This window comes from Gorilla gorilla, chromosome 14 (genome assembly GCF_029281585.2).
Source record: "Gorilla gorilla gorilla isolate KB3781 chromosome 14, NHGRI_mGorGor1-v2.1_pri, whole genome shotgun sequence".
In the NCBI taxonomy this organism is placed as follows: domain Eukaryota; kingdom Metazoa; phylum Chordata; class Mammalia; order Primates; family Hominidae; genus Gorilla; species Gorilla gorilla.
The window spans coordinates 32055266-32127354 of NC_073238.2; the positions used below are offsets into that span (position 1 = coordinate 32055266).

General features: G+C 39.2%; 1 pseudogene; it reads right to left on the reverse strand.

Moving 5' to 3' along the window:
* Window positions 1-22860: 22860 nt before the first annotated feature.
* LOC101153032 (adhesion G protein-coupled receptor F5-like) lies at window positions 22861-29504 on the reverse strand (annotated as a pseudogene).
* Window positions 29505-72089: the final 42585 nt, after the last annotated feature.

Below are 72089 nucleotides of genomic sequence, written 5' to 3' on the forward strand. Positions count from 1 at the left end.
CCAGAGCCTGCGCCTCCGTGGCTTGCCTCGCTGCAGTTGGTGGTGACATCAGAGACCACAGCTCGGCTACGGTGGTAGAAATGTGGTTGCAGTGAGCCAAGATTGCATCACTGCTCTGCAGCCTGGCGATGGAGCAAGACACCATCTTAAAAAAAAAAAAAAAATTGACCACAGTGTTTTGCATCTGTTTCAGAAAAACAAGTGATACCATTATTTAATATGCTACAGTAACTAGAAGCCTACTTATAAAGTTGGTGGCAAATAAGTCGTTGGTATATGTTAACTTCCTATAATCACTTACATGTTCCTAAGAGTCACTTTGTGTATTTATATAAGAAGGTCGGCATGTAAATGATTATAGATAAACTTTTTGTTGAGAAGTAAGAAAGCTTGTCTCCCTTTTCCTAGTTATGAAGGAACCACCACCACAACAAAATAAAGCATATACTTTGTTTATAACCCTGAATCATGATTTATGGCCAGATTACCCTAGTATCCAACTGCCTACCTTGGCATTTATCAGTTGAAATGAGTCCAGAGAAGGGAATTATTTTTTATATATCTGCTGCTCTTGAAGGAGAAACCTTCCTTAGAGGTCACTTGTAAGAACAGGTTCCCAAATCGCCTATATCCAAGGCACTCTGGGCTGCCTGGGAACTCTACAAATCACAGTTTTGAGGGGTTCACTTTTCTGGTTGAAATTTGTCATAGTTTATATGATGAAAGGATGACAGGTAGATACTCTTTAAGAGTTGAGGATGTGTTATGTTACCAAGGATTGTAAATATTTAACGAGAAAATGAGTTAGAGTTTCAATAATATTGATGGGACCTATTATCACTCACTTTCATCTAAAGCTCAGTGTTACTTCAAAGCATAAAATCAAGCAAACATCCCATGCTTAATTTAGTTTCTTACACTGCTGTGCTTTGTGTTTCCTTGAATTCAGAGTATGCCTGTATACGGTCCCTGGGAACACTGTATGAAAGGATTTTTAAAGTAGTCTGTTCTGATACTGGTTTGTCAATGAAACTTTTCAAAAAGGTTAGTTGAATATCACTTACTGTTCTTTATGTGACCCTCTTGGGTCTCCTTCCCAGTGCCAAATTCCCCCATCTCAACCTCATTTGGACATCCTATATTAAGAAAAAACAAAGCAGGTACTCATCAGCAGGAATGGAATCCTAGTCTCTTGACAGAATTCCCGTGATCTATAACCTGCTGGATAAATAGTTCAAATGCTATATCTCTGTTCCTATTCCTAGACTTTCTGGCACATATTACCCTTCAAGTCCATGTGTCTTCCAGTAGGCTGCAGTGCTCTCCCCAGCAGATGGCAGCTACCTAGATTTGTATGTTACAGAGGTGGTCGTGTGCCTTCTCTATCTCTCTCTTATGTTCCCATGTAACCTAACCACACAGGCCATAATCAGCTCCACCCTAGGAAACAGAACATTGGTACACCTGTCCCTTGAAGTTGTCTTTAGAGAGAATGGTCTGAAAACAAAGGGAGATTAAAGGTCTTTTCTGTTTCAGGGAAAGTATAGTTCTGTCAGTAGATTTCTGGTTAAAAGACACAGAAGAAGGAAAAAAGACACTCATCTGTAGGAACTCAGTTTAGCCAACGTGACTTCCACCTGGAAGCATTTTTCCTCTCCTCTTCAAGCCCAACTCTAGGGAATGTCCTGTGCAAAAATATCAGTGTAGGCGCATCTCTTTGCGGAACTGAGTTGCTCTGCTTTCAGTTTCCTCTCTCCAGTGCCCCCAAGCTCCTGCCTGGCTTCTTACGCTGTTCAATCCAGGATCCCATGTTCTAGAACAGCCTTCTCACCATCTTTCCTCAGCTCTTAATTCAAAAGTCCCACTTCTAGTTCATGCTCAGAGAAAAAGCAAGTAGACCTAATCTTTATTAGAATGTGAATTTCTAGACAATAGTACTCTCTTTGGCTTACTTCACTCCCCTACATGCTGAACTTTCAGATAATGTAAGGAAGAGAAAAAAGTCTAGATGTTGGAGAGGGAGTCGGTTTCAGGTAGGGAAGATCCAGTCAGTCCTACAGGTTATTATCTGCTCTTCAGCATTCCTTATACCTCTCTGGCAACAAGTGACAGGTCAGACCATATGGAGTTATTATTTTTTGACTTTTGGCTTACAAAATGGCTATTTTATACGATTCAGCCTAATGGGCTTTCATTGCTAACATTAGGGGTTACAGTTGAACCAGCCAACTCAGGAGGAAATTCAGAACCTGGATTGTTATAGTGATAGTGGAAAACAAATTCATGGTTAAGATTTGAATGTGAATTTTAAAATAAATCATAGTATTTTAAAAAACCGTTTTTCCTTATTAAATATGTAACTTTGGAAAAGTTACTTAACCAGTTCATAATAGTACCTATTTTATAGGGCTGCTGTGGGGATTTAATGAGATCATTTATGGAAAGCACATGGCACTGTGCCACACTCATAATAAGTACTCATTAAGTGTTGGCCACAATTCTCACCAGCCTTGTTCTCTGTCTTCAGGAGATGATGACCATAATTGGAAAATTGCCCATGTGGTACTCAAAGAGGAACAGAAGTTTCGCTAACTTTTCCAGGGCACAAAAGGCGACCCTCGGAACTCAACTGGGGGAATTTACCTGGATGACATCACTCTGACAGAAACCCCCTGCCCCACAGGGGTCTGGACAGTCCGGAATTTCTCCCAGGTCCTTGAGAACACCAGCAAAGGGGACAAGCTCAGAACCCTCGATTCTACAATTCAGAGGGATGCGGTTTTGGGTTAACTTTATACCCCCATGGCAGAGAAAGCTCTGGCTATTTGAGACTTGCTTTTCACTTGTGCAGTGGGGAGAATGATGCTATTCTGGAGTGGCTGGTAGAAAACAGACAGGTGATAATTACCATCTTCGACCTGGCACTATTTTTTTTTTTCAAAAGAGAAGACCTAAGCCTCAGAAGAAAGAAGCCGTAGCTGTCCCTCTCTTTTCATTAAAAAAGTCACTCAGTAGCAGACAACTGATCACTCAGAGCTGTGATTCTCTGCCTCTCCCATCTTTCAATTCTGAATTGCAATTCTCCTGGAAAGAGTAAATAGCTTAATTTTTTTCCAACACGTTTTTTTATTTTTATTTTTATTTATTTATTTTTTTCTGATTCACAAAGCCCTGTATCCTCATAAAAGACAAACTGGAAAGTGAAGTCTAAAGAGGTAATGTGATTTTATGTTACCTACAGTTTTGCAGCGATAAATGACACTGTCATCTGGGACAGGCCGTCCAGGATGGGAACCTATCATACTGACTATAATTGTTTTAGAAGCATTGACTTTGGCTGGAGTGGTTTCATCTCCCACCAAATGCTGAAAATGAGGAGTTTCCTGAAAAATGATGACCTCATCATGTTTGTGGACTTTGAAGGTACTTTTCTTGGTCTTCCTGAGTAAATAATCCTATGCTCTTGGCACTCTACTGATTTTATCCTGATTTTAAAGCACACATGGAGGGTGGGGATGAGGTTAAAAAAAAAGTGTTGTAGGAGAACCACATTTTATTCAATTGGTCAAGGACTCACATCTTTATTTTAACTGTCCCTGAAAGAAACTGAAATTTTAGTGTCATCTTTTTGATAATTTTATCAGAGGTAACAGTTCACTGATTTCAATTTAGTTTCCATCAGTCTATCCATGCTAACTTTATGCTTCATTTTGCAAATTCAATAAATAAAAATGTGACTGGATTACTTTAAAATAAAACTAGCTAGTACCGTGGGAATCAACTGGATTCAAAGCCACTTTTCCATGTCACTGGGGGTGACATATCACTAGAGACAGAAGCAGGCTGGGAAACTTTCACCAGAAGTGGGAGTTCATTGTAGTCAGTTACTAATCCTGGATCTTCCTCATGACCCTCTATTTCCTGAAGATATCACCCACCTCAGCCAGACTGAAGTTCCCACTAAAGGCAAAAGACTGAGCCCCCAAGGCCTCATTCTCCAAGGCCAGGAGCAGCAGGTCTCCAAAGAAGGTTCAGGAAAGGCCATGTTAGAGGAAGCCGTACCTGTCAGCCTCAGCCAGGGGCAGCCCAGCTGACAGAAGCCATCAGTGAAGAACACAGGCCCCCTGAAGGACCATAACTGGCCACAGTACTTCAGAGACCCATGTGACCCAAACCCTTGCCAAAATGACGGCATCTGTGTGAACGTGAAGGGGGTGGCGAGGTGCAGGTAGGCTCTGTGGCTGGGGAGACAGGCAGGCCAGCAGACCTGGGCCGTGTGCATGCTTACGCCTGGTAAAGGCTGCTGTTTGCAGAGTAGGGCGAAGACTACCTCAGAGGTCAACTGGATGCAGTTTTCCTTGACTCTACAAAGGTGTGCCCTGGATTCATGGGCTTACGCTGCCAGGACAGAGGCGTCCCAGGCCTCCTTGTCTCTTGACTTTCACCCCTTTTCCTCCTCTGGGGTATTGTCAACAGCATCTTAGATGTTGTTGGAATTTCTAACTCTAACAACATCCAAGATGGCTTCTAGCCTAGGGACTTTCTACTCCATGACAGTGGGTCTCAAGACCAAGCTTAAATCTTTGCTGACTACACAGATGTTATTATTAGTTCCTAATGATTATTAGTTATACAGTCTGTCATTTACACTGCACTATTATTAAAGTTATATTTTCAATAATAGTAGTAAGAACACCTGATATTTCTGACCCCTTATTATGCATCATGTGGTCTCCTGAGCATCTTACACGCATGATCTAAATTCATTCTCACTGCCACCTGTGACATAAGGGCTCTCCTTATCCCCATTTGGTGTATCAAGAAGTTGAAGCTTAGAAAGGTTAAGTAATTTGTCTAAAATGTACCCAGATGGAAAATGCTGAAGCTGGGACTTGCATGTAGGTCTGTCTGGCAGCACAGTTTGCTATATTTAAATTTAAATATTTAAAAAGAACTTTAATAGTTCTTTTTATAATGTTTGCTTGCATAAAACCCTAAAAACTGTTTCACAAAAGGAGGTATGTGATGACAGAAGCAACAGTTCCATTGAACAGTAGCAGATGTAGGACCTATTCTGCCTACCTCAAAAATTTACATTTCTTCTGAGTTCTTTTTAGTCTCCTTTTTTTTCTTTTTGTAGCTTTTGCTTTGAAATAATTTTAGACTTACAGATACCTTGTGAAAATACTACAGAGGCTTTCTCTATACCATTCACCCTGCTTTCCATAATGTTGGCGTATTACACAAACCGCAGTACAATTAGCATAGCCAAGAATTGAACATTGGTAGAATGCTAGTAAATAAATTACAGGCCTTATTCGGCTCTTCCCAGTTTTCCCACTAATGTTCTTTTTCTATTTCAGGATCCAATTCCGGATCTCACGTTACATTTAGTTTTTATGTCTCCTGTCTCCTAATCCCCTCCAATCTGGGACAATTCCTCAGTTCTTTCTTGTCTTTCATTACCTTGACACTTTTGAAGATTACTGGTTAGGGATTTTTTTTTGGTTCATCTTGTTCTCTCATGATTAAATTCAGGTTTCGCATTTGTGGCAAGATTAGTAAATATGTGCTGTGCCTTCTCGTTGCATCATGTGAGCAGGTACATGATGCTGATACATGTCATTACTGGTGATGTCAACCTTCATCATCTGGCCAACAGCATGTCCACCAGGCCTCTCCACTGAAGAGTTACCATTTCTCCCTCTGTAATTGATACATATCTTGGGAGAGATAGTTCAAGACCATTGAGACATCCTGCTTTTCCTCAAATCCTCACATGCTAATTTCAGCATCTATTGATACAACCTGCTGCAATACTCACCACTGGAATCTTCTAATGTTGATTTCCTATGTCCTTCACATTCATTTATTAGAATTCTTCTGTAAAGAAGAATGACTCCTTCTCCCCGTTAATTTGTTTACGCGATTGTTTATGTATATCACAAAGGAATCATAAACATTTATTTTATTCAGTGGGCTCTGTTGCAATGATTTCATAATTTATTTTGTTGCTTCTATTGTTCCAGCTTTGGCCTTTGGGAGCTCTTCCAGGTTGGCTCCTGTGATCTTTCAACATCAGATTTTATGAACACAATGTTACTTTCTGGCACCATAGCATGCTCTAGGCTCATCTTTTATATTTCCTGCTCCACCCATAGAATCAATCACTCTTCCAAGAAGCCCTCTGGCTCCTTTTACTGGGGAAGGCCCATCTGTTTCTGGGCTCCAAAGCCATGGGTCTTCATATCTTTGCCTGACAGGTCCTTAGATGCCAGATTCCATTATGTGCCCCCAACACGCTTCATCCTTCCCAGGCTAAGGGAGGCCAGGGTTGCCACTTGTATGTCAGCCTCTACTCAGCCAAACTATTCCTCTCCTAGAAACCTGCAGCTGAGAGTTGGCAGAATAAGTTTTTCTAAGAAAACAGTAGGGGATATCACGAAGTTGTGTTTGGAGGGGACTGGGTCAGAAAAAAAATGAAATAAACTTGCTATTACTCACTGATTTCTAAGAAGTCAATTCTCAGGATAGAGATGAGGCCTTGGAAGGTAAAATCATTCAGGATTAGTAAAAGAAAATGCTGACTTCTTCTTCTTCTTTTCTTTTTTTTTTTTTTTTGAGACACAGTTTTGCTCTTGTCACCCAGGCTGGAGTGCAATGGCACAATTTCAGCTCAGTGCAACTTCGACCTCCCGGGTTCAAGCAATTCTCCTGCCTCAGCCTCCCGAGTAGCTGGGATTACAGGTGCCCACCACCATGTCTGGCTATTTTTGTTGTTGTTGTTGTTATTTTTAATAGAGATGAGACCATGTTGGCCAGGCTGGTTTCGCCATTTTGGCCAGGCTGGTCTCAAACTCCTGACCTCAGGTGATCCACCTGGCCTCCCAAAGTGCTGGGATTACAGGCGTGTGCCACCGTGCCCAGCCAGAAAATGCTGACTTCTGATTGTTTCACTCTGCCTTGTAGAATTCTGCTGAGTAGACCTTCTAGTGGGAATGTTTGAAACGAAGGCTGGAATTGTTACAAAGGTATGGATGAGACACTACAAGTTATATGCCTTGGTCATGAGATTAATTGGTCTTTATACCAGATAACATTAAGAAACAAAACTAAGGGCTGGCCATTATGTGCTTACTCTGTGTCAAATACCTTGATAGGTACAGTGTCCTCATTATCTCAGGTGAACTTCAGGGCAACCTTGTGAGATAGTGACAGTACACACTAACCTTACAGTAACATTTTATTTAATATTATTTAGATGTTTTCAAGCTACCACTGATGCTCTAAGTCGGACTGTATCTGGGGAATTTCCTTTGTAGCTTATATTCTTAGCCAGTGTCAGGCAATGTATTCCTTTAAGTGTCTCAGACATTCCTCCTGAATCCTAGGTGGCTGAGAAGCCTGAATCTGGAGGCATACCTCTTGGGATTAGATTTCAAGTGTGAAATGCTTACTAACAATGTGACCTTGAGCAAATTATTTAACCTTCCTGTAAGATGAAGATGATGAGAATGGCCAAGTAATAGCCTCCACCTCAAAAGTTGTTGCAGGGTTAAATTAGTTCGTTCATATACAGCACTTGAAATGGGACCAGGCACCACGTGGACCTGCTCAGTGAGCGTTTGCCATTTTTATTGCTGTGGAGATGAGTGTTGCTAGGAGGCACCTGAGGCCTGCGAGTTCCCACACTCCCTTCATGTCCTTTTCCCTCAGGTGCATCTCTGGACATGCTTTCTTCTAAACAGGGGAGCGCTGTCAGGCCATGCAGGTGCACGGCAGCGTCCTGGGCATGGTGATCGGAGGTACGGCTGGTGTGATCTTCTTGACCTTCTCCATCATCGCCATCCTTTCCCAAAGGCCAAGGAAGTGACCTGCCTGCTGGCATTGGCCAGACCACAGCAGCACCTCCTCCATGCAGGCCTTACCTTCCAATGGTCAGTGCAGTTTGGGGCAGCTTTTTTATCAGCCTTGCTTTGGATAGGACCTCCAAGGTCTAAGGCCTCCAGCCCCATGTGTGACCCTTGTCATCTTTCTGCCCCACATAATTCTGTTACTCTGCTATGTGCTCCTAATGTATCTAGTGTGTCCTGTGACAACACTCATCATACTTCATTGTAAACCACTTGTTTGATTGACTGTCTTTCCTATAGATTGTAAGCCCCATGAGGGCAGGCACATGTTGTTATTGACCATGCTGGCCATGTGCCTAGATGCATGGCTGGCATGTTGTGGGCACTCAACAATGGTTGAATGAATAAAACAATAAATGAATGAATAAGATATAGAAGCTCATTTATATTGCAGATCAAATATATATGATGAAATTCTTATGTTGAATATGTTAGAATCAAATACTCATTTTTCATTAGACATAGTAGTGTCATTACTCTTTTAAGATCCTGTTAAAGATTTCAAATAAAGGTACTTCTAGGCAGCCAGGCTTCACAGCATTTGCTTTCCTCTGAGATTCTAAGAGAAGGCCTTTAATAAATTTAATAAATATTGAGTTAGCACTTTCTTTGTATCTGGTATTGTATGTACGTGTGGGTGTGCACGTGTGTGTTGAAGGTTGGGGGTGTTCAAAAGCTCTTTCCCAGATCTTTTAAGTTTAATAGTATATTTTATAGCTATTTATGTACAACATTATCATATTAACAAACAGAAGGTATCAGAGAACTTTAAAGAAGTATTTTTAGATATGCTTTCTTTCCATAGTTCCTAAGGAGATAAAATCTAGCTGGGGCAAGGAAGTTCCAAGATAGATCAAGTGAAAAAAAACAAAAAAGCTAAAGTTTCTATACCCAATCAGCAATGAGTCAGCTCAGGAAATTTAATAAACAAAAATATTTTAGGGATTCTGAGTGATCCTTTAAGTTATAAGGTTTCCTAAGTAGAGACTTTATGACAATTTTGTAGAGTTAAAATGCACTGGAAACAGAATGAGAGATTAACAGGAGTTTCTTTAATGCAAAGGTATGAGAACAATTTGTAGCAACTGAAAACAGCACCCCTGAGGGCAATACCTCTCAAACTTGAGGTGCATCTGTATCCCAGGGAGGACTGATTAAAACAGATTACAGGGCCCCACACTTTACAAACCTCCACTCTCAGTAGAGCCTCCAGGTCCCTCCCAAGAGCTTCCATAAGTCACCACAACCCAAGAGGACCAGGGAGATTCCCTCATGCAGATGTTCCCAGACCATGCATGTGATGGCATGTGGAGGGCTTCCCACCTTGACATCTTCCTGTCCTCTGTAGAAACTGGGTCAGTAGATCTAGGGTGAGATCTAAGAATGTGCATTCTTAAATGTGCCAGGATCTAACAAGATATAAGAATGTGCCAGAATCTAATAAGTTCTCAGGCCATGCTGCTGCTGCTACTGCTACTGACTCCCCCACAACCCCCACCTCACAGACACCTTGAGAACCACTGCTCTAGTGGATAGAAAACAGGTCTGGAAGCCAAGCATCCTGGCTGCAGGCTTGGATTGCCCATCCAGCTGCCTGGGTAATTTTAGTAAGAAATCATTTAAGCTCTTGATCTTAGTTTACTAACTTGTCCAATGGAAATAATAGCTGACTATCTCCTTCCACATGACTTTACTACTTACAGAGTAGCAGAGTAATACAATGGGATAATGAATATGAACCTATCTTAGAGTTTAATATGTATGAAAATATTACTATTCAATGTTCAGACTAGATAGGAAGCTATCCTGTCACCAGCCCAGTTGTATTATCTCCAAAGACCAGATTGGAAATGGATTCCAGCTTTGTTTCTCACTGTGCTTCACAGTCCTGCAAACCCTCCACTAACCTCATAGTTAGGCCTAAAGAAAGCTATGCCCTTAACACTCTGCTGAGTATCTGACCTCAGAAGTGAACTCTAGGCTTTGTTGCTGCTGCTGCTGTTATTGTCCTTTGGTTTTATTAAAAGGAACATGCTGTGGTCTGTTTCACGTGGAAAGGCCCCTAGCCCAAACCAATGACAACATTTCTTAAATACATGAGTTTCTCTCTGGAAGAAGCAGAAGCTCAAATTTCAAAGATAACCTAGTATTTTCATCTAGTACTGCAAATTAAAACTGCTAGGTCAAAATAATGATAAGGAGGTACCAGAATGAGGGTAAAGCATTTTGATATTTATTTCTTTCTAGATCCTCAACCAGTACCATGCCTACTATCTATCTTTATCACTTTTGGTGATTAATGGTCACCTCAGTTGATTAATGATCTGGCTCACCATAAATCTGACATGGTATTCAGCTTTTCTTTGAGCCCAAACCCTCAATCATTCCAGGAGGACTAGCAGATGCTTTATTCTTTTAAGGTGTTGGGATGGTGATGGCAAAGTGGGCATGTAGGATGGGGAGTGGGTAGAAATTAAGCATTTCTTAATCTCTAGGCAGTATGGAATTTGGGATTTAGATGAGCAGCATGAAAAATGTGGGAAATCCTCCCTGAATCTGAATGTCTGACTTCTTTAATCTTACATAGTGGGAATAAGTCATAGTGGCTTGAAATTTTGAAAATGTCTCATGCTTCCCACACCATATCCTTGATACATCTCCATCTGTATCCTTTCCTTCTGTGAACTGAGCTGAGCCAATCTGGCCATTCACAAATGTCAGGTTCTTTCAGTAATATCTGGAGCCTCTGATAATTAGAAGTGGATGGGAACTCTAACCCCCTCTCTGATTATGTTAAAATGAATCAAGATTTGAACTAAATTCTGCTACACATTCATATTTGTTAACCATCGTTGTGGGAAGTCAGCGACTCCGAACGGAGGGACCAGCTGGAGCTGCGGCAGAAGAACATAAATTGTGAAGATTTCATGGCCATGTATCAGTTCCCAAAATTAATACTTTTATAATTTCTTACTCCTGTCTTTACTGCAGTCTCTGAACATAAATTGTGAAGATTTCATGGACATTTATCACTTCCCTAATAATAGTCTTATAATTTCTTATGTCTGTCTTTATTCTCTTAATCCCGTTATCTTCATAAGCTGAGAATGTATGTCACCTCAGGACCACTATTGTACAAATAGATTGTAAAACATGTGTGTTTGAACAATATGAAATCAGTGCACCTTGAAAAAGAACAGAATAACAGCGATTTTCAGGGAACAAGGGAAGATAACCATAAGGTCTGACTGCCTGCAGGGTCAGGCAGAATAGAACTGTATTTTTCTTCTTGCAGAGAGTGTATAAACAGACGTGGAAGTAGGAGAGATATTGCTGAATTCTTTTCCCAGCAAGGAATCCTGCAGTACCCTCAGGCTTACTAGGATTGGGAAATTCCAGCCTGGTAAATTTTGGTCAGACTGGTTCTCTGCTCTTGAACCCTGTTTTCTGTTAAGATGTTTATTAAGACAATATGTGCACAGTGGGACATAGACCCTCATCAGTAATTCTAATTTTGCCTTTGCCTTGTGATCTTTATTGCCCTTTGAAGCATGTGATCTTTGTGACCTTCTCCTTGTTCATACACCCCCTCCCCTTTTAAAATCCTAATAAAAACTTGCTGGTTTTGTGGCTCAGGGGACATAAAGGACCTACCAATATGTGATGTTACCCCCAGAGGCCCAGCTGTAAAATTCCTCCTTTGTGCTCTTTCTCTTTATTTCTCAGACCAGCCAACACTTAGGGAAAATAGAAAGAACTTGCATTGAAATATTGGAGTCTGGTTCCCCCGATAAACCAACAAACCCACAAATAGCCATCCAACCTGTTTTGTATGTGTAGGGAAGTCTCTTCTCTGTCCTTTTAAGTGCTCCACCACCAAGCCTCTTGGATTAAAGGTTCATTCTACACACATGCAGTCAAATAATCTGAAGGCCAAGATCAGTCAACTCTCTACCCTAGGGTTTCTGAACCTCAGCCCTGGTGATATTTTGAGCTGGATATTCTTTTCTGTGAAGGCTGTTCTCTGCATTGTGATACGTTTAGTGGCATCCCTGGCCTCTACTTACTTTATGCTCATAGCACACTTCCCCAGTAGTGACAACCCCAAATCTCTAAGACATCGACAAATGTCCCCCAAGGGGCAAAATCATTACTGATTGGGAATCACTGCTCTAGTTGGATGAGCCAATGAAAACTTGTACTAAGTGAGTGAAAACTAGGACCAAATAGAGTTCTAGTCTAAGGTTCTACCCCAAAAGTTAGTTCACGGGGCCTACCAAAGTATTGTACCTATAGCTATCTTGATAATTGTATTTTACCAATGCAAAAATTATTTTAAGCATCCTTTATACTAATAACAAACCCTCTGGTATAGCTTGCTATAGAAATATTTAAAGTTTTGCAACAGATATTTCTCCAGTAGAGACTTTTGATTAGGATCTTTCAAATACTAACTAACTGCTATTGGAGTGTGTATTCCTTTTCAGAATACTTTGCATACTATTTAACCTCCCCCAGGGTGTGGATTATAGTCCCCCTGCAGGCTGTATATAGTGTAATACCTATATGGAGGCATTTACAAGTAAATTACAGATGATCTCACACCTTCCCTTCTTGAGCTCTTCCTTTCTCATGAATTATATCATCTGTTTTATGGCTTGATGAAATTTTTAGAGATTCTGAAGTCCACCTCTTGTATTTGGGTAAACTGAGGCAATTCTGGAGAGGCTAAGTGCCTTAGGCAGGTCACAGAACCACTTAATAGCAGAATCTTTTATTCTTGTTTGACTACAGAAAACCTTAATAAGATTAGAGGTTTGGAAGGTGCCATAAAATATAGGCAAATCTATATTGAACACTATGTAAAAGTCTTTTTTACTTGGTTTCCCTTATTAGGGATATCAGGTTTATGGATGATTTGTCACCTACTCAAATTTCTATATGTTTATAAATATGGCTTAAACATCTTTCTTGTGCCAATTTTAATATAAATATGTTTTTCAAAAGTCTCTAAGCAAAGAAAAGTTTGAAAAGATTTATAGTTATCCTGTAGCTGTGAGTGTCATTTAGCAGACTCTTGAAAACCCTAATGAATGGGGGATGGGAGATAATGGAGTCAGGTGCCAGTGACCTCTAATGAGTACTGATGTGAAAAAATATGATAGGAAAGATTTGATATGGGTAAGGCAGCCTAACAGGATGTGTGTGTGTGTGTGTGTGTGTGTGTGTGTAAGAGTTGCAGCTAACAGTGATATCAGAGTAAAGACAAGACCCATCTCTCTTTGCCTTCCACAATTTTACCAAGGACTTGTCCTGGAATCCCAGAATGGATTGAGACATGGGCCTCATCTGGGTCACAGCATCCCTTAGGGCCTAGACAAATTTAGGACAAATTGACCCATGTGTGGCTCACCAGCTCAATGAAAATCATTAAAAACATTTAAAGATCCTATCTGGTCAAGAGAATAAAAGGAGAATAGAAAAATGGGGTCATAAGAAAGGTATGAGAAGAGAGCAGGAGGCAGAGGAGATGTTCAGATATCAGCCCCCAACAAAAATGGTCACCAACATCCATTCTTCTTTTCTCAGTAATAGAATCCCCAAACTCCAACTGGTCAAATGGCCACTCAGAGTCTAGTTTATCTTCTCCTGCTTCCTTTGCAGGTAGATGGGTGATATGGTTTGTCTCTGTGTCCCCACCCAAATCTCATCTTGAATTGTAATCCCCATGTGTGGAGGGAGGGAACTGGTGAGAGGTTATTGGATCATGGGGGGTGGCTTCCCCCATGCTGTTCTTGTGATAGTAAGTGAGTTCTCATAAGAGCTGATGGTTTTAAAGTGTGGCACGCCTCCTTGTTCTCTCACTTTTCAAGTCTTGCTACCATGTAAGATGTGCCTTGCTTCCCCTTTGCTTTCCAGTATGATTGTAAGTTTCCTGAGCCTTCCCCAGCCTTGCAGAATTGCTAGTCAATTAAACCTCTTTCCTTTATAAATTACCCAGTCTCAGGTAGTTCTTTATAGCAGCGTGAAAGCAGACTGATACAGTGAGGTAGTGTGATCAAATTCAGGCCAGTGGAATGGAAGAAGGAATGTTGCATGTGAGCTTCTGGGAACCTTTCCTAAAGGAGTCTTGGTGCACATCTGTAGTCCCTTCTTCTATCCTAATGACTGATAAGGGGACGTAATGGCCAGAGTGAGAGCTGCCAAATGGGGCCACGTGGTGACCTTGGGAAAAGCAGATTAAAAAAAAAGAAAGTATCTGGATTTCTGAGGACTGCACCGAGCCAGGCTGCCACACCAGTCTTGGGCTGCTTATCTGTGTTAGAGAAATAAACTTCTACTTTAAGTCGCTATTATTTTGAATGTCTGGCATTCACAGAAAACATGATCCTAATGGATATAATTATTTCTATGGGGCCAGCACATGGCTCAGACTAAGCCAATCATGATACCCTGTACTGCCACATATACATGAACATTTGGAGAAGAAAAGGGTTAGTCTTCTTTTTAAATCTCAATCTATTGGTCTGTGGACCTCATAAATTCCTCTCCTTGAAGATCTACCTTGGAATGAAATGAATACACAAAGAGAGGCAACAACACAAAAGGAAGAGACAGAACTCTGAGAACACTGTTTGGGCACCTGAATCTAGCTGTACCTGAAGGTGTACCAATCTACTATCTTTCCCAGTTACATGGTAAGTGCCCACTTTTGCTTAAACTAATTTGATTGTGGTTCTGTTACCTGTAACTGAGAAAGCCTTAATTAACACCACTGTTATAGTGCATAATTGGCTCATTTGTAAAGAAAAGAAATAATGAAATTAGTTTGAAGAATAAATAAAATTATATAATATGTAAGATTACCAAAACTGATTTGAAATGCAGACATGGGGAAGTTAACCAGGCTCACACACTTGTTATGTGAATTACTCACCCATTCTGGCTTCATAATGAGCACGATTTAAACTCAAACCTTGATAAAGTTATGATTTAGGATGTCACGTACCTTTGACATTACTCTCAAAAGCTCTTAACCATGAATTAAATGTGACAATGTGAAAGGCATATGTAGTTTGATTCTGAATAGAACTGGCATCTAAATCTGAGTTCTGTCAAGATCTATCAAGAATTCTGAGTGTTGGATATTATTTAGACACATAGGAAGAAAGTACGACTTCTCAGAAATGAAGTGTGATTCTGAGGCTGTGTTTAAATATATCAGGAGGAGAATTGAAACATTTGCCCTAATAAATTTGGCTAAGTCGTGATGCATGATTTATATATGTGTGTATGATACATATCTACTATAGTTTTTATGCACACACAGTAAGATGCAAAATAATGAAGGCTAACTTTATTCAGCAATAATTGCATGCCAGATATGATTTTGTAGGCTTTATAAGAATTTTATAACAACCCATGGAGCATGTACCATTATTATTTCCTTTCACATAGTGTAAATTGAGGCAGAAAGAGTTATTTTACCAAAAGTCAAACTAAGAAGTGGTGGACCTACAACTGAAAAGCACACAGTTTGGCTCTAGAACCAATGCTGTTAACCACCATACCACATTTGCCAAACTGGCTGTCAATCAATACTGAAGAACAGCCCAATACCCCTGTCCGTGCAAAATGAAGCAGAGAATGCAAAGCATTCAAGTAGCAAATCAGCTGCTGTTTCAGTCTGCATATCAGAAGGAAAATCATGACTTAGCTAAACATATTAGGACAAATGTCCCAATTCTCCACTTGATATGTTTAAACATAGCCTCAGAATCATGCTTCATTTCTGGGAAGCCATATTGCCTTCCTACATGTCTAAATGCCATCCAACACGTCGAGAATTCTTGATAGATCTGAGACGAAAATAAAAACAACACTGGTGATTGAGACGTTACAAGAAGCTCACTTGACTGAAGACTCAAGCTGGGGGGTCCACTAGATAACTAAGTTGAGATCTACTTTCAATAAAGCAGCACAGCAGGAATTCTTTGATGTTTCAACAGAGACTTAAAAAGGAAGTAGGCGCACTCTGAAGTTTGCCCAGAACATTGGTCATTATGTCCTGGGCTGCCCCAAGGTAGAATTATAAAGTGAGATGAAGCTTGGAGAAGCCTTAACTCCTCCAACCTCTCTGTCACTGTCGTTCTCCCTCTCATTTTTTGCATTTGAAACTCTTCCTGCTACGGAAGCCTACTTTTAAGCAAGTAACTGGCGTCAGGTTGCATAGAGAAGCAGTATAAGGTGGTGGATACATGCCCGTGTTCCAGGTCAGACACTGCATTTAGATCCTGATTCTACTGGTCCTCAGCTGTGTGACTGTGGGCAAGTTATTTACCTCTCTGTGCTTAGTTTTTTCCTCTAAAAATGCAAAGAAAAAGAATATTTAGTTACTTTTGGTTTGCTATAGAGTTTAAATGAGATTATACACATAAAAATCTTAGAACAGCAGCAGGTACACAGAAAGGGCTCAAAAAATGTTGGTTAATATAGTTATATAGTTACCAGCCATTGCCATTCGAGGGTAAATTTAAGTTACTGTGTTTCTCACCCAGAGGTGTATTTGCATACCTTTTCTCTCCTTGAGATTAACCTGAGATTAATCTTCTTAACTTTATCTGTCTTTGAGATTTCTGTTTTTGTAAAAGGAATGTCCAACATGAAGGAGAAGGTGTGAGAGCTATTCCGAGGGTATAGGAGCAACAGGCCAAGGTGCGTGACATCCCCCCAAACTGGGAAGCTGTCTGCCTCATTACTTAAGGCCAGTTCAGCTTGTCCCTCTACACCAAGGACCAGCCCTGCTGGCAGTTGGCCCTGTTGACTTCTCCTGGGTCTTCTCGGATCACACGTTAGCAATGTGTGCTCAGAGGATAGGAACTTGCCATCCAGCCTCAGCTGCTGGCTGGACTGTCAGATTGCCCTGGGATAGCTGCAGATTCATCTGCAGATTCATGATGGATTGAAAATGAAAATCCAGGCCAGCAGTGGCTTTCAATGGATGAATTAGGAAAGGGAATAGGACCACCTATGTTAATCCTTTTGCAGCTGCCTTGATAGAAAAAGTATTGGGTTCCCATGAAACATGGAAGGTACCCATTTTTCTTCCTCAAACGACCTTCCAGCAGCCTATCTGGAATGGGTGAACCAGATCTTTTCTGGGGCTTTCAGCTTTGCTGTTAGTGCCATAAATAAGATTCAGTCAGTAACGGGGGGACAGAGAAAGGAAGGAGCTATCTCAGCGAGTATGCCTCAGAAATGTATGCCTGCCTGCAGATGTGCTATGCACACTTGTAAACCAGTCTCTGAGACAGGTTTCAATCAACTTAGAAGTTTATTTTACCAAGGTTAAGAACATGCCTGGAAGAATGGAACACACAATCACAGAGACAGCCTGTGGTCTGTGTCTTTCTGCAAAGATGTTTTGAAGCTTTCAGTATTTAAAAGGGAAAAGTGGAGGTGAAAGAGGGAGGGTATGGTCACATGGCATAATCCATGCATTGCAGGAGAAAAGGAGCAGGTAGGAAAATAGTCAGTGATGTATTCATCTCAGTAAATCGGTACTTTACATAAAATGTGTACCTAGTGTAGCTCTCTGTGGAGATATCTGGCCTTTCATTTGTTAGCTATTTTCTTAGCAATAGAAGGAAAAGGCTGTTTCTTGCATGGCTCAGCTCCCATCTTAATTTTTTCCTTTTTGCATAGTGATTGGGGGCCCGAAATTTCCTTTGCCTTTCACACACTGAAACGACGTGACTGGGATTTCCCTCCCTCCACAGTCCTACGTGGCTTTCTGACTACCCTTTACCCTGTAAGGATCATAATGTGAAAGTTAGGAGGCGGGAGTGAAAGAGATTTTTTTCATTTCTGGTTTCTGTTATCCACTATGCCTTGACCTTCGCTCTGCCCGTATGATCAAATGACTTCCTGAACGTAGCCCACTGGGCGCGTCATCCGCGGGACTGACTCTGCCTCCCACGGGCTTCCTGAGGCCGGACCGCCGCGGGGACGCCTCCTCTCACGCCCACCAGCGGCGCGCGAGCCTCAGGAGACGCCAGCAGTGGTTGAGGAGCTGCGGTGCTGGAAGCCAGCTGTAACTCCAACCCAGCTGGAGATTCCTGTCGGGAATGCTTGGGATAGGATAGCTGTGAGGGAACCCCTGGGGCATGGGAAAACCCTCACAGTTCCAGAAAAAACAGAAAACGCATGCACAGTTTTTCTCGGTTAATCAAAGTCAAATTCCTTTTCCCACAACTGCTGGGGTGCCGGCTGGCTGGCAGGATGGAAGAACCAGGATGGCACCAATCAAAATCCGAAAAAGGCAGGGTCCAAAGTCATTCCTGGGTTTTGTTGTTTAATGTCATCGGAAGTGGGCCGTGACAGCAATCTGCCCACCACTTGCCCAATCAGGTCCTCTTGCCTTTCATACTGAGAATAAAGCCATTTTTCCCTCCGGGCTCCTGGGTTTGTTCTGTTTAGGCTTCAATAGTCACCGGCATCCTTCACATGGCTCTGCATGACAGAATAAAAACCCTGGGGTGGGAACAGGCTCATGTATCTCCTAACCATGCCACCATGTGTGCAGAGGGACCTGTCATGGACACTGGTGGCCTTTCAACTTCATTTCAAAGTTTACAGGTAAAAGGGGAAAAAGGGGTGTGTATAAAATCATTTAAGAATAATCCCAGCACTTTGAGAAGCCGAGGCGGGTGGATCATGAGGTCAGGAGATCGAGACCATCCTGGCTAACACGGTGAAACCCCGTCTCTACTAAAAATACAAAAAAATAAATAAATAAATAAAAAATAAATAAGCCGGGCATGGTGGCGGGAGCCTGTAGTCCCAGCTACTCCGGAGGCTGAGGCAGGAGAGTGGCGTGAACCCAGGAGGCGGAGCTTGCAGTGAGCCGAGATGGCGCCACTGCACTCCAGCCTGGGGGACAGAGTGAGACTCCGTTTCAAAAAAAAAAAAAAAAAAAAGAATAGACAGGACGGTTGTGTCTGAATCATAGGACACCACGACCAAGGCCCCCACGCCCATCCCGGACGCATACAGATGGTATTTGGAGATCAGAACTTGTGTCTGGCATAGAGCAGACTTCGGGAGTTGGCCCATCTCCCCTCTTTTCTTCTTCTGTCCACTAAAAGTGGGAAACTTGGTTTCCGTCTAGAATGTGCTAGAGGATAAATAGAGCCCTCACATCCTTTATATTCATCTACAGGACATGAGGGCTCTATTTTCAGCTGTCAATGAAAATTTCAAGCCATCCTCACACAAATGTTGGAACAGGCATTTGTTTGTTCGCCAGACAATTGGTTCTGAAAACTTTACTTCAAGGACCCTTGTTTAAACCTTCTATAACGTGCTGGATCTTTGCACACGGCTTGGGAGTGCGGATGGTGTGAGGGAAGCCATCAGCCCTGCCAGCCAGTTGAGCTCAGGGGCGAGCTGCCGGCCTCCCCCATACCTGGAAGATGGGAAGGATCGTTCGCTGTTTGGAGAATAGAGCTGCATTCTGGTGACATGCGGAAGCCTGAGAGGCAGCAGCACCACATTGCAAGAAGGCAAACAATTACTACAGAGACAGTGTTGCTGGAAGTCAGGGACCCCAAACGGAGGGACCGGCTGAAGCCATGGCAGAAGAACGTGGATTGTGAAGATTTTATGGACATTTATTAGTTCTCCAAATTAATACTTTTGTAATTTCTTATGCCTGTCTTTACTGCAATCTCTAAACATAAATTGTAAAGATTTCATGGACACTTATCACTTCCCCAATCAATACCCTTGTAATTTCCTATTCCTGTCTTTAATCTCTTAATCCTGTCAGTTGAGGAGGATGTATATCCTTCCAGGACCTTGTAATAATTGCGTTAACTACACAAATTGTACAGCATGTGTGTCTGAGCAATACGAAACGTGGGCACCCTGAAAAAAGAAGAGGATAACAGCAATTGTTCAGGGAACAAGAGAGATAACCTTAAACTCTGACCCCCGGTGAACTGGGCAGAACAGAGCCATATTTCTCTTCTTTCAAAAGCAAATGGGAGAAATATCGCTGAATTCTTTTTCCCAGCATGGAACGTCCCTGAGAAAGAGAATGCGCACCTAGGGGTAGGTCTCTGAACTGGCCCCCCCGGGGCGTACCTGTCTCTTATGGTCGAGATTGCAGAGGTGAAATAAACTCCAGTCTCCCATAGCGCTCCCAGGCTTATTAGGAAGAGGAAATTCCCGCCTAATAAATTTTGGTCAGACCGGTTGATCTCAAAACCCTGTCTCCTGATAAGATGTTATCAATGACAATGGTGCTAACTTCATTAGCAATTTTAATTTCGCCTCCATCCTGTGGTCATGTGATCTCGCCCTGCCTCCACTTGCCTTGTGATATTCTATTACCCTGTTAAGTACTTGATGTCTGTCACCCACACCTATTCGCACACTCCCTCCCCTTTTGAAAATCCCTAATAAAAACTTGCTGGTTTTTGTGGCTTGTGGGGCATCACAGATCCTACCAATGTGTGATGTCTCCCCCGGACGCCCAGCTTTAAAATTTCTCTCTTTTGCACTCTGTCCTTTTATTTCTCAAGCCAGTCGATGCTTAGGAAAATAGAAAAGAACCTACGTGATTATCGGGGCAGGTCCCCCGATAAGACAGCTCACGAGATCTCATTAGATATTTCATTGTTATAGTATGGAAAGGAAGCATATTTGTGTGCTGGCATACATGATGTGATTTTAAATCCCAAGTGATAATTTTAGAAACCAACAGAACCTAATATTAAAGCTAAACTACTGTCCTCTTGAAATGATGAGACGCTATTCCGGTTGCCCTTTTAAAAACACAATCAAGAGGTAAGTTCCCTGTAAGTTCCGCCTTCATTTTGGACACTTGAAGAATCAGTCTTTTACTGGCCTGGGTCACTGGGTTTTCTCTTTTGGATGAGGTGGGCTTATTTGACTTCACCATCACATGGCACAAAATAAACGCATTCCGCCTACCTGGCATTTCTAGGACCACTTATTTCTTTTTTTCTTCAAATGATTGTGACTTCCTGCTCCATTCACCTCAATAACTCGCCCACACCTCCTTTCTATACTTACTAATTACTGTAATCTTTCTCATCTCCATGTAACTTTTTTTTTTTTTCTGAAGCATTCCAACATGGATCTCTTTGAAATTCTCTATACAAACCACAAAAGGCCGTGACTTCCCACAGTCTTTCTTAATTTCTGGCCTTAGCGAAAACCTGAAAACCCCACAGACGTTTATTTAACCATTTCCCCATGCAAACAATAAGAAGTGGGGGAGGAGGATAGCAGACATCTGGCTTACTCAAGAGATGATGTGTTAGTCTGGACTTAGAATATTCCCAGAGAATATTCCTATAATCTGTATTAGCTTCTCATTTGTGAATGTTCTAACCTCACAGACTCTGACGCATTAGGACAAAGCCCTTTGCAAGAAACTGACTTAATGGAAAGCTCTTAATGCAAGAAAGTTTAGGCTCAGGGAATGGACTTTATACACTGAGAGATGTCAGGAACACAGGGAAGCACTGGGCACCTTACGAACAAAGTAGATCGCACAACTCCATGTGCCTTCATTCTCAGGAATCTGCTACTAATAGCCTTAGGAACAAAGTAGATCGCACAACTCCGTGTGCCTTCATTCTCAGGAATCTGCTACTAATAGCCTTGTAATCATTACTGATTGAGAGATGGCAACCTCAGGGCCAAATGAGGCTACTGCATTCATAAAATTCTCAGCTTCATAACTGCTGTTCTACAATTTTGAATTCTACTGTTCATTTTAGGATTTTCCCGGGAAAGGGTAGTGGCTGGGCTAATGTGTATTGCAGTGGGCAGAAAACCAGCAAGTGTTTCTCCCAATTATTTGCTTTCATAGCTTTTCTGGAATTTGGACCCAGTGCTGTGGCTTGAAAGGGTTAAACACATGCATGCATGTATGTGCACATGTGCACACGTGTGCATGTGTGTATTTGTGTGTGTTGGGGATAAGGGAACATGCCCCAGTTAACGAATGGAGCAGTGGGCCAGATCCACATCCTGTGTAACTCCCACAGGCTCCTGCTATGATGAAAGTTCCCTTCACAGGGTTGAACACAGTGATTCCCCAAGGGATCCTGGCTGAAGTGGGTGGAAGTTCAGCGTTTCTTGTCCCACTGAATTTTTGAACATGACAACCACATCCTGCTCCTGATACTGTGTGCTTTCCTTGATTGATCATGTCAAGATAGCCCTGCTAACATAATGCTCCAAGCCTGGCTCGATTCTTCTTGATATAACTCCAGGAACCAAATCAGCCAAAGGCCTTCTTTCTCTAATTCTAATTCTAATTCAAGGGATTTCCCCCAACCCAACCTCTGTCTCCATCTTCTTAGTATCAAGCTCTGCCCAAAGTTGATCATTCCTGAAGAACAAGGCATGAACTTATAGCATAACAATGATTTCCTTTAGGGACTTTCAGTAATGCACCATTCATTTGGGACAGTGATGTGACAATTCTCAGGCAAATGTGGAAGTAGATGTCTATGTCATTTGTGAATATGTAGAAATAAAGAGTTCATTTACATCAACTCTCCCACTTCTGTCCCATACCTCTCCTTCCCCATGAAGAAAAGAGAGGCAGAAGTAGAATTTAAGTAGAATTTAAAATTAAAAATAAAAAGAAGATATTTTAAAGGGTTACAATATTAAAAGAAAACTCCTTTGAACCTCAATAAAGAAATGGCTGTTGAATCTCAGCCTCTTTTGCCCCATGTTCCTAATGGCTGGGCCCATTTCTGTTGCCACACAGCCCACATATCCTAAGTAGTCCCACATCTCTATTTTTGTCTCATTCTCCTTTTGGGATCAGACTTTTATTTGCAATGTAGGGTTGCTATATCAATAGCACATGGTTAACTCTAATATGGATGCAATTTTCGTAAGTATTTATATTTTTTAATGAAATACATACACACAAAAAAAAGCATACATGCAGATAATTCACAAACAATCAAATCCTTGGGAAAGTCTCTGCCATTTGTTCGACAAGGTCAAGTGTCATTAGGAGCACAGAACAGCCAAATGTAAAATTTCTTTCCAGGAGCTTTCCAAGTGGTTGGAATAAACACAAGTTAGACCATGCAAAATTCTTAATGTATATTGGTCTGGGAAAGTAAAGATGGAAACAGAGAATACCTAGGGAGCTATGCAACACACCAAGGGCCATTATCCACAGTAACAATAACAGTGACAACAGCAATAATAATGTACAATGCTATAAGATTATTAAAATCTATTCTATAATGCACAGAGAAGTACCTGCTTGAAGCCATTAAATATATGACAGGGTCTGTCTTCAGTGCGATATATCAAATTTGGCAATTGAAAGGTATATAAAATATATATTTTTTGCTTTCAAAATATAGAACGAACTAAAATACAAGGCTTTTCTGATAAACTATAAAAATTTAATCAGCACTTGGATCTAATGATGTATCTTTATAATACTTCCTCTGCAGATACATTCACTTAGTTCAAACCTTAACATACAAAGTTAGCCTCAGGAGAATCATATTTCCTTCCATTCATTTCTTATAAATATTATTATCCACTTGAAGTCGTTCTGATAAAGGAATTTCCTCCCTATTTTTTCAGCCTTTTTTTTCTCCTCTTAGCTAAGAAGACATCAGGAAGACACTGACCAAAGTATTCATTCCCCATGATTTACTTTCAGTTTCCATTTTTGAGCCATTAAAAAAAATTCTCAATGTTGCACTATCTGAGTGATTATATTAGATCATTAACATGGAAATCTTAAAACGTGGCCCTTCATGTTGTTTGTCTATATTTGCTCCTATTTTCATCTTTCTCTTTTTCTTCTTTTTCCCTTTCTCCCTGTTTCCCTCCCTTCTTTCCTTCCTTTCTTCCTTCCTTCCTTCTTAGAATTCACTGAAGTATTTCCTAGGTTGTCTTTTACTTACTACTTTAATCAAAGCTTATCTTTGTGCCCAATGTGTAGAAAGTGAAAATGTCTCTTTGAAATTCTATATTACAATATAGACAGAGAAGTTGGGCCTTGGGGGGCTTGAGTTTCACTTAAATACTATACACATGTGGTATCACACAAGGGGGAGGGGGAGGGAACAAACATAAACATAACAATTATTTTCAGTCTGTCTTTATAAAAGAAAGCCTCTTCTCTATGAAAGTCTTTTTGGCATCTGCTCCCAGAAACCTGCCCCAAGAATACGTTCTCCATTGCTTTGCAAGGATCTCTTTTTAAAAGCACATCCATCCACTGTCCCCAGGAGGTCACTTATGTTGGATTATCCTGTTCTTAGTTGAGCAACAAATAAGCACTGGATGAGTTTTCCAGGGATGAGCTGGTTGCTTCTGGGGTGGAAACATTATATGTTCCTGAAAAACAGAGCAGCAACTCAGCCTTGAAGACAAGCCATCATGAACTTTGGGGTGTGAACATCTCCTAAGGGACCCAGGGGAGCAGTGGTCTAGGCACTAGGTAAACTCGGCCATGCCTGGAAACCAACCCATACCTGCCCTCCTCCCAAGACTTAGAAATGCCAGAGAACTAACAGAGTTGTCGTTCTCATGCATGTGTGGCAGCCAACAAGCAGTCACTACTTCACATCATACCAGCAGCCAGGTTTCTACAAAGGACAGGAAGATGTCAAGGTGGGAAGCCCTCCATATGCCATCACATGCATGGTCGGGGAACATCTGCATGAGGGAATCTCCCTGGTCCTCTTGGGTTGTGGTGACTTACGGAAGCCCTTGGGAGGCACCTGGAGGCTCTACTGAAAGTGGAGGTTTGTAAAGAGAGTAAAGGGAAAGAAAAGAGAAAATTATAGGGAGAGAAAAGGCAGGACCAGAAAAGAAGCAGGAGTCAGGAACGTCAACAGAACTGCTGAGAATCAGTGCAGCAAGGAAGGCAGCCTCTGAGCAACTGCACAGGCTTGTGTCTGCGGGGAGGTGGGGACTGTGCACAGGGAGTGGGTGGAGAGTGTGTGTCGGGCAAGAAAAGGGTTGAAGTGCCCACCCTACCATCAAATTGCTGAACTGCCACCGCTAACAAAGTTTCTGTCATGGCCTGGGGGGACCTTAGGGGCTGCTGACAACATAAACCAAAGTTACGGTACTTATGGGGCCCCCAAACATGTCCAATTGGGACTTTCATAATCAGAAGTGAAGGTCCCCCAGTTTCATGGGTAAGTCATCAAATTGAAGCAGAAAAGAACCCAAGTCCTCTGGAGTTTTAACAGTTATAGGCACTCACAAAATTTGCTTGTACATGAAAAGCCTTAATCTGGAACATTGATGCATTTCTCAACTCTGCATTTGTGAGATCTGTTGAGTTTCAAAAAGCTAGAAGAAATCCTGGGGCTTATTTTCCTGTGGGGGAGGGATGGTGGCATGGGACAGGGGTTTCAATTTGCTAGAATAGCTGAGATCTGTTGCCCAAAGTTATTAATTCCATTCATTCCATATCTCCAAGGTAGAAATTTAACTGTGAATATTTCTAATAGAATAGTTAACTAGGGTGATCCCTTATGTAATGCATGCACACTTCTATGTGCTTCCATGTGTAACACAAGCACACTTTATAAAAAGAACACAAAAGGAAAACAAACCTACATAGTGAGATCCTGTGGTAAGATTTTCTAAATGTATTCTTTGCTGCCCCATAACCCTGAAACATGACCTATCTACTCTTATTTGACATAATTTGAGAAGAACTCTGTGTTTGAAAAGGCCAGCAATTTACAGTTCTCATTTTGATGGATGATATTTTGACAGACAGCTCTCCAAATCATTGTCTAGATTCTCCAAATCTTATTCTTTATGAGTTATTATAAGTTCCCAACAAAGGCAGCTGGCCTCTGTACCCACTTTTTGGTGATTTGTGAAAATGTAAGTTCCTCTATTTAACCTCTACCCCAAAAGAGGACATTTTAGGTAAATGCCATGAGTGGGGTGAAAGAGTAGGGGTGTTGAGGCTCCCCATTTGACCAAATGTGTTCTGGGCAAGCAGGGAGAACATAGAGGCCACTACTCACCTGTTTTACCAAACAAACTGTTAAATCTCCTTGATATTGGAGAATTTATAGAAAACACAGGTGTGGATGAACCCAGGGATGTTGACTAGAAGAGAGAAAAAAAGGGAAATTCACAAAGCAAATTTGTGGGACCAAAGCTGTTTACATCCCTAGGAGGATTGATTTTCCACCCTCTAGTGGTCACTGCCGGCATCTCTAGTCCCACTCCCAGAGGTCACATTAAAATACTGGAATCTTGTCATCTGTATTAGAAAAATAACTGTCAAATACAAGTTTTATTGTTTGTTAGGCTTCTAGTATTTTCTGACATGTGACAGGCAGTCAGATATATCCAAGGGCAATAGTTATGTTCCAAAATGAACTATAGAAAATTTTATCCATTATTATTCTTCAACTTGTTTTCTCTAATGCATTGAATACCCCCAGAAGATTGCTTCTCATTGAACATTTGATTTCAACCTTCAGTTTATATCATATATTATTTTAAACCCTATTTAAATATGTGGAGTAGCATCTCAATGACAGCTCTATGGCTTTGTTTAATAGGCAGAATGACTTGAGAAGCAAAAACAATGGAATGATCTATGCCAAGTATAGCTGTTGAGGGAGATGGGTTTGAGGATGCAATATATTTAGCCTAATTGATGAAAATCCTGAAGAAAAAATTTAGTGCTCTGTACTTCAGAATGCTAGTGGAATACATGAGGTTATAAAATGAAAAGTCTCTGCAGAGAAAAGGTTTACCTTTGAGTGCTGTGAAGACCATCTCGACAATGAAAACTTATTCAGCAAAGCTTCCTGTACCTGCATTGTTAAAAAGAAGCTATCATAACTTCAATATGCCAGAAGCACTTCACACTTTTCTAGAAACATGAAACTGTCATTGCTCTTACCTTCAGATCCTAGAGGCATCCAAAGAGTAAACTGAATAATCCCTGAGAAAAAAAAATTAAAAAGAAGTGCATTTTAATTATAGTCTATTGTCCAGCAAAAGAGAAAGTACTATTAATCTGGTGTTAAATGTGTACTACTTCTTTTTCTATCTGAGTTTATGGAATGAGTCCAGTACATGATACTGTTCAATGAGAGGCAGTTGGTCCACACCAAGGGACTCTAAATGTTATGATGTTAGGAGGATATTTTCTATTTTCCCATTTTCCTTTGGTTGAAAACTGCAGGTCCTGTTGGTTATGCTATTTATACACCTTTTGTGTCTACAATATTCCTCACATAGTTGTGATGAGAATCTTGGCTATGGGGTGGGATAACTAGTTCCTTCCAAATGAGGCATATCATGAAGGTCATTACATATGAACTTTATAGCTTGGAGACACAGGCCCAGTAGCAGAAATTAAGGTTCATATGTTCTTGGCACAAGCATCCTGAAAGCAGTATCTCAAGTGCACCTCCAGCCTCTGCCTCTTCACAAGCTCACAGTGGCCTCAATGCTTGGGCAGGTTTTTTCCTATATTACCACCTTTCCATTGGGTGAAACAGAATTAATCACTTCCTTCCTTGTGGTTTAAAGGCTTGCTATCTATACCTCTGTTATATTTCTTCTAACAAACTGGTCTGCATTGTAATTAGTTACGTGCTGCAGGAGAGCAAAGATGTTTTTTCATTGTAGTACAATCAAGCAGATTGTCTGGCATTCACAGGACATTCGTTCTTTGATTTTTGATGTTTCCAGAGAAGCTGCTATGTGGTACATAGGATTTATTTCATTCAAATGATTATTGAGAACCTACTCTGTACCAAGGTCTCTATCAGGCATAGAGGTATAGTGATGAACAAGAAAAGGGCAATCCCTGTCCTCACTAAGACAGGATTTTCATTTAGGAGATAATAGACTGCATCAAGATAATCTTAGACAAATGGGGATTTTCCTTTTACTGGTGTAATCAGGGTATTTAGCAGAGACTGGGAAATGACAGTAAATTATAATGTAGGTGATAAAAAGCATGAGGTTCCATAGGATCAGAAGAATGTGTTCTTTCCATCTCATTGAATTCTCATTATTACTGCTCTGTCACTTGTATCTGTATACAGAGCTGAGGCTTCCTCTGGGCTGAAATCCTTCCCCATTCCTACTCTTGTTTGTTTCTATCATTAATTTGTCCTACAGGAATAAAATCTTCCTGAAAGTCCCACACTGTAAAACTCACCTGGAAGACATTGAGGATGGCAAATATGATATGGAACACAAGGTTGGTCCCTGGGAACACAGTGGTGAGATCAAAACCCCAAGTGAGGCCCCAGAGTGGCGTGAGGACCCCAATGCTCTTGCTGATCTGAAACAGGCTGCTCTTCTCCTGCTTGCATGGCTTGTCTCCAATGGAAGGCCTCAGGATCTTGGTGATGACCACAATAGTGATGGTTATGTTCACCACCACAATGATCAGTGCTGGGATGGCAAAAGCCAGCAGGGCCTTGGTGTCCTCCCAGTTGAGCCAACAGACATTCTTCCTCATATAGACTTCCCGGGGCTGGGTGGTTCCCAGCATGATGACCGAGATGGCAGGTAGGGCAGCCGTAGCCAAGACAGAAGGCAATGGCTTTTTGAGTGGACCTGCTTGTTTCGTGCAGAATGAAAACCAGGCGATAGAACAACATGAGGCCCAGTGTCAGCATCCAGAAGAAGATGCTGAGGTAGAAGAAGTGGATGAAGAAGGTGGCAGCCACACAGGCTGTCTTGCAGAGTATGTAGTGATTGTCCTGGGTGGCAGCGACCACGATGAACCAGATGTGGGTGACCAGAAGGGAGGCAGCAATATTCACTATGCAGGTGTGGCGCATATAGGAAGTCTGGTTCTTGGTCACTGATTTCCACACCACAGTTTCCACAACTAGACAGGCCGCCAAGCTGAAGATGGAAAAGCCCACCCCAACATAAGAAATAATATCCAGTAGTATTCCCAGGAGAGAACTAGGATCTGAGGAGTCAGGGGACATGAGAATGGAGAATGATGTTAGGAGGTCACAGATACAGGTGACATTGTCCCCATCACCTTCTTCAACATAGCACCCACTGCTGTCCCAATCCCCGTGTTGTTGGAAAGCCTGAAGTTCCAGAAGATACATGTTGTTTCGCCGCCTGAAGGGCTGTTGTTCTTAAAAGTCACTGAAATCCTGAATGGCATAGTCATATTGTGGCTGACAGTGGTCGTCATGACTAAGCTGTCTGCAAAATTATTTTCCTGGATACCCTGGGCAAGGATGGCTTGGAGAGTTGGAAAAGCCATGGTGACAATAGGTGAATCTGATGGCAAGTTTTCTAGATAGCTCTTGTCAATGACCACGTTGCCCCAGAGGTCAAAGTATGGGAAAACAAACCTCTGTTGATAGGTTTTTGGGTGGCTGGACATGATTACCATGCTGCTCATCTGCACATTAGTTTGGGAGAAGGACAAAGGAGGGCTATCTCCCAATTGTAGTGCTTGGGAAAATCTTTCCACTGAATGTAGTAACTGTGAACTCTGATTGGTCCATTGCTGTTGTAAAACCTTCCAGGTGTTCAAGACGGGCTTCCCAAGGATGACACTAACCGTAGAGAGCACGTGCTGAAAGTGAAATGGTATGGGGTCAAACTAACGAAATTCTTTCAATCATAAAAAAGAAAAAAACAACATCTTCCTAGAAACTGATTGCATAAAGGTAAGAGGAAACGAGAAAACAAAACTGAGACATCACAGGCAGTGGGGATGTATGACCTTCTTATGGCAGAGTTTAGCAGAGGATGGGTCCCCAAGACTGAAAGATGTCAGTAAGCACTTAGCAATGGTGACAGTGAGAGTCACACCCACTACACACCCTACTCTCTAAGGTCAATTCAGCAGGCTGGCAGGGATGTTTACTATTTTATTTTATTTTAAATCTTAAGCCTGTATTTTTATTAGAGATGGGGTTTCATCATGTTAGCCAGGCTGGTCTTGAACTCCTGACCTCAGGTGATCCATCTGTCTCAGCCTCCCAAAGTGCCTGTAATCCCAGCTACTTGGGAGACTGAAGCAGGAGAATCACTTGAACCTGGGAGGCGGAGATACATTTTTCCTGCTGCCCACTCTTCTGCTTGCTGCAGTCCCCTTTCTCCTGAGCACATGTCTGGTTGTAGCTCTGGCCTTCCAAGACTATAGCTCCTGCTGACTGGTGACTTACAGGTGTGCATATCTCGTGACCTCTGGAATAATGGCTGGCAGTCTTTTATGTCTACACCTTTGCAGAATTCAGGCTCCTCTCCTCCCAGCCTGGTGGTCTCTCATTAGCTTTATAAAGGTGGTTGGGTTTTGGAGACGGACTATTATTATTTAAACTGTAAACTACATGTCTCCCAAAGCTAGCCCATCCTAAGCCCAGTAATAATTAAGGCAACATGAAGGTAAAATATAAGAGGGAAGTTGGCTATATTAGATCTTCCCCACTGCCATAATTTTCTCACTGGTATAATTATTGCAAATGCAGTTTCAATATGAGTTGTTTTTCAATTCAACCTCTGGCTTTCTAATTAAAAATGATTAGTTAAACACATGTGCATCTTCTTCCTATTCTACCAACATCCTATTGAAATGACCATGTGATGGACAAAAGAGAAGATATGTGTCCATGCTGAGAACAGGATGCAAAACCTTCAGCAGACTAGAGGGCAGGAGATGGGAACACACTGGGATGTGTAGCCCGAACGATGCAAAGAACAGAGTTGAGGGTGAGATGGAAACCCCTCACAAAAGAAAGATTAAAACAAACCTAGAATCCCAGGCACGCCTCACAAGCAACTGCAGTACTATTAAAACAAACCTAGAATCCCAGGCGCTCATCACAAGCAACTGCAGTGCTATTAAAGGGCTGTTTATGGATCAGCTGGGCCAGTCAGCTTCCCTTCCTCCCATCCTGCAACTCCTGGCAGTAGCTGGCAGCAGTTATTTAAAAGAGACCAGCCAAGCCGGTTCCTGAGTGAGTCCAACCACAGTCAGCCCAGGGCCAGCCTTGTGGCTCCCAATCTATGGTACTGAGGGTCACGTTCATTAATTACATTTCCAATGAAACAATAATTGCCTTTAGTAAACTACAGAAGCATAAGTAGAAACGACATTGTAGTAAATGTCTCATATCATTATTTCTGCCAGAAATACCTCTGCCCTTGAATTTTCAAAAGATATTTGCGGCACCCTTTTCTGAAATATACTTTTATAATCTCGATTCCTTCAAAAACCTGATTATTTATTTATTTATTTATTTATTTTTTTAATTTATTGTATTTGAGACACAGTCTCGTTCTGTCACCCAGGCTGGAGTGCAATGGTGCCATCTCTCCTCACTGCAACCTCTGCTTCCCAGGTTCAAGCGATTCTCCTGCCTCAGCCTCCTGAGTAGCTGGGATTACAGGCGCCCGCCATCACACCCGGATAATTCTGGTACTTTTAGTAGAGACAGGGTTTCACTATGTTGGCCAGGCTGGTCTCGAACTCATGACCTCAAGTGATCACCAGCCACGGCCTCCCAGTGTTGGGATTACAGGCGTGAGCCACCTCGCCTGGACCAAAAACCTAACTTTAATTATTTCCCTAGCCACTATACGGATTATTTTATTTAGTGCTTTTTTACACCATTACATATACATATAAGGAAAACTGGCATCTTTTACGTATTTATTTTTTTTATCCTGTTTTCCTCTAAAAACTATTAAGGCAACTTCCAAAATATATTCTACATAATGAGATTAATAAACAAGCAAAATAAATCAGTAAGAAAATCTAGTTTGGATTGTTATGGGTTAAAAAATGAATACACAAAATATGACATGATATTTGGTCTAATATAGGCTTCCCGTGCCCTCCCCCCACCCCCCGCCACCGCCCCCAACCCCCGCCGGAGAGGACATGGATGCCCGGGTCTGAAGCCATGGCTGGGCAGCTACCCTTGCGCCTGAGACTGCAGGGTTCCCTCCCCACCAGCTCAGAAGCCGGCAGGGCTCTTTCCTTCCTGTTCTCAGCTCCCGCCGGCTCCACAAAGCGCGCGGCCCTGCGGCGCCTCCCCTGCTGCAGCCTGCATCTTGGCAGCAGCCTCTCCAGATGGGCTGCTGCCATCACCACCACCCAAACCAGTAATGTGGCTCAACCAGTTCTGCCATCCTACCCAGGAACAGAAGGCAGCAAGAAAACCTCACTTTGATCCCCCTGTGATTCCATCTCCAACCTGACCAATCAGCACTCCCCACTTCCTGAGCCCCTGCCATATTATCCTTAAAAACTCTGATCCCAAACGCTCGGGGAGACTGATTTGAGCAATAATAAAACTCCAGTCTCCAGCCCAGCTGGCTCTGCAAGAATGACTCTTTCTCTATCGCAATTCCCCTGTCTTGATAAATCAGCTCTGTCTAGGCAGGGAGCAAGGGGAACTTGTTGGGTGGCTGTGTGTGTGTGTGTATATATATGTGTGTGTGTGTGTGTGTATATATATGTATATATCTATATGTATATATACATGTATATATCTATATGTATATATACATGTATATACGTATATATACCTACATATATATACACATATATACGTATGTATATACGTATTTATATATATAAAAGCACTCACATACATAAATATATGTAATATTTGCAACTGGAAGTAGAACAGGATCTCCTAATCCAGAGACGAGCTCCTGTAGCATCAGGATGACTCCCTGCCAGGTGGAGCCTCCGTTATGGTCATACTATTGAGTGGGCCCCCACCTGAACCCGTCCTCACCCTTGATTCAGCCATTCCACAGATATTTATTCAGATGTTCCAGGAACTATTCTAAGGGCATCAAGTGCTGTTCTTGTCACAGGCAAAGGAAGTCCCAAAGGGAAAGTGTCTCTTCCGGCAGTGCCTGCCCCACCTCCAAGCCTGGCACCTTTCGAAATTTATCTTAGGACATTTCCAACAGGTGTTGCTCTTCTTCAGCTTTGTCCTGGCATAATTTTGTCTCCCAGGAGGCTTCATTTTCTTCCTTCATTGATCCTACATGTGCTGTAGCTAACAGGAATTCCTCAGAGCTCGTAGCCTTTGGATAGTGTGGTTTCACGGTTGTCAACACTGATATGTTTATCTATACTTTGAGCTTCGTGTAGTTTTCATTAGGATTTTGTGAAATGCACAGGATGATGTAGGCTAGAATGGTAGGTTCGATTAGCTATGTTCCTTGATGATTTCACAGTAAGTTATATTTAAATAACCAAACTATTCAGATTTATGCTTCTATGATGCTCTGTCCCAGGGAGATGGGAGTTTTATCTATAAGCCCCTGACTAGGGCTGCTGCCTTTGTTTCAGAGATGCCCTGCCCAGAGGAGAGGAATCTAGAGAGGCAGTCTAGCTACAGTGGCTTTGCTGAGCTGCGGTGGGCTCCACCCAGTTCAAACTTCCTGGCAGCTTTGTTTACACTGTGAGGGGAAAACCGCCTACTCAAACCTCAGTGATGGCTTGAGTAGCCTTCCCCCCAAGCTCGAGCATCCCAGATCAACTTCAGACTGCTGTGGTGGCAGTGAAAATTTCAAGCCAGTGGATCTTAGCTTGCTGGGCTCTGTGGGGGTGGGATACCCTGAGCTAGAATACTTGGCTCCCTGGTTTCAGCCCCCTTTCCAGGGGAGTGAATGGTTCTGTTTTGCTGGCATTCTCAGGCACCAATGGGGTATGAAAAAACTCCTGCAGCTAGCTCGGTGTCTGTCCAAATGGCCACCCAGTTTTGTGCTTGAAACCCAGGGCCCTGGTGGTGCAGGCACCCGGGAGAATCTCCTGGTCTGCAGGTTGTGAAGACCATGGGAAAAGCATAGTACGTGGGCTGTAAGGCACCATTCCTCATGGCACAGTCCCTCATGGCTTCCCTTGGCTAAGGGAGGGAGTTCCCCAACCCCTTGCACTTCGTGAGTGAGGTGATGCCCCACCCTGCTTCAGCTCACCTTCCTTGGGCTGCACCCACTGTCTAACCAGTCCCAGTGAGATGAGCTGGGTACCTCAGTTGGAAATGCAGAAATCACCCACCTTCTGCCTTCTGCGTTGATCTCACTGGGAGCTGCAGACCAGAGCTGTTCCTATTTGGCCACCTTGCCAGCCACCCTGACTTGTTTATTTTCTATGCTAACCTGTGGGTTACCAAATATTGGGAAATGGTGTGCTGAGAGGAGAATATAAAGACAAAGTGTGGATCCCGTGCAGAAAATTTAACAGCTTCCTGTGGAATAAGAAAATGTTGGAAGCTTAAGAAACTTTTAATTTACCTAATAAAACCTCGTATTTTATAGAAGCATGAGGCCCACCCATTTTTGTTTACTCTATATTCATTCAACTACTTTTTTTTCTTTTATTATTATTATACTTTAAGTTTCAGGGTACATGTGCACAACGTGCAGGTTTGTTACATACGTATACATGTGCCATGTTGGTGTGCTGCACCCAGTAACTCATCATTTAGCATTAGGTATATCTCCTAATGCTATCCCTCCCCCATCCCCCAACCCCACAACAGTCCCCGGTGTGTGATGGTCCCCTTCCTGTGTCCATGTGTTTTCATTGTTCAGTTCCCACCTATGAGTAAGAAAACGGGGTGTTTGGTTTTTTGTCCTTGCAACAGTTTGCTGAGAACAATGGTTTCCAGCTTCATCCATGTCCCTACAAAGGACATGAACTCATCATTTTTCATGGCTGCATAGTATTCCATGGTGTATATGTGCCACATTTTCTTAATCCAGTCTATCATTGTTGGACATTGGGTTGGTTCCAAGTCTTTGCTGTTGTGAATAGTGCCGCAATAAACATACGTGTGTGTGTGTCTTTATAGCAGCATGATTTATAATCCTTTAGGTATATACCCAGTAATGGGATTGCTGGGTCAAATGGTATTTCTACTACTTTTTATTTTACTCTATATTCATTCAAACAATGTGGTATGTGATGAGCCACAAAACTTAAACTTTTTCCTGAAAAAATGTAGGAAGTCATTTATTAAAGGCTTTTCAGCAGATTTGGATCAGATTTGGAGTTTATATCATTGCACATCAATATGAAAGAGGAAGCTAGAGGGAAGCATGTCTGGAGGCAGTAAAGACAGTTAACTATTTCCATAACAATTCAAATAAAAAGTGTTAAAGGCCTGGATTTAGGCCATTTCATGGGCAATGGAGAGGGAGGTGGATAGGAGAGCTGTGATGGAAATAGAATCCACAGAGCTAAGAATCTATTCCAACTATAGCCCATTTCCACCTTATAAATTTAAAGTCTAGACTGTGATACCACTCAAAGGCTGGTCTTCTTGAGTGAGTTTCCTACTTCACAGAAAATTATCAGAGTGTATCTTTAAGAATCAAAATTTATTGACTGCCTTGAGCAATGAAAATCTTACATCAGAGGCAGAATCAAGCATGATCTCAATTGTAATGGTCAACCAGCTGGAGCTAGTAATTTTTTTGTTCTTTTCAGAAACTAATTGTGGTAGGTCCTTTGAACAGCTACCCCAAAAACCTTCACAGTGTTTGAAACAGGATGTGGAATAGGATAAGGGTGGTGAGAAGAGGCTATTTGGAAGGTGTCTTTCCATTTTTGAGATTGGGTGACAAGGTGTGTGATGATGCTGCTCACAGAGAAAGGGCATTCAGAGGCCAGAGGAAAATCAGAAAAATTTGGGACATGTGAAATTGAAAGTACCTGAGAAACAGTCAACTGGGGCTAACATGAAAGAAACGTTCATATACAGCTTTTCAGCTTAGCAGGAAAGTCTATTCTACATAGGTTTGTAATTCAAGCATCCAAGTATATGTGATAGTTGAAATCATGCAAGTGAGTTAGGTCCAGAAATGTTCAGTGACTTCCTCATGTCTCAAACCATTATAAGAATGAAACTCAGGTCTTCTCTTTTTACCACAATTCTCAATAAGACAAAATATTAGGGCAAAATAGACCTGTGTATGAAGTGTCTGGATCTCTTCAAATTTGGAATCTGATATCAGAAATTGCTACAGCCCTTAATTGCTAACACAGATAGTCCCTCTTTTATGTTTCATAAATGTTCTGCATTTTACCCTATTTCTATTAGATTTGAATTTCACCTTTTTAGTAACTTCACTTTTGAAATGTAACCCTAATGATTTTAGATTTCATAACTAATTGGTAAACATATATTTGGTATGATCTTTATATTATTTGTTCAGGAAAGTTTCTAAAGCATTTTTCTTTACCAAGTTTTGGAGAAATGGTGTAGAATGTGGATGTGGATCACTGGCCTGCATTCTGAATCCAATCAATTTAAAGAGAGCTTCAACCACTGTAAAACTCAATGCATCTACGTAAATGGAAATCAATTGAATTGATTTTTGACAGACTTGCTCTACTGCCTTCAATTCAAAATCTGCTTATACATAGTGTTCCAGAACAAAATCATTACCATGTACAACAGAAATACTGTTTTATTAAAAGCATAAAGGTTACAGTTTTGCAAAGGCTTCACTTTACGTGAATTTTCAGTGAAATAAAAATGTTTTTAACCGCTTATACTATAAATCTGTAATATGCTTGCACTCTGCAAGAGCTAATAAATCTATTAATCCATTGACCTGAAAAAGTTTTAAATGCCCCAAAATTATCAGCATTAATGGTTCTGATTATTTTCTCCATGAATTTGCACTGTGTACAATTATTATCCAAAGTATTTGAAGTGATGATTCTTTATCGAGCTTATATTAAACATGATACATTAAAATATATTAAATGCTAGAGTACCTGTATCATAAAATACATTAAAATACTGGACCAGAATATCTAGAAAGAAAGGACTTATGAAGTAGACCTGCATGCCCTGCTCTCTCATGGCAGAGTTTGGGTGATGCATCAAAGGAAGAAAGAAAGCATATTATCTTGTCTAATTGCCTTGTAAACATTATAATGGCAGCTCTCCTGGCAAACAAAGTATGTGATCTTGGCTAGCAAGACAGAACTATGAAATACATATAGTAAAATGTAGCTGCCTATCTAGAATCACCTGTGGTAAATAGACCTGGAATCTTTAGCTTTACAGGGGATGGCTCCAAGGAAAATGTCACATAAACTATGTAACTCAGTAATTCATGACCTAAGTGGCTTCTTCTGTGCAAGATCTGTACCAGAACACATCTCATGTGAGAATAAATGACCCAATAAATCACACTGGGGTCCCAGAACACTTTCTGCTTCACTTGTGTCATATAACTACTTGTGTCATTGCAATTATTAGCAAAACTTGACATTGAGTAAGTACTCTGATTCTATGATTTTCATTTACCAGTCTAATTCTTAATATTATCTTAATGCTTGCATAATATGATATCTGAAATAATCTCAGGTGCTACGAATAGATCATTTTAATTTCATTAATAATAAACCACATTTAAAAAACCCTCAATGATGGGGGTATATCAAAGGAATACAGGAGCCAACTGAAAGAACTCCCAGTGACCAAAACTAGAACAATTTGTGCAATAAAATAAACAAAGTAGTATTGAATTATATCCCAAAGTATTAAATTATTTTTAATTCTAAATGTATATAAATAATTGCTTAAATAAATAGGGAAGAATATACAGTCCTCTAGATACATATTAGCGAAATGAAAAATTCCAGTCAAAATATAGGGCTGATCTGGGAATAACAAGAAGAGCTAATCCTCTGCATTACTCATAGCAATCTTCTTACAATGCTTTGATAAAATCTAACAGTCACACAACTAGGTACATAAAAATATTTGACAAAATTGAATATCCACATATTATGAAAACTCTCAGCAAAGTACAAATAAAGGCAATTTTCTTATCCTGATAAAGCACAAACTGATTCTTAAATTGTATAGGGCATGGTAAAGGGGCAAAAATTCTAAAATAATTTTGACAATGACAAAGTTAGAGGAATCACACTATCTGATGTTAAGACTTAAGTTACAGTAATCAAGATAGTCATGCAGGTCAATGGAAGAGAATAGAGAATCCATAAATTGATGCCCACATATATGGTCAATTGATCTTTGATAAAGATCAAAGAAAAGATAGAATTTTCTTTTTAATAAATGGTGCTGGAATAATTTGGCATCTTATGTGAAAAATAAACCTCTACTTATAACTCCCTCTTTATAAAAAATTAAAAATGGATTATAGACATAAATGTAAAATTATAAAACTTTACAAGATAATCTAGGAGAAAATACCCATGACTCTGATTTAGGAAAATATTTCATATATTTTGAAGCTCTGATGTTTGGTCCATATATGTTTAAAATTGTTATGTCTTCTTGGTGAACTGATTATTTTATCATTATATAATGCCCTTCCTTGTCTTTTATAAGAGTTTTTCACTTAAAGTCTATTTTGACTGATAGTATAGGCACCCTTCTTTCTTTTTATTACTATTTGCATAGAATATATTTTGCCGTATTTCCACTATCAACCTGTGCTTGTACTTAGGGCTAAAGTGAGTTTATTATAGACAGAATAGAGTTGGATCCTGCATGAATTTTTTAAAAAAAATCCATTCTGCCAATCTATATCTTTTGGCTGCAGAGTTTAATCTATTTACATTTAAAGGGAAGAACTTACTATTGGCACTCTGCTATTTGTTTTCTGTAGGTTTTATAGCTTTTTATCATTCATTTCCTATTATCACATTTTTCTGAGACTCTGAAGTATGCCAGATTATAGGAGCAGAAAACAGATCAGTGGTTTCTAGAGGTTACATATCAGTAGAGAGTGCTTACAAAGGGGATTCCAGGGAGAGTTGTTTTGTGGTGATGAGACTATTCTGTGTTACTGATTGTAGTGGTGGCTACATTACTTCACGCATTTGGTAAAACTTATTGAACTATATACAAAATATAAAAGTGAATTATGCCATGTGACACTGCGATATAATAAAAATTATGTATTTGGTCTCTGTCCCTGATTCCTGAGACAGAGCTTCTAAAACCCTTGCAGATAGGGATGCTGGGAGTATCTTTTGTTATTATATTTGGTCTTTGACCCTGGTTCTTGACACAGAGCTCCGAAGAACTTTTTAATTTCCTGAGTGATAGGAGTATCTGATACAGAGCTCCTAAATCCCTGGAATATCCTGGATTATAGGAGCATCTCTTGCTCTAATGAGGTGACTCTTGGTAGGCTCCTGGATAGCCTTAGAATAGGAGCTGATTGCCATGAAAACCAACCATGTAATTAGAGGATATGAACTTTTAGCCCCAACCCCTTATTCCCCAGAAGAGGAAAGGGGCTGAAAATTTAGTTGATTACCAATGGCCAATGATGTAATCAATCATTTCTACATAATGAAGCTTTCATAAAACCCCAAAATCAGTTTGGAGAGCTTCTGAATTGCTGAACACATGGAGTTACCTGAGGGTGGCATACCAGAGAGGGCACGGAAGCTCCCTACCCCTTCTCTCATGCCTTCAGTGGTGTCCAAGGGAGGGAATACAGTCATGAGTTCTTAGTTTCTGTTCCCAGTTGGGCCAGTAAAGCCCTTTCCTCCTTCCTCTTTTCTGCTTATCACTATAGACAGAAACTAAAAACCATGGCTTCAGGTTGCTAAAAGTCTAAAGCAAAACAAAACAGGACAGCAACAGCAACAACAACAACAACCTCAACAAAATAAGGCAGGTTGGACAAGCTTGCCCTATGCAGCTTCTCCACCTAACTGTTCATTAGTTTCCTTAGTAATATCCTTTGTAATAAATGAGTAAATGTAAATAATGTGTTTCCCTGAGTTCTGTGAGCCATTCTAGCAGATTAATTGAACCTAGACAGGGGGTAATGGGAACCTCCAATTTATAGCCAGTTGGCCAGAAGTACAGGTCACATCCTGGGACCTGCAATTGGCATCTGAAGTGAAGGGAAGTCTTGTGAGACTTCCTTTCTGTGCCCTTACTGTGTGGGATCTGACCCTATATCCAAGTAGATAGTGTCAGAATTGAATTCAATAATAGGCCACCCTAGTGGTGTCTGCTGGAGAATTACTTTGCATGCGGGGAAAAATTCATACATATTTTGGTGACCAGAGGTGAAGTAATGTATTGAGTGGTGAGTGTGTGAGACTAAGAAAAACAGTTTGGTTTTTTTATATCTCAAATATATTATATATAAATTTAAAGACAAATTGAAAAATTGAATCATTTTAAAATGTCTAAAATTTAAAGTACATTGAGTAACCCATGATAGTAATTTATAATGTTCATATTTGATGAAAATAGTTTCCAGTCCATTATTTTTTTCTGTTTACATTATAGAATTATATTTCGGTTAAATTTTATACATTTAAAAATTATTTCCTTGAGACATGTTCCATGGTTTATATTCTGAATTTTTTTTCTAGTCCTTCTTAGAGCTGATAAGCATCTTTGTTGATTATCTGCTTGTGTTACTCCATCAGGCTTCCATAGCTCATCTGATTCCACCAGATTATTCAAATGAGCTCCTTATCACACTGTAGCTCAAGCCCTCAGATATGTTCTTCTCTCCTACACAGACTTGCCACATTTTTTCAGGTGTGTAGGCATTTGCTCATGTCTTAAATGTTCATCTTTATCCATCTGCCTATTCAAATCCATCTACACAATGTATTCTAGGAAGCATATCTTGATTATACTATGCATCATTGACGTCCTCATTTAGATGAGCCTCTATAACATTTGTAGGCTGTATTACAAAATTCAATGACAAGTATATTTATATTCTCTTGCATTTGTTTCTTGTGTTTCAAGTATATTAGTCTTGTCTTCTCAGATAGATGGTTAAGGCCATGATTTATATTTTGATGGTTTTCACAGCACCATCTTTGGTAAAATGACTACCGAAAATATATCCTTCATCACCATAGATGCTCAGTGCCATTGGATTAATCTAGAGCTAAGGATACTTGTTTTTATCTGAATCTCAGAGGCTGGGGACAGTTGGTCTCAGAAGTCACATGAATCACTCAAAGTTAAATGTTCCTTAACAGAGGGAAGTTGGAACTCACATATTTGAGAATAGCTCACATCATATACCATAGAAACGTTATGATTTATTTACATACATATATATGACATATCTCATATATATAAGAAATTTTCCAAATGTCTTATTCTTACAGTGATAGATACTTGTTGCTTCAAAGAACATGTACACTGTAGAAATATAGAAATTAGCTTAAATTAGTATTGTTACGGATTCACATCATTTTCTCATTTATTGTCATTGAAATTGGCCCCCTGGAAGAATAATCAGTCCACCATCTTGGACCAGCACTTAATTATTATTTAGCAAAATTTAATTGTTATTACCAAAAGGTAGGGACAAGTAAAAATATAATTCACTATTATGATATTGGTAAATATTCTGATTCAAATGTTTTTCTTGAAATATGCCTCAATTTATCATCATAAAAATCAAAGATCCAAGTTTCTACATTGAAAATATTTGATATTTGTAAACTACATACCCAACAAAAAACAAATATCCAGAATTTATAAAGAACTTAAACAAATCAACAGAAAACCCAAATAACCTCATTAAAAAGTGGGCAAAAGGAACAGACATTTCTCAAAAGAAGACATACAAGTGGCCAAGAAGCATATGAAAAAAATGCTCAACATCGTTAATCATCAAAAAGATGCAATGAGATATTATCTCACACCAGTCAGAATGGCTATTATTAAAAAGTCAAAAAACAACAGATATTGGCATGGCTGTAGAGAAAGGGAACACTTATAAACTGTTGGAGAGAATGTAAATTAATTTGGCTCCTGTGGAAAGCAGTTTGATGATTTCTCAGAGAACTAAAAATAATACTACTATTTGACCCAGCAATCCCATTACTAGGTAGCTACCCAAAGAAAAATAAATTATTCTTCCAAAAAGACTCATATGTTTATCAAACCTATGTTTATCAAACCTGCACTCATATGTTTATCAAAATACTATTCACAATGGCAAAGACATGGAATCAACCTAGGTGCCCATCAACAATGGACTGGATAAAGAAAATGTGGTACATATATACCGTGGAATACTGCACAGCCATAAAAAGAACAAAATCATGTCCTTTTCAGCAACATGAATGCAGCTGGAGACCACTTCCTAAGCAAATTAAGGCAGAAACAGAAAAACAAACGCTGCATATTCTCACTTATAAGTGGGAGCTAAACACTGGAAAATAAAGATAGGAACAGTAGACACCGGGCACTCCAAAAATAGGGTGGGAGAAAAGGCAGCAGGGTTTGAATACTACCAATTAGGTACTATGTTTAGTATTGGGTAAGGGAATTAATAGAAGCCCAAACCTTAGCACCATGCAATACACCCATGTAACAAACCCGCACATGCAGCCCCTGAATCTGAAATAAAATATTTTTAAGAGTAAGAAATAAAATTATTTGAAGGAAACTGACCTATACATTTCTTTGCTTGCCTTAAATATCTCTTCTTTGAGGAATCTGATAATTTTTGTGTGTAAGTGCTCTTCAGCAATTAGTTGAAAATACAAAACCACATAGTTTGTGTGATATATCAATTTGTGTCACTTTTTTTCAATTCTTTGCAAATAAGCACTCCCCAAATTACTAGAAATCTCAGAAGGAAAATTAATTTATTGCTGCAGCATATATTAGGCAAAGTGGAGAAGTGGAGTATTCCAACTGAACTAAAAAGTATATCAAACCAATTTCTAGCTCCCACTGAAACATTCAAAGAATTAAACATTACAACTTACTACTGTCAATGTAATTTTGTTCACTTCCACTTGCTTTTCTGCAGTTTTTTCAAAAATTTTAGCACTGAAAACATTATAAAAATCGTATAACTAATTGTATGTTGGTTAAAATATGTTTTATCATAATAACTACTTTCAAGTACTATTGTTTGATATGGTTTGGCTCTGTGTCTCCACCCAAGTCTCATATCGAATTGTAATCCACAATGTTGGAGGAGGTGATTGAATCATGGGAGCAGGCTTCCCTCTTGCTATTGCTATTCTCATTATAGTGAGTTCTCAAGAGACCTGATGGTTGTAAAAGTGTATAGCACCTCCCCGCTCTCTCTTTCCTACCAGTCATGTGAAGATGTGCCTGTTTCCCCTTTGCATTTCGCCATGATTTTAAGTTTCCTGAGGCCTCCCCAGCAATGCCTCCTGTACAGCCTGTGGAACTGTGAGTCAATGAAACCTCTTTTCTTCATATATTACCAAGTCGTAGACATGTCTTTATAGCAGTGTGAGAACAGACTAATACAATGTTATTATTTCCTCTTGAATTGTGCATTGTCATATTAAAAATTTCAAGCATTGTTCTAGGTGCTGGCAGTAGTGAATTAAACCAAATCCCTGTGCTAAATCCATTTATATTTGATGGGGGAGAGAGAATGCTAGCCAATCTTTCTTCCTAGGTACCTGGCCCTCTTATTCTTGATGCTCTTGTGAACATGTGATGTGGCTCTTTCACTGAGAAATCTCCATGGGGAAGAACTGGGTATTACATAAGGCACTTATAACATCAGTACAATCTAGGAAAAAGAAATCTCAAGATTTGTTTTAGACTTGAATCCTAAAATTTCCAAAGACATTCTTCTAGATTGTGAGTTGTTAGAATTCTTTAAATTGCACTTTTGACTATAGAAAGTGGATTGCCATGTTAAATTAAAACAAAAATAAAAGATCAGCAATAAATAAACTGAAACTGATTACAACATTTTATTATAGCTGTATTTTTCTGGGAAAGGCAGAATGAACATCAGATCCCCCAAAGGGCCCATTATCTAAAGTGTATAAGGGAGCACTTTTATTGTCTCACATAGTTCAAGTAGAGATATTGGCAATTCCAAATTCATATGTAAAGCCCAGAGTCAGTCTCATACCAAGGTCTGCTCTTAACATAGCAGAGATACTCCATATGCCAGGGTTACTGAGATTTAATACCAGCTCATCATTCTTTTGACTTTTCCAGATGGCAGGCTTTTAGCATAGATATTTTTTCTAGATATCTACAATTGTAGCTACATGGAGTAAAGTGCAATTAACTGAAATTACTAGCAATTTTGTGTTTCTGATTTAAAGGCATTTTGTTTATTCTTTTTAAGTACTCCAGGCCCCTGCTCACACTCATTTGTTGAATTCAGTAACTAACCAACTCTTGTGAAAATGGGAATATAAAATTGGAATTCCTCAAAGGTTATGTAAAATAATGTATGAAAAACCTTGTACCACAGAATTTGGCTGTTGACATGCCTTTAATAAATTCTGGGTGTATCTGAGCACATCACTTCATAGTAAGAACATTTCTATTTACAAGCAGTAATGTATCAAGGCTAAAGTTACAAATTTGGTCTATGGTATAAGTCTCATAAAGTTTTTGCCATGTTGAATTTTTTTAAATGATGTTGGTTTGGTCAGTTCATGATAGTTTATTTTTTAAATGTTTTACCAAAATGGTCAAAATATCTTAAATTTAAATGTTTATTCTGTTATAAATAGTAGACCTTATGGATTTCTTAAATATTTGTTGTAAGCATCTAGTGAGGCAGTCGTAATCCCACTAACTATATACAAACCAAAAAGCCCTTTTTATGTTTAAAACACACAAGCTGCGAAGGAAGTTATTCCAAAAACTCCAGACTGTGAACAGACATTAACCTTCTACTTTGGCAACATCTAATTTTCCTGAAAAACAATTAAAACCCAGGGAGCCTCAATTAGAAGCACTTTCACTTTGGTAATAAAGGCCAAGTTCTGATGTTTAGGTTTTAGTTGCATTCATTTTTCATACCAATGAACTGCATCATGCTCTTCCTTCAGCACACAAGCTGCAACCAGGCCACAATTTTATCATTTTCATCAGGGCCCAAACATATGCCATCTCTACTCAAACCCCTGCTAATTCCTGGAGGTTTCTTCAGAGAGCTGAGTTGAGGAGAGAATTATTCAGCAAAGGTAACTAACATGGATGCTAATGTATATAATCTGGCTGAGAAATCAGCTTTTCTTCAACAGCTAACTGTGCCTTATTCTTTCTGGTCACTTTCTCCAAGAGGAGCACTGGACTCTGCTAGTGGATCTAAAGTTTTCCCTAGTGTATTTTCCAGCCATATTCTAGAGATGTGCCCCTTCTCCTGAACTGTGTGGTGTGGTGAAGGTGGGGACATGATGAGGACTTAGCTCTCAGAGTTAGCAATGCTGCATGCATCCAGGATCTGCTACTCACTGGGGGACCTTCTACAAGTCACTCAGCCTCTCTGGTCCTGTTTCATTATCTATACAATGAGGAACCCTGTCTACATTCTCTCTAACTATCATATAGCTCCAAAGTTTCTATGAAGCCCAGATGTTCCACTCAAGGAATTTAGTATCTTTACACCTTCATTTTCAAGAAAAAATGAAGCTTCTCCTCCCAAAATATTAGAAACCAGTGCTAAAAGTCTAGAATATTTTAGTGTCTATGAATTTTAAAATCCTGTTTTAATTACAAAATAATAATCAGAAGAGTAGGAAGGAGACAAGTTAATAAACAAGCAACAGCTTTTTCCCTAATGAATAATCAGCCAAGGAAGAGATGAACATAAGAATTGACATAGTTAATTCTCCTGGAATGAATATAGTGTAGGAAAATAAGGTATAACCCCAAGCTGTCATTTGAGGACCAATAAGTCATTGAATGACACTTTGATTCCTAGATGCACATATTTTAAAGACTTTTTTATTAATACAAAATTGTGGATTGAGGCATCACTGAGAATCCCAAGTAATGAGCATCCACAGCCATGTCTCTCTCAATATGCAGCATGCGGGTCTGGGTCCTTCTCAGGGTCCAGGCAGGGTATACTATTCATGCTCCCCTATGTCTGCTCTTCTTCCGCAGGAGGCATTTTTCCCACCTTCATAGCTGTCTCCGTTCTCTTCTACTTTACAGTTTACAGGAAAGCTACTTGCTGTAAGTCAGTCTGTTTTAGCCCTTGAGATGCAAAGAGCTTTGCATGTGAAGCTCTATATGCAAAGCTATGGAATGTGGCACTCCATTTCTCTGTCAGTAAAATCTATCTTGAAAGTCTTTTGTTCAGGACTCAGAAATATGATTTTACAAAATAAAAGTAGAACACTGACTTTAATGGAATAAAATAATATACCAGAAAAAAAAACTCTCTCTACATTTTATCCCTTTTGCACAAGTAATGCCCAGTGGAGTCAGTCCCCTGCCCCAAGGCCTCACTGATAACTCTTCTCCCCCATTAAGCTTAGCCTTCCTTTCTAAGAAATATCCTCTCCTTAAGCCTAAATCTGAATGCTATTTCAACCAGATTTTACTTTGGTAAAAATTATACCAACAGAGATCCGAGTGCCATTCTCCTCCAAAGTACCACAAAATCCAAGGATAACAAGGAGTGCTTACTACGTGACAGAGGAAGTACTAAGTTCTCTGCTTGTATTGACTATGTAACCCTCTCAAAAGCCCTATGTGTTAAGTTTCCTATTTAATGAATGGAAAACTGAGTCCTAGAAAGATTAATTGGCTACCTAAGAGCATACAGTTAGAAAGGGTGGATCCGGGATTTCACCAGATGCATATGTGGCTTTGTGAAATCTGACAGTGATGTCAATATCCCGACAGGTAAAGTGAGGTTATAATTTTCTCTTATTTTCTATTCTTTTTCTAAAAATCATGTGCTCAAATCTTACAGGACTGTGTACTCAAGAGGCTAGCTATTATTCTCCACTGCTTTTTAAGCAGCAAAATCTTTTTCATTAAATGACATCTTAAGTAAAAGCTTAATATATACAACATGTCAAACAGGGGTTGCTGTATTAGAGGTGAGGTATGGATGTGCTGGCTGCAGGTGAGGGCAAAGGGCAAAGGGCAAAGGGCAAAGCCCGAGTTACCTTCTTCAAGGCAACTCTGCCACAACTTGAAAACATCTTAGGCCTCAGTTTGAAATGCTTCTCCTACTTTCGAGACTCTTCAGCGTCAAAATTTCTCCCAGATAACCTGACAAAACTGTAGAACATCAGACCTGGAATGACTGAAAGACCACCCGGCTCAGAGTTTACCTGAGGTGGGCAAGTGGCTGAGCAGCTCAGGAGTGGGCCCCCTGAGTCTTGTCCCATCTTACTTTGTACTACACTGTTCTTTAGAGAAAGCTTCCTTTTGGAGACCAACCAGCACTCCTTAGAAGCAGAGGTGACAAAGCAAGCTTTCTAAATGATTTGGGGAAAAGGACAAGTCTTCCTTTCACATTTTTGGAAGGAAATACTTTTAATAAGGCAGGGATTCTCCAATGAACTGGTCTAAACCACTGCTTGTGGCCTCATGCCTGGCCTGCTTCACCCACTCAACAGAATCACCTCGTCTCTGAAGGTGGTTGTGTTTGAAACACCTGCTTTACAGAGCAGCTGCTTACAGGCTTCAAAGGGAATCAGAGGTGTTGGTTCAATCAATCTGCCCCCCTGTAAGCTTCATGAGGACAATGACTCTGTCTCCCTGATGCACGTGAACCTAGCACCGGCACCCTGGAGCAGAGCAAGTGCTCAATACTGATCATGTTTGCTTAACTGATAAGCCATTAGTGTGCGCTCTAATAAGCTGCTTTAGAAGAATGCTTTAGGAGTTGGAAGTATAGATCTGCCTAACATACACTTAGAAAAAATTAGGCAGATCTTTTAAATGCTTACATTTTAGTAAGGAAAACAATTGATCATTAGGGTGAACGCTGCATCATTATTTTACAATCTACAAAGTAACAGGAAAGTGTACAGATTTGGCAAACCACAGAATTAACCATTGTATCTGACTTACATTACTCATTTGCTCGTGGATGAGATTCTAATAGAGATGCGTTTGGCATTTTCACAAATGCTCTGCGTTTCAAAGAGTAGATCAGCTAATTTTGCACTGAAACCCTTAAACTTAATGGGGACAATGTATCTCACCTCAAATCTTCAATCAGATGTGCTGATCAAACCCACATGAAGCACATTTATTCTTGGAAAATATTTTCAGTTTTACTATTTACTATTGTAATTCCCATTCATAAAATAGCCAGCATTTGCCATTATATTTTACAGAGACATCTTTAACAACTTTTTACAAGAATGACTGCAATATTTTAGGTTATCAATAACCTGGTGTGGAAAATGCAGCATTCTTAAAAGTTAGTCATGGCACTAGTGCATTAATTATACCTTAGAACAATTAGCCTTAAAGAGATGATAGATTTATAAATTGTAAATTATGCCAAGTATTTTGAAATTAGGTACCTGTGAGTTATGACCCTGTGTTTTGAAAGAACAACTTGTAACTATATTGCTGATATCTTGATTATAATATTTTATGCCAACATTATGTTAAAATATAATATCCCATTATAAAAGTTCCAGAGACAAGCCACAATATGTAAATATTTCTGTATTTTAATTTACAGAGCTTATTTTTTCATTTGCCCTGATAACTGAATTAACATTGTCAAGGGAAATTCATATGAATCAAAAAATGCAATAAATTAGACCCTTAAAATAATTCATATTTCATGAGTTTCCCATTTTAAGGTCAAAATATTTAGCAAAATCTCACATCTCCTATGGCACTATCTTTTAGGTACAGTTTAAAACTTTGAATATGCTTTGTTTTCAAGTGTTCATGAATAATTTCTTCAATAATAAAAAAATCATATACTTTGAAGAAAGGGCCTATCTCATTCTTCTTGCCTGGCCACATAGTCTCATGGGTACAATTCAATATTTTAATAATTTCTACTATTCCTGAGATAGTGAAACAATTTCTCATCATCATCTCACCATCACAATCTTAATGACAAATCTCAGTTTCTGAGTGTCAGCCAGAGAGCAGATACCAGGAATTGTGCTCTAATCCTCATAACAAAACTTCAAGATCTCTCGGCAAAGAAAAGTCAAACCCAGATTCAAAACCAGAGTTGTGGATTCCAAAGCTGAACCCTTCCTGGCCATGAGGCCTCGTTTAGCCAAGTGCTAATTCAACATTTAGCTTTGTAATATGTCACAGATAGATGATCCATTAAATAGTTTCTAACACCGTTCTGATTCATCTCTTTTACAATATATTGAGAATAATAGCATTTCCACAAAGGTTATTTCAAATGAAAAGACATTTACTATCTTTGTGCTATCATTTACCCTAAAGAGCCTATATTTTTCCAATAATGTAGTTTCCACTCCTGGGAAAGCACAGCTCTTTTATACAAATGGCATGAAATCAGAGGGATACTGTGCAAATGCTGTGCTTCTCCAAAATGAATTTTTAAGATCGACCCCAAAACTCATCTTCTCCTTTCAATTTACATAGTATCTCTTACAAAACTGCCAAAACCATATCTCAAATTTAAAATGTCTTGGACAAAGGGAAAAAATGCTCTGAAATATCAAATTACATGTACTTTATTTCTTTCACTGTGACGACTCCAAAATATAACCTCAGCTTCAGCTATGATTTCTCTTAAAAATTCTATTAAAATGCAAAGAAATAGTTGGTTGTAGGTGGCAGAGCCTTCTGAGATCCCTCTGGCAGTTTGAAAATATGCCCTTAAATTCTTTGACACTTATTTAAAAATAGAGTCTAATTTCCCTCTCTTTGAATATGAGCCAGATTTACTGGCTCACTTCTAATGACTGTAATATGGTAGAAATGACACCATGTGACTTCCTCAGCTCAGTTAGGAAACGCCAGACACCTATGCCTGGCTCCCTTCTGCTCTCCTGGTACACTCACCATTGGATCCATCTACTATGCTGAGAGGAAGCTGAAGAGCCACGTGGAAATCCAACAGCTAGTATCAACCACTAGATGTGTGAGTGGATGAGCCTGCAGATGATCCTCGCCCCGGTCTTTGAGCCATCCCCAAACCATGCGGAGCTATTGCATATTCATAAACAAAATAAATGCTGTCATTTTTTAAGCCACTAAATTTGGGTGGTTGTTCTGTGGAAACAGATAGTCAGAGCAAGCCCATTCAACCATTTGGTTTGGGGTTCCAAATAGAAAGCATCTTGAATAATGTAGATTAAATAACAGTAAATGCAAATACAGACACCAAACATATCCTAGAGGAATCTTGGAGAACTTTAGTCTTGCTGCTTTTTATTTTTACATCTCATCAGCAGTACTGAAGTTTCATCAGGATCAATGGAGAATTAACAATGGAGTTGATATTTTTTCCCTTTATTAGTTTGGGGAAAAGGTAGATCTCATAATCTGGCATACCCCTTTTGGAAGCTTTTCATATTATCCTATCCTTTATCACAGGCTCCTCACATTCAGCATGTCCTAAACCAAATATTTTTTTCTCCTACCCATTGACTCCTCCCCCTATGATCCTCATCATTATCAACGGAATTTGACTTAGAAATCTATTCCTTTCTCTTCTCCTTCCCTATAGTCAATCATTAAATCTTGTAGATATTATCTCCTATCACTCATCATTTGATATAACTCACCAAATTTCACTAATAATAATCAAAGTGGTAATACATTTGACAAACTCCAAAGAAAGATAATTTTTTTCTTTTTCTTTTTATATGGGGTCTCGCTCTATCTCTCAGTCTGGAGCGCAGTGGCATGATCTTGGCTCATTGCAACTTCTGCCTCCGGGGTTCAAGCGATTCTCCTGCCTCAGCATCCCAAGAAGCTGGAACTACAGGCATGCACCACCACGCCCGGCTAATGTTTTTCGTACTTTTACTAGAGACAGGGTTTCACTATATTGGCTAGGCTGGTCTCACATTCCCGACCTCAAGCAATCTGCCAGTCTCAGCCTCCCAAAGTGCTGGATTACAGCTGTGAGCCACCATGCCAAGCCAAAGAAAGATAGATTTTTAAAATGTTTCTAATAATAGAGAAAGTAAAGATGCTATGTTAGAACACATTATCTGTTCCCCTTCCCGAAACAGCGAATTATTGTTTCGGTTTGTGAAAATATCCAAATGCACAGTACATAGAAAACTGCGGTGACTTCCTTTAATGTGTACTCATAGAAACTCAAGATCAGGAGTGACTTCTCCAAGACCCCACATTCGCCTGCTTCCTTTGCGCCCCTCTCAGGTGCATGTTTTCTGTTTTTTTTTTCATAACTCTTTTCAGGCATGGTCCCTCCGTTTATATTTTCAACGACACTTAGCCAGGTTAATATCCTGTCAGTCTTTTCACACACTAGAAGTTAGCCTGTTCATATATGGGCCAATGGATCAGAAAATCAGGGAAGAATCCAAGGAAATCAAATCACCATGTGTAGTTAATAAACTCGTATTTATTGCTTATCTATCAGCAGATGCTTCTAAAAACATCCATGCCCAGGCCCCACCACAGTCCCATTAAATTAGTGTCTGGGGGAAGGGCTCAGGCCTCAGTATGTCCAGAGCTCTCCTGGTGATGCCAGTGAGCAGCCAGGGCCGAGAACCACTAGCCAGGGTGTGCCTACTATTATGAAGGTGTTTTCAGAGATACACAGAAAGCACCTCAGATAAATTCTGTAAACATCTCTGTAATTGAAAAAAGTTATAATATGTGAGAGGGAGAACACTAATTCAACTCATTTTTTACTAACTGGACCAATTATTTTACTAAAACAAGTGTATATTGTAGGCTTTGTTGTAAGGTTTCTGTATTGAAAGAATGTAGAGCATCTGTGAGACGGAATGTCTTTTGGGTTTTGGTGGGTGTGGAGTCTAACCTAACCAATATTTTGAGTAAAATGTTAGAGAATGGAGACACTGATCTTTGTTTAAATCTTATTTTCTCCATCCATTGATGTGCTGGAGATAGCAAGCCACAGCTGATGAGGACCTAATATTGCCCTCATGAGCACAGACCTTCTGCTGTTTTCTACAACAAAGAAAACAGTATCTCTGCATCATTGTTCAGGCTTCCAGAAGAAAAGGTGCAGGCATGAGCTCAGAGAAGCACTACTAGTGAAGCCGGGGTGCCCCACAGCATCCCCCGACAGAGGGGTGAAAAGATTTGTGGGTGCTCTATGCTGCGTGAATAAAACATTTGGAGGCTCGCTATTACCTTGCCTTTCATTCCCTTGTAGGAAACTATAGATTCAAATGGGTTGGTATGGCTGGTTAATTTTAATTTATAACTCTATGTTTATTTAAAAATTGGATAAAATTCATGCTGACTGTATTTTATTATATACAAACATATCCATGCTTACTTCCATTTATCCATACAACAAATTCTACTCATAGTATCTATTTAACTCGTACTATTAGAAATGATGAAATAAAATTGTTACTTAAATTTTATTTAAATCTAATAAGATATATTCAGTATTGTTTAGCTCATAATTGTATAGAAATTAATGTATACATTTATATATTTTTTCTTGAATAATCAAGAGGAAAGACATTCTCTGCTATAATATGAAGTGTCAAAGGTGATTGTTGCACCAGGCACGGTGTGGCTCACACCTGTAATCCCAGCACTTCAGGAGGCCGAGGTGGGCGGATCATTTGAGATCTGGAGTTTGAGACCAGCCTGACGAACATGGTGAAACCCCATCTCTACTTAAAATACAAAAATATTAGCTGGGCGTGGTGGTGCACTCCTGTAATCCCAGCTACTCGGGAGGCTGAGGCAGGAGAGTCGCTTGAACCCAGGAGGTGGAGGTTGCAGTGAGCCGAGATCGCACCACTGTACTCCAGCCTGGGCAACAGAGTGAGACTCTGTCTCAAAAAAAAAAAAAAAAAAAAAAAAGATTTCATATAATGGGCAGCTGCTTTTACCTGGAACGCAATAAATCCTCACATACTTTCTGAAAACTGACTTTGAGATTCTGCCTTAAAAAAAAAAAAGGTGATTGTTGGGGATATAAATAGTCTATTTGTTCCTATAAAAAAAAATCTTTCGTAAATCCCCTGGCATATAGGAAAGGTGGCGGAAATGCTGGTGTACCAGGCCTCATGGCTAACTCTCCCATTTCCTCAGGGTGCTCCACTGCCAAGACCCTCTCGGAGAGCCATGAGCGCAATGCTGACTCCCGTTCTGCCCTCGCTGGCCCCCGTGCCAGATCTCCATGAGGCTTCTGGTTGTTCCCATTGGCGGTTCTGATGTGGGAAGTTGCTTATTTCCTAGCAGGTACTACCAGCATGGTGCTGAAACAATAATATAAATCAAAGTGCCTTCTAACGACGTTGTATGAAAAGATCAGTCTGGGCTAAGGATCAAAATAAAATTATCATTACATTTAATGATTGAGACCATATTTACTAGTATTTTAATTATTTAGTTTCTTGATTAGTAGTAATATTTAATATTTTACAATATTTATTTATGATACTATCATGTTCTCTCAATGACCAAAAAGCACTCTCATTGTGTTTAAATGTGAATAATCAAAATTTAACATAAAATAAAATAGTAAAGCTAGGTGTTGTAGGAACAGAAACAGTAGAATTACTTTTCGTTGGCATGATATAAAGAATTAGTCTTTATTAGTATACGTGTATATGTGTATTTGTGTGTGTATAATTTCATTCTTTAATAAACTCCAAATAAAGTTTTCAGTAATTCCAGATTTTCTTTGATTTTAATTTCTAGTAATTTCAAGTTATTTATACATAACTGAAGGGAAGATTTAATTTCTAAAATAATAATTCTCAGAATCCACGTTTATTTGCAGATTCCGAGCAGAAAACTGCTTTCACTTGATAGGCATTTTTAGCTAAACTCTGGAAGTGCAAAGGAAACTCAAAGGAAGACATTTGTTTTTGTACAAGGTTTAATATATTTCTGATGAGAGAAACAACCCCAGCATCTATTAATAGAACAGCGCCTTCTGCCAGGAGCAGCACCTGTCACCTAGGTTCTATTCGATATATACTAGTTGAATGAGTCGATGACTAAATGATGGTAACTACTCACTTCCTTTAGCAGAGAGCAGGGAGTACCTGACTGTGTCAAGACACGCTTGGAGTTATGAGACTGGGTTCTCAGCATGGCTTCTCTTGACCAGTGCCTGGACTTTGGGCAAATTCCTTCAACGCTCTAAACCTCAGACTCCTGGCCGGGCGCGGTGGCTCACGCTTGTAATCCCAGCACTTTGGGAGGCCGAGGAGGGCGGATCACGAGGTCAGGAGATCGAGACCATCCTGGCTAACACGGTGAAACCCCGTCTCTACTAAAAATACAAAAAAAAAAAAAAATTCGCCGAGTTTGGTGGCGGGCGCCTGTAGTCTCAGACACTTGAGAGGCTGAGGCAGGAGAATGGCGTGAACCCGGGAGGCGGAGCTTGCGGTGAGCAGAGATCGCGCCGCTACACTCCAGCCTGGGCGACAGAGGGAGACTCCATCTCAGAAAAAAATAAAATAAAATAAAAAATGAACCTCAGATTCCTTATACGGAATATGGAAAGCCAATCTGCATCAGGGCTAATTTAATACACACCAGCTTTGCCCTTACACCGTGTTTTATTCCAACATGGAGGAAAAAAAAAGCCCTTATAACCCACTATACATTAGGCTTCACTTAGCAATTACCACCCTAATGAAAAGAATCAGCAACACTTTTTACAATGCCCTGAGGTGGTGGTGGTGAGAATTTTTCTTTTAGACTACTACCACAAAAACAACTTTTTGACTCAGAGATGTAGTGGTTTTAGAATTTAAGATTTGACTGCCATGCAGTTGATTATCAAATGTACTTACTATATTTAAACACAATCGCAAATTCTGTTTTGTTTTGTTTTGTTTTGTTTTGAGACCGAGTCTCACTCTGTGGCCCAGGCTGGAGGAGTGCAGTGGTGCTATCTTGGCTCACAGCAACCTCCATCTCCCAGGTTCAAGCAATTCTCCTGCCTCAGCCTCCCAAGTAGCTGGGATTACAGGCGTGAGCCACCATGTCCGGTCCACAATCCCAAATTCTTACTTGGGATATTATATTCAAAGAAATATAAAGTGGCCGAGCGCGGTGGCTCACGCCTGTAATCCCAGCACTCTGGGAGGCTGAGGTGGGCCAATCATGAGGTCAGGAGTTCGAGACCATCCTGACCAACATGGTGAAACTCCATCTCTACTAAAAATACAAAAATTATCCGGGCGTGGTAACACATGCCTGTAATCCCAGCTACTCAGGAGGCTGAGGCAGGAGAATCACTTGAACTGGGAGGCAGAGGTTGCAGTGAGCTTCGACTGTGCCACTGCACCCCAGCCTGGGCGACAGAGCGAGACTGCATCTCAAAAAAACAAAAAAAAAAAAAAAAAAAGAAAGAAGAAATATAAAGTGATACATTGTTAAGTAATATTTCCATTATAGTTTCTGTCTGCAACTACATGAAGCACTCTGTGCTCTTGCAGTAATGGCATCTAAATCCAGCAAACAGAGTCGCATCTTCTATTACCACCATTTCCCCGATGTATTCTTCCAGGGAATGGAGGCAAAAGTCAGCTTCATGCCTGGCTGCATATGGAAGAAAGCAATTTTCATAAATCCTCAGGTACATACAATGGGAAAAGTTCATTTAGTTTCTGAGGTAAATTAATATTTTTTGTCTCACACTTTTTTCTATTTTCTTTTGTTTTATAATTATCATACAGTAAAATTGACCTTTTTGTGGTGCACATTTCTATAAATTCTAAGACATATATATAATGATCACCACAATAAGATACATTTCTATCACCCTAAAAAAATTCCCACATGCTGCCTCTTTATCAAAGCCTTCCTTATGCCACCAAGCACTGGCAATCACTGATCTATTTTCTATCCCTATAGTTTTATCTTTTGAGAATGTCATATAATGGAATCAATACAGTATGAACTTTTTGAATGACTTTGTTCACTCACCATAACGCCACTGAGATTTATCCAAGTTGTTGCATGAGTCGGTAGTTTAAAGAAAATGTCTACTATTTTCCTGCCAAGGGACAGGTTTCCTTGGGCACATCCTAGACTCAAAGAAATCATTAAAAAATTCAACATTTTATTATCTTTATGTCAACTAGATTACCAGACAGAATTTTCTTTGTTAAAGGAATTTCTATTCTTTGTTTCTTAAAGTAACTAATTTTGGCTAAAAAAAAAAAAAAAAAAAAAAAAAATCTGCTCCTGGATTTCACAGGATGAAATCTGGCTTAAATGCACTAAATCGCCTTGTGACTCCTTAGTTCTCATGACTTCTAAGAGCAAAAGACATTTTCCCTACTGCATGCAGCCAACTCTACAAATATTAAAATCTAGAACCTAATGTAGTGGAATAAATTCATATGAAAGCTACAGAATGTACTGAACTTTCAGCTAATGCAGAGTTCAAATAAGAATTCCCTCTTTAATGTCATAATACAAAATGTTCACATCAGTTTTCATTTATTCTTATGTCTTGCAAATATGACTATATTTGTTTAGGAATAAAAATTTGTTTCTTAAGGAATTCATCTATTTTTGTTGTAGTTCCCATTGGAAAACACATTTTTTTTTGTTAGAATAGTATAATCCCAATAAGTGACCTGTATTCATGAAGACTAAGAATAGAAACAAGTAATGGTAGCTCAGAGGCTCAGGTTGGAACATAATGGCTCTGCCTCCTGAGAAGAGGGAAGGTCTAATATTACATTAGACCACATGTGGCATATTTATATTTGCTAAGGGATATATTTGTTTTAACAATTTGTTTAACATCTGTTTTAACAGTTTGGTCCCTGGAAACTACTTTAAAGCATGGTTCTTGCAAATGTTACTTCAAATGAAAGTTAAACGTTAAATATTATATATGGAGAAAGAGAGATTCTTTTCTCAGAAAAATACCCTTCAAACTAATTTTAATGCGAAGACCAAATTTTAACCAAAAAAATTATCTTCAGTTTTCCATTTATTTGGCATATATGGCAGACAAAAAAACCATCAATTTATTTTTCTAAAGACAGGGATGTTATATACGTCATGTGTATCGTATGTTAAGTTGATTTTAATAAGTCTGTGTAAAGAAATTTATTGAGATAAGCATTTGGTGAGCATGTGTTCCTTCTTAACTGGTCACTTTCTGTTGGTAAGCGGGTATCTAACTGCAAATGACGACTTTACTATGCAAGGCACCAACCTCACTTGGGAGCTTGTTTGAAATGCAGACTTCCCTACTTACACCTACGTTGACTTCGAATCTGCATTTAACATGATCATAAGGATCTTGCACATTAAAATTTGAGAAGCACTGCCCTAAAACATCTTAAGAATAAAACTGGAACATTTTCACTGCAAATGTGCTATTTACATTAGCATGACTACTGTGGAAAAAAATCCACTAAGCTTGAATTTTGAACTAGTTGAACGCAGATTGTGATAATGTAAGACTGTTTTGAGAAATGCAAGCACTAACTATCCCTTAGCAAATATAAAGATGCCACATGTGTTCTAATGTAATATTAGACCTTCCCTCTTCTCAGGAGGCAGAGCCATTATGTTCCAACCTGAGCCTCTGAGCTACCATTACTTGTTTCTATTCTTAGCCTTCATGAATACAGGTCACCTATTGGGATTATACTATTCTAACAAAAAAAAATGTGTTTTCCAATGGGAACTACAACAAAAATAGATGAATTCCTTAAGAAACAAATTTTTATTCCTAAACAAATATAATCATATTTGTAAGACATAAGAATAAATGAAAAAAATTAGTAATTAGGTAAAGAGTACATTTATTTTCAAATTCTGTAGTTCTCCTCAAGATACCACTATTGACGTGGTTGCAAAGCATTATTTGCAATTGTTATGTCAAAGTCGTGTTGTGTCTAAAGAAAGACTACCTGACACTTGTTTCCAAATTGTTCCACTTATACAATTTGTGCTTTTCCTAGTGTCAAAGGCTTTCCAGCCAGAATGATTCCATCTTGAGTGAAGGCTAAGCAAATAAGGCTGGGACTTGCTGGGCTGCATTCCCAGAAAGTTAGGCATTCCTAGCCTCTAGATGTTTACTGCTAAGAGAACAGATTGATAATGTTTACTAAACAGGCCCAGACTTGGGATTGTCTTGATATCCTGGTATCTTGAGAACAGAAGCATTCCTAATTTTGCTTTAAAGATAATAGTATCGATCCTTGCAAAACATAAGAAAATTAATCCTTTATCACAAACCCTTGTAGCATAGCACATCTTCCCATGATCTTTATTTATCCTATATATAAACAAGCGTTGTACCTAGGGTGGACGCGTTCCTCTTCTTCCTTTTGGGAACTCCCGGCTCTGTCTATGGAGTAGCTGTTCTTTCGCCACTTTACTTTCTTAATAAATTTGCTTTTGCTTTGCACCGTGGACTGGCCCTGAATTCTTTCTTTCCCGAGATCCAAGAACCCTCCCTTGGAGTCTGTATAGGGACCCCTTTCCTGTAACACTAGCAAGGAAGTCCCTTCCAGAGAGCTCTCTCTGGTTTAGCAGCACACTTATATTGGTGCAGGATGGGAACATTCCATAAAGACATATTCACATTTGTTCAAAGTCTTCTGCATCAACTACCCCCAGACTTTGATGTATTCCGCCTTTAAAATCACGCTATGTCCCAGTCACTTTTTGTTGCCTTCCCTTCCAATCCAGTTGAGGAATCCCTCCGGGAAAATAAAATCTGTCTACTTGTGCTCTCCGTCCACCTCCTGGCATCTCCTGTCAATTATTTCCCTACTCTCTTGTTCTTTCAATCATTCCCATCCCACTGGAACTTTCCTATCAACGTTTCAAGTTGTTATCTAAATGTCACTTATCTGAAAACAAATAAATCGCCTTTCATGACTCTATTTCAAACTTTTTTTTTTTTTTTGAGACGGTCGGAGTCTTGCTCAGTCACCCAGGCTGGAGTGCAGTGGTGTGATCTTGGCTCACTGCAAGCTCCGCCTCCTGGGTTAACGCCATTCTCCTGCCTCAGCCTCCCGAGTAGCTGGGACTACAGGCACCTGCCACCACGCCCGGCTAATTTTTTTTTTTTTTTTTTTTTTTTTTGTATTTTTAGTAGAGACGGGGTTTCACCATGTTAGTCAGGATGGTCTCAATCTCCTGACCTCGTGATCCACCCACCTCGGCCTCCCAAAGTGCTGGGATTACAGGCGTGAGCCACTGCACCCAGCCGACCCTATTTCAATCTTTTTAGCTTTCACTGAATGTTTCTCTACCTGTTCGTGAATGAATGGTCTCCATTTATTTTCCATTTGTCTTTCACATATTCCAACTTAACATTTATTTCCACAACTGACATTTATTTGATAAAGGTCCTTTGAATACATTTTAGCTCTAATATGCCTACTCTGTCTTTAATGTGTGACAATTTCACTAATGGAAATACAGTCACGTGTGCCCTGTAAATCTCCCAAGTTGTCTCAATTCTCCAAAGAATTACATCATGTCTGTCCACACCCACCAAACACAAAACTGAAAAGTGACCAGTTCAGCTTCAGGCTAGTGTTTTTTCATTCCGCCAAAGCCACATTATATTTAATTAATGAAACCAATGCCTATAAAGTTAACAATAAAGGAATATAACACATATACCTGAATATACCTCTATTCAAAATTATTTTCCAAGAATGAATAAATGTTCACATTTTATTAGAGAAAATGAAACAATCATAATATCTGAGATTTATTTCAAAACTCTTTTTTTTTACTGACACATGTTCTTGTCCACACGCCAATGGAAACAGACATGTAGCATTATTTAGATCATCAACTGCATTAATTCTTCATATGTTAGTCATTGACAATAGACCTACAAAGAGAGTATTTCTCATCCTTGATATAAATTACAGTTTTCATCATTGAATTTACTTACTCAACAGTTTTTAGACACATGTGCTTGTGGACTTACATGGAATTCCTGAGGTTGAACTTGCTGTGTGATAAATCTTCTAGCTTTAAATACAGAGTCTGTTTAAACAGGGTGAGTTGTAAATTATCTGACAAGGAAATGGATTTTATGTGGAAAATGCACATTTTCTCACAGGCAGGGCCCATGAAACTCATGGTTTGAATATTTTCAGATGGCAGAGCCTTTGACAAGTAAAAGAAACAAGACTATTGTAAACACTGAGCTTATTCGAAAAGCATTTTTTTTAAATTTCCAAGCTTATCAGATTATGTCTATATAAAACTAACATTTTTGTGAATTTCCAAGTATGTATTTGGCTCATTCATTGTTTCTATTTGTCCACAGAAGTACACATTTTTATAATGATTACAACAAAATAATTTAAACCATCCAGTAGGTGAAGCATTCCCCCTTTCCCAAGACAGGTGGATAAAATTGAATCAAAATTTAATTCCATGTCTGAAGGAAGTTTAACACCCTCCTCAGAAGTATTGAAGCCTCCCAGGTACGACTGAGTAAAGCAGATTGCTCTCCACATTGTAGGTGGACCTCATATCGTTCCTTGAAGGCCTGAATGGAATGAAAGTTTGAGTAATAAATAATTGTTTCTCTATGATAGTCTTTGAACAGGATATCAGTGTCCTTCTGCCTTTGGACTCAGACTGGGACTGGAACTTACACCATCAGCTCTCCTAGTATTCAGGCCTTTGGAATTGGGGTGGACCTACGTTACCAACTTCCCTGGGTCTCTAGCTTGCCAACTGCAAATTTTGGACTCCTCAGTCTCTGTAATCACATAAACCAATTTCTTACAATAAATGTACCTATGTGTCCACATATCCATCTAAGCATCTAGTGGGTTCTGGGTGTTTTTCTTTTGGAAGGTACGTGACTAATACAGATTAGTACTGAGATTAGCGTGATTTAGTACTAACAGTGGTTCTAGAGAAACAAAATTTTAAGAATAAATTTCCTGAATTTGTTCTGAAGTTTCCAGAATTGGCTTTCTAATCTGATTAGAATTAAAGATGCTAGTGGTTCTGTTTCCAGTGGTAAAGAAAGCACTCACAGTACCTGGTGTGATTTGGCAATAGAAATATGCAAAATATCACCCTTGGATAGTCCTAATCAACTACTTATAAAAAGCATGGGTATGGATGACTGTGTATATGGTACTTTCCAACATTTCCGACAAGCTATTGAATATAACAGTTTAGGACTGATTGTTCCTAATGGTGCTGGACAAAGTATAGAAAGAGAAAGATGAGCTTAACGATTAAAATTCCCAGCTCAAATGCTACCTAAATGATCTGAAAGCTTCTATGTGTGCCCTGAAGGAGACATTTATCTCCTGTAATTTCAGGTCTAAGATTGCTGAAAATGAAGCCCTGAAACTCATCCTGTGACTGGCTGAATTACAATGTAAGTTTGAACTCCCAGCCTTGTAGAGTGTTTATGGGGAAAGTGAGGGCATTGATTGGGAAGGAATGGAATCTGAATATTGGAGTGGGGATGTGATGTGAGGGAAGACCTGGATGAAACTGGAAACACTGAACCACTAAGTTCTTTTCTGCTGGAAGATGTCTCCCCAGCCCCAGGGGGAGCAGCCTCTCTACCCCCATTTGAAGAGAGTAACCTCTCAGTGACTGATGAAATTCTAGTGGCCTCCCCTGAGGAAGCTGCCATCAAGAAAATGCTGAATATTCTCAGGAACCATGCCTACCATCTTTCTTTGCTTCTGGATCTAGAACTAGACTCATCTCAGTGGGCCCCTAAAGGTGAGGTATAAAGTGTGGCCCATGAGGAGGTGTACTACACTCTACAATAATTATTTGAGTTTTTAAAATTATACAGACAGAAACCTAGGAAACATGTGAGAACGGATATTAAGTGTGTGAGATATTGGTGGAGGAACACCAACTTATCTCAGGCTGAAATTACTTTTACTAAGCATAGATTATACAGTTAATGTGCATCTCAGGAGTCAGAAAGGGCTCTAACACTTTCTTTGGTTAACTAAAGCCTAGACCAAAAGGTGGCCTACAGTGAGTAAGTTGGAAATGCCAGACCTGCCTTGGTTCAATGTATAGATACCCCTCTACTTACTATAAGGTTACATCCCAATAAAGCTATCATAACTTGAAAATATTGCAAGTCAAACTGCATTTAATACACTTAACCTACCAAACATCATAGCTTAGCCTATCCTACTTGAAACATGCTCAGAACAGTTACTTTATTCTATAGTTGAGCAAAATCACCTAACACAAAGCCTATTTTATAATAAAGTAATGAATAGCTGACCTAATTTATTGAATACCATACTGAAAGTGAAAAACAGAATACTTGTATGGGTACTAACCATTAATGCACACAGCTGAAAGTGCACGGAGCCTGACGAATGTTTGAAACATTGAACTAAAATTAATTGCTGGCTGATGGAGAGGTTATAGTGACGGGGTCATTGGTTTCTCTCTCTTCTGATGAAGCTTGAGAATGCAAAATGATACAATGGACTTTGGGGACTTGGGGGGAAAGTGGGAGGGGGGCAAGGGATGAAAGACTACAAATATGGTACAGTGTATACTGCTTGGGTGATGTGTGCACCAACATCTCACGAATCACCACTAAGGAACATACTCATGTAACCAAATACCACCTGTATCCCCAATAACTTATGAAAAATAAGAAAAAATTAAAACATTAAAAGTATAAAAAATAAAAACCACTGACAACACAGCACACTCACAGTACACAGCTGAGTATTGGTCATTTACCCTTGTGATGGTGTGGGTGGCTGGGATCTGTGGCTCTCTGCAGCTGCCCAGCATTGCAACAGAGTGTCATACAGCAGATCTAGCCTGGGAAAAGATCAAGATTCAAAATTCAAAGTGTGGTTTCTACTAAATATGCATTACTTTCACACCATTGCAACAGGAACCATCTTAAAGGGGACCATCTGTAGAGGAAAGCATTCAAAAGCTTAGGGAGATCAGAATGTTAGAATAGATTTGCCATTTCAGATCTAACCACCCTCACTGGGAGAAAACAGAAGATGTACTTCTTTTCACTGCTTTTGTGAGAAATCAATTTGTAAGGAGAGCCTCAGCGTCTCTGAAGAGCTTTGTGATTGCCATACCTTACAGTGGAGAACGCAGTCACTGTTTGGGAAATCTAGACAATGGGAGTAATTGGATTCCGGGATGGCAGGAGCCATGGGGTGGTACCAAAGTGCGAGTGGGTGTGGTTCCTGTAAGGGAGGCAGACTCAAGACAGCAATCAGAATCATCTCACTCGTGCAGATTTGGAGACAGACTAAGTTCTTGTAGCAACAAGACACCAAAATATAATGTCTTAATAAAAGCACTTTATTTGTCTCTTCAGTAACAGTGTGCAGCTGAGGGATCCAGGCCGGTGGGAAGCTCTGCTCCATGTCTTCTCCCAGACACCCATATTCAGTGGCTGTTACTCCCATACATGCTCAACATATGGCCTCTGTACCTGGTTCCATGGGAACTACAATGATGTTATTTTCCAAGCAACTTCAAGGAGGCGAGGAAGTGCCGGCAAGTCTGATCTTTAAAATGGTGACTAAATAGTAGTGTGGCTATAGAATTTATTGTCTAAACCCGAGCAACTTTGAGGGGAAAAGGGGAGTGCTAGACATACTTATATACTTTTTGAAATATTTATTAATTATTAGCTGATAATTTATTTTTATTGTATCGGTAGATCTAAATTGTTCTAAAGCAAATTATAAAATAGTTTTAAAAATAGCTTATATTTGTATGCCTACTGCCACAGAAAGGAAACTGTTGGCTGTGTTGTGTGCATCCAGAGAGGATTAAGAATAGAGAGATTGGTTATGTTACTGGACGTCGTTCAGATACAAGCTACTGTTACAGTGAGAACCCTTCTTGCTGTGCCCACACAGATGTCTCATGTGCTATGAGAGGAAATCAAGGGAGAGTCTGGAAGTGCAGAAACCATCAAGGCCTACCTTAATGCAACCATTAATAACGTGGTTAAAAGTGAAAAATTCTGGGAAAAATCATAAACTAGATAGGATGATAGACTGATAGGAAACCCAGTTTTTTTTAGTTGGATAATTATATATCCCGATAAATCTCAAGGAACAATTCCAAAAGAACAAGAAAGTGAGAGCTAAACTTGTATCATGGGGATTCATTGTAAGTATTAAAGACATACGTGAACTTTGAAAGTTTAACAGTTTTGAGATAGAGAAGAATATAATTATGACATTGTTATACAGAATATGTTCTCTATAATAAAATGTCTTTAATATTCAGGAAATTTATTTCTGTGTATTATGTGAAATAAGTAGAACTTTTTTAAAGGTAAAAATTTCAAGCCTCAAGCTCTGTTATTTAAGCCAGGATGATGAGAATGATTCAACACAAACACTGAGTAACTATCCAAATTGAATATGAAAAATTGTGTGGCAGTTACAAGCATAACTAAATCATGAAACTGGATTTAAGAAATATCGGTGTGCAGCAAAGGGTAAACATTCAAATAGTAGAGAAATTTGGGAAACTTCAAATTTTGGGTGGAGGCAAGGACGATAAGGAGGACAAGAATAATTTCCTAGGGAGGCTGGAGGAAAACTAAGAGAATATGGTGTCTGAAGAGAAGAAAAAATTTCTTCACATGAAATGAAATAACTTTATTTTCTTGTTTTTTGATGTGAAGAACCTGGTAGAGGAATTAAGAAATTTCAGATGCAGAAAAAGAAGAGTATTGCTGGAATGATAGGCATGAGTAGATAACAGGTGTGATGGTTAATATTGTCACCTTGATTAGACTGAAGGATGCAAAGTATTGTTCCTGGATATGTCTGTGAGCGTGTCACCAAAGGAGGTTAACAGTTGAGTCAGTGAACTGGGAGATGCAGACCCACCCTCAGTCTGGGCGGGCACCCTCTAATCAGCTGCCAGCACAGCTAGGATAACAGCAGGCAGAGGAACATGGAAGGGCTAGACTGGCTAAGTCTTTTGGCCTTCATCCTTCTCCCATGCTGGATGTTTCCTGCCCTCAAACATCAAGCTCCAAGTTCTTCAGCTCTTGGACTCTTGGACCTACACCAGTGGTTTGCGAGGGGCTCTCGGACCTTGGGCCACAGACTGAAGGCTGCACTGTTGGCTTCCCTACTTTTGAGGTTTTGAGACTTGGACTGGCTTCCTTTCTCCTCAGTTTGCAGACGGCCTGTCGTGGGACTTCACCTTGTGATTGTGTGAGTTAATACTCTTTAATAACTCTTTTTATATATACATTACCTATTAGTCCTGTCCCTCTAGAGAATCCTGACTAATAAAACAAGAGGCAGGCCTTAGTCATAGTAAGAGGGGTGGACGTTATTTAGAAGCAAAGACAGTTCACCCATATGGAAAAGAGAGATAACAGAATGTAGGTATGGATTTATGAAGGTGAGCAGATGTAGTGACTGGAGACTTTGAAGTTCTTGTCAAATTGCTACTTTTTTTTACAAGTGAAATAGAAAACAAAGTCATCAGCAAAGAGTGAAAATGGGAAGGAGAGAAAATAAACATGAACTGTTACTCTGGGAAAGGATGAGAGTGAATGGAGCAGAGAATATTAATTTTTTCTAGGAAATATAAAGACATGAACTTTGTGATCATGAATTTCAGTTGAAACAAATCAACCTGATTCCCTCTTACTCTATTTTAAATTTTAGTTTTATTTATTAAAAAATCTGAACATAATATCCATAATTACAGTATTGTACAGAAGAGTTTCACTGCCCTAGAATTCCTTTGTGCTCCACCTGCTCATCCCTCTGTCCCCCGTTACTCCTGGCAACCACTGATTTTTTTTAACTGTCTCCATACTTTTGCCTTTCCCAGAATGTCATGTAGCTGGAGTCATACAGTGTGTAGCATTTTCTGATTGGCTTCACTCAGATAGAAACATGTAATTGAGATTCCTTTATTTCTTTTTATGGCTTGACAGGTCATTACTTTTTAATGTTGAGTAATATTTGGATATATTAGTTTATCCATTTACCTAATTAAGGATACCTTGGTTACTCCCAAGTTTGGCAATTATTAAGCTACTATAAACATTCTTGTGCAGGTTTTTGTGTGGACATGCTGTCACCTTCTTTGTGTAAATACTAAGGAGCATGATTGCCAGATTATATGAGAAGAGTTTGCTTCGTTTTGTAAAAAGCTGACGAATTGTCTTCTCAAGCGGTGTAGCATTTGCATTCCTACCAGCATCACCAGCATTTGGTGCTGTCTGCCTTTCCTATTCATCAGGCTCCATCTTCATAATTTTTCTGCACTTAAACTTTTAACATAAAAGTCATCATTTCATCCCGTGCTTCATTTCTTAAACATTCTTTAATGAGTACCTTAAAGTTAGAAATCTCCAGAAAATGAAAGTGTTAACCATATACTGAGAGCTAAAGACTGCAGAGCAAAGGGGTGATACTAAATTGGTGATGATTTAAAACCTCAGTTGAAAAATTCTTATAGCTAAAGAAGAGGTATGATATTTTCATATATATTTCCTTCTCTTCCACATGTGTAAACTTAAGAGAGTCTGGAGTATTGTATTCTTGGGAAAATCAGAACTGTTCAAAAAATTGTTGTTTATAATGTTTAGAAATGTAGACCTAACATTTTCATGGTAATTAGACTAGAGTAGACTTAGCTAAACAGAGCCATTTATTAGCCTGTTGTACATACTGTTTTAGACAGATATATTAGATAATAAAATACTGAAGGAAAATAAAATAGTGTAAAACTACTTTGAGGAAGTATCCAAGAAAATAAGATAATTGTGGCATTTCTACTATCTACACTCAATTTAGAATAATAATAGGGTAATAAACATCACTGGTAGGTAAACCCACTATAAGAAGCATGAAAGTATAGGTAGCAAATTTCAGTGAAGAATATTAACGTTCATTAATGAGCTCATACAATCAAATGCTTAAAACCAAAGTACTTCAGTATCTCAGAGATTTAAAGGATTTTTTTGTGTGTGTTTTGTTTTGCTTTGTTTCTTGCCAGCAGCCTTCTCCTTATTAATATAACAGTAAGAGGCCAGTGAAAATTCATATGAATAATTTTGTAAACAGACTTTTTGTAGAACTAAATATCAATGTTCATAATTTATTATTGTAAATTATTCACCAAAATTAAAATGTAAAAAAGGGTGATTTGAAAGGAAGGAAATATTAAGGGAAGTAGAATAAATATTTACCTAAGTCATAAATTAGATGAAAAATATTTGCAACCAGTAGGAGTTCCTCAGACATTTCCCAACAGGAACAAAATGGGTATACAGTGTGGATGGTAAGAATGGTTACCGCCTGCTTGTGTACCTTTTGGAAAGCACAATACGGGGAATGTAGTAGCTCCGTTTAGAGCATATGAATGTCTATCTCTTTCTAAAAGTGCATAGAGGAGTTTGTGAACTGATTTTCCAAGACAATCAAGCACAAAGCAAAAAGTATGTATGTAGAAGTCATAGTACTGGATTTTAGTTCTTATTTCATCATTTAACTGTACAAGACTCCAGCAGCTAACTGAACTTGTGCAACTTCATCCTCTCATCTGCAAGTATGAATATTAATAACTATTTCACCAAGTTGTAAGAATCAGTGTATTAGCATATGTAATGGGACTTGGGCAGTGTTTGAAATATAGAAAATGCTCAATAAATGAGACGTACTATCTTATTAAACTCTGACCATCGGCCATAGATAAGTGGATGTTCTCTCAAGGGTTAGAGAGAGAAATTCTGCATCATTGTGGGCTTTTAAAAATTATTAGCTTACTTAATAAGTTGTTATTTTAAATTTTATTATTTTAATAAACTATATACATATGTATATATGCACACATATACATAACTGTGTGTATATATACACATATACACACACATATATATACACACACATATATACATACATATGTATATATACATATTATTCAGGGCTCTCCAGAGAAATAGAATCAACAGGACACACAGAAATATATAAGGAGAGACGCATGATGGGAATCAGCTCACGTTTATTATTGTGGAGGCCCACAAGTCCAATGTTCTGCTGTCTGTGAGCTGGAGAACCCATCCTCTGCTTTTTGTTCTATTGGAGCAGCCCCTAATGAATTGAATGATGCCCACCAACAATGGTGAGAGTGGACCTCTTTTGCTCCTGATTGCTTACTACAGGTTCAAATGCTAATATGGAAACATCTTCACAGACACTCTCAGAAAGAGTGTTTCCCCGGCTATCTGGGCACTCCTTAACCCAGTCAAGTTGACACATGAAATTAATCCTCAGGCCAGCACAGAGGCTCACACCTGTAATTCCAACACTTTGAAAGGCTAAAGTAGAAGACTTACTTGTGGCCAGGAGCAAAGAATAGCCAGGGCAACATGATGAGATGCTGTCTCTACCAAAAAGAAAAAACAAAAACACACACAGCTGGGCATGGTGGTACACAACTGTAGCCCCATCTACTCAGGAGGCTGAAGTGGGAGGATATCTTGAGTTCAGGAGTTTGAGGTGACAGTGAGCTGTAATGACACCACTGCACTCCAGCCTGGGTGACAGAGAGACTCTCTGAATTTAAAAAAATTAACCATGATATAATTCAACATAATATGTTGAATAATGTAAATTCAACATTGTACCATTTAAACTAATACAATGCTTGTTGTGCATGTATCACCTTAGGAACTTTCCATGTCATTCCTTAATTTTAAATTATTTCTGATTATTTTATTCCCTAGCTGTAAGATCCTCCTTATAAGATTATGAGAGATTTGGATAGAAATTTGGTTTCATCTCCAACAATTTATAGCACAAATTTGTCTGGTAAATAAAATCCAACCAGTAAAGACATAAAACAAGTTAAAATATTAGCTTTATTGTAAACTGAAAATGAAAATTTAATCAGTAATATTTTGAATCATGTGCATTTTATTTTCTTTCAGTAACAATCCCTGGAATTAAAAAGAATCATGCATGGCTCAGTTGTTTAAATGACAAGAGAAGGGACATTTGTTAAAAACCTTTTTACATTTAACAATGTTTGTTACTATGATATTAAAAATTATGTTTGCAGTTACTTATTAGTTTCTTTAATTGTATCCTGGCAGAAATCCGACAATTCTTTAATCATGAATTGAAAAACATAGCACTTACAGAAGGTGATAATATTTAGACATTGAAAGATACATGGAATAAAAAAGCAAAAAAATATACATCTTCATTAGACTCATTGCAATATAATTCTTTTGCTTTTTAATACTATATTAAATATTAAACTTTTCAGTTTGTGTTATAATGTTTAGAGCTGTATCAGAATCTACTTGTATGGTTTGAAGTACTCAATTTTGTAAAACAACAACAAAATAACTCATTGAATAAATCCCAGTTTGATGCTAGATTAGACAGAGAAAAAATATGTATCTGTATACTTCATTCTTCTGGCATTCAGTATAGACTTTTGGCTGCTTCAACTATAAAGGACATCCAAAGAATGGCTTTCATGACAGCAGATTTGGCCTTTTCACATTTAACTCACGTTTTGGAATAATGCACTTGCAAGATTAAAGCTGTCTGTGACTTAAAAAAAAATCTAATATGTCTTTGGTGGTTAAAATCATTTGGATGTAATAAAAGGTTTTATCAAGGACAAAGAATTATCAAAATCTAACAGTAAATATAAGTATTTTAATTGCTGAGTATATTTTCAAAGTTCTTTGGGGGATAATTTTTGCAATTTGTAATTTAGAAAAGTTTAAAAAACATTTTAATGGACACATTTTAATTTTTATAAAGTGCTACCTAGCATAATTTATCTTTTTTATTTTTGAAATTAATTCAAAGAGCTCTCTATAAAGTAAAACCATGACTAAACATTGAGGAATAATTTTGATGACTATTGCTGCAAAATGTACTTCCGATATTAATCAAATAGGTTTAAAAACTAATTTCTAGCATCAGTTTCTCTGTGAACATATGAGCTTCTGTGTGTGTTCTTGTGTATGTGTGTGTATGTTTCTGGAGATTTAGAATTGCATAGACCAAAATTGCATCTTAATCATCTACATGATTTTTTTAGATTTTTAAAAATGATTCAGAAGTTTGGATGTTTGCATATGCAGGAGGTAGATTTGGTATGATCATGCAAATCAAAAGGATTTTATTTTTCAGTTGTTTAGCAGAGTATCATTAGTACTTCAGTTTTGAGTGCAAAAGTTGGTTTGTTTATTTAGAGAATGTTCAACTGTGTTGTTGCAAGTCACTCTTCCAGGTTGCAGGCAGCCCGTTATGAATAGAAAGATTCTATTCCTTACAACAAGGGACTTCTTATTTTCTCTGTAACTTTCCCCAATGCCCTCCTCCCCAGGAAGGACTTACTCAAAATTTGGCAATGAAAACCAGTACCAATGGGGGATTACTTAAAGATACTGTTTTTCATAGAAGCTATTTTTACTTCCGTTGAAATATAAAAAGATCAGTCAGTTCTATTCATTTGTGAATTTTCACTAAATATTTTCACTCAAACCTATGTAGTTGACAATGCTGGATTAAAATTGATACTATTTTATTTTTTGGTAGAAACACTAGCCCACATTGTTGAAAGCTCCTCACCACTGGCTGAAGTGAGTTTTATGGAATTAAAAGGGCCAGTGCCCCACCCCTCTTATTTTTCTCTTTTTTTAACTTTCAGAAGCCAGGTAATAAAGACTAGCATTTCGAAAGTTACCATGCATGCCCAGGAGAAGTCACAGGTTCAGAAGTGACTTCAGAAAACATTAAGTTTACACCTCTGACTAATCCACTAAAAGATAAAAGAATAAAAGATAATAAAAATGAAAACAGAATCAGTAAGCCCTGAGGAAGCAGGGGAATCATTTTCCAGAGTTTCCTATTGTTACTTTCAAGTGTTCAATGTTCAAGAAAGATCTCAAGGGATGCAAAGAAACAAATAAATGGCCTGTTCAAAAGTACAAATAAAGTGTTCTTGAAAACGTTTTGATAGGAGATTCATTAGACAAAGATTTTAAAACAGTTGTTTTAAAGATGCTCAGAGAAGTAAAGACATGGAGAAAATCAAGAAAGCAATGCATAAACAAAATAAAATAAAATGATAGAATCCTAAAAATACAAAAAAAAAAGTATTTTGAAGCTAAAAAGTACAGTAACTGGAATAAAAATATTAGAAGATTTCAAAAGCAGACTTGGGTAGACAGAATAAAGAATCAGCGAACTAGAAGAGAGGACAATGAAAATTATTGAGTCTGAGGAATAGAAAGAAGAAAGATGGAGGATAAGTGAACAAAATTTGATCTATTTGTGGGAAACCATAAAGCAGAGCAATATATGCATTGTGAGAGTCCCAGATGAGATGATAGAAGAGGACAGAAAGAATATTTAAAGAAATAATGACCCCAGATTTTCAAATGTATTGAAAATTATGAATATAAAGATCCAAGGAGCTCAGTAGCTCCAAGTATGATAAACTAACATATTCTCACATCAAGACATATTCTAACAAAACTTTTGAAAGACAGAATATTCAAAGCCAGAAGACAAGTGACTCTTCATATACAAAGAACTCCCTACCTCAGGTGATCCTCCCGCCTCAGCCTCCCAAAGTGCTGGGACTACAGGCATGAGCAGAAAGTGATATCTTTAACACATGGAATGATCCAAACTTGTTTCATGATAATTTTCCCAACCATGTACTGAGATATCATTACAAGAAAGTTCAGTGTTGATGTTTTAGCATGCAGTGATAAATCTTTCTCCATATTGCATGGACCCTCTTTATACTGATCTCAAAGGGCAGAATGTAAAGTCCTATTTAACTGGGAGAAGGAATATATCAATATTTAAATGTTCTTCCTATATACATGTTACTTTATTTTATTTATTTATTTATGTATGTATTTTGAAACAGTTTCTCTCTGTTGCCCAGGCTAGAGTGGAGTGGTGTTATCTTGGTTCACTGCAACATTCATCTCCCTGGTTCAAGCGATTCTCCTGCCTCAGCCGCTTGAGTAGTTGGGACTACAGGTGCGTGCTGCCATGCCTGGCTCATTTTTATATTTTTAGTATAGATGGGGTTTCACCATGTTGGCCAGGCTGGTTTCAAACTCCTCACCTCAAGTGATCCACTCGGCCTCGCAAAGTGCTGGGATTACAGGCATGGGGCCCCGTGCCTGGCATACATGCAAACCTTATTCTATACAAATGTGTTCGTGTACGTATAATAGTTT